Below are 71,532 nucleotides of genomic sequence, written 5' to 3' on the forward strand. Positions count from 1 at the left end.
TAGGTCTTGTCTATTACATATTTGGCTTGTGGAACGGTATCTGAGCTAATTTCAAACCCTTGTTTTATGCATCGCCCCACCTCAGCTTTCCCGTTAAGCAGCCATAGTGTGTTTTCTAAATGTGTGACTCTGTTCTGTTTTGCAATTCAATTCAGGTGTAGCGATTTTGACATTCCCTCTACAAGTGATAACTTAGGATAAGTTTCCTTTTCTGTGTGACTTACTTCACTTAGAGTCATCGTCCCTAAATCCACTCATCATGCTGCTACTAGCCTTATGACACTGATTTCATGGCTGAGTGATATTCCATTGTGCATAAGTACCACAACTTCTTTATCCATTTTTCTCTTTCCTGGGATATTTAAGGTGTACCGAAGTGGAGGTTCTTGGAAACAGAGCAGCCCTAAACTTTGGGGTGCCTGTGTCTTGTTGATTTTTAGGTTTCCCGATTTCTACGCCCATGAGTGGAAGTGCCCTATGCTCTCTAAGCTGTGTTTATTACATGTTTCAGGACGCAGCGTACACTTCTCCAGAGTGGCTGTTGGCAATTTCCACCCCGCCCATCAGCGTAGCAAGGCTCCCATGTCTCCATGGCCTGTCCTGCATTTCTGGTTTTTACACTTTTTTCAGCATGGCCCTTTTGACCTCTGGCAAGCCAGACTTCTTTGTAGCGCCGATTTGCCTTTCCGGCTTGCTTGGTTGGCCAAAAAGGGCGTAGGCGTTTTTTCCTGAATATATTCAGGAAAAAACGCCTACGCCCTTTTTGGCCAAGGGCATCATTGTCAACGCTTTGCCGCTTTTCATGTGCTTTCAAGGCGAGTTGAATCTACCTCCTGAAATCGGTTTCCTGCAATTCTGCCTTGCTTTCAAATCCTCTTCGTTGCCTTCCCTCAATATATTTGTGGACGAGAGTTATCATTTACAACTCTGCAGGTTTGTGAATTGCAGTGCCCCTGAGCTCCATTTGTCAACTCGCTTTTTTGGGAGCTGGCCGCAAAAGCGCAGGATTGCTTCAGGCCCTATTCTGGTTCCGGGGGGCAGGCTGAGCCTGTGGTTCATTCTTCTTCCTGATGGGAAAATAGAGTGACCTGTGCCTGTCCCAACACCTAGAGCTAGTCTCTAATTGGTTCCCCCTCTTCCCGTTCATCCTCGGGACAAATTGCGACCTGTACGAAACAGGAGGTCAACGGTGCTGATTCTCCACGTAGGGAGATTGTTAGTGAAGCGGCTGGAATGGCGAACCCGAGCACAAGGAGAGGAGAAATGAGGTGCGTTTTAGAAACCTTTCCCGATCACACGGTGTACCATCTTCTGGGTTTCCCAGGCATGTTTTCGATGTAGGAAGTTGCCCTTGAACCTGGAGATTTGGGACCCATGGCATGGGTACCACGCAGTATTACTTTAAAGGGTCTGCGTTTGCTCACCCAACCTCACCAATCCTCTGAGCCCCAAGAGTGTCCAGCCTTATGTCTCATCCAGCTGTGGGTCTAGATATGGTCAATCCAGGTTGCATCAGAGCCCCTGAAGGGATTTTGTAAGAATTTCTCTCTCTTTCACTGTCTTTGTTTTATGGGTTTTTTTTTTTTAAGTAGTCAATTTTTATAAGGGGGTTTAGCTTCTTTTCCTTGCTGTGTTTATGCGGCTTTACCCCCTCTTGATTCACTTCGAGAGAGATATCAATACATAGGTTTTAAGACTCTTCCTAGTCAGATATATTCTTGGGTGGTGAATAGGGGGTGTTGAGTCCAGTTCACTGAGCAGGGAGTAGGTCTTGTCTGTTACATATTTGGCTTGTGGAACGGTATCTGAGCTAATTTCAAACCCTTGTTTTATGCATCGCCCCACCTCACCTTTCCCTTTAAGCAGCCATAGTGTGTTTTCTAAATGTGTGACTCTGTTGTGTTTTGGAATTCAGTTCAGGTGTAGCGATTTTGACATTCCCTCTATAAGTCATATCTTAGGATAAGTGTCCTTTTCTGTGTGACTTACTTCACTTAGAGTCATCGTCCCTAAATCCACTCATCATGCTGCTACTAGCCTTATGACACTGATTTCATGGCTGAGTGATATTCCATTGTGCATAAGTACCACAACTTCTTTATCCATTTTTCTCTTTCCTGGGATATTTAAGGTGTACCGAAGTGGAGGTTCTTGGAAACAGAGCAGCCCTAAATTTTGGGGTGCCTGTGTCTTGTTGATTTTTAGGTTTCCCGATTTCTACGCGCGTGAGTGGAAGTGCCCTATGCTCTCTAAGCTGTGTTTATTATACGTTTCAGGACGCAGCGTACACTTCTCCAGAGTGGCTGTTGGCAATTTCCATCCCGCCCATCAGCGTAGCAAGGCTCCCATGTCTCCATGGCCTGTCCTGCATTTCTGGTTTTTACACTTTTTTCAGCATGGCCCTTTTGACCGCTGGCAAGCGAGACTCCTTTGTAGCGCCGATTTGCCTTTCCGGCTTGCTTGGTTGGCCAAAAAGGGCGTATGCGTTTTTTCCTGAATATATTCAGGAAAAAACGCATACGCCCTTTTTGGGCAAGGGCATCATTGTCAACGCTTTGCCGCTTTTCATGTGCTTTCAAGGCGAGTCGAATCTACCTCCTGAAACCGGTTTCTTGCAATTCTGCCTTGCTTTCAAATCCTCTTCGTTGCCTTCCCTCAATATATTTGTGGACAAGAGTTATCATTTACAACTCTGCAGGTTTGTGAATTGCAGTGCCCCTGAGCTCCATGTGTCAACTCGCTTTTTTGGGAGCTGGCCGCAAAAGCGCAGGATTGCTTCAGGCCCTATTCTGGTTCCGGGGGGCAGGCTGAGCCTGTGGTTCATTCTTCTTCCTGATGGGAAAATAGAGTGACCTGTGCCTGTCCCAACACCTAGAGCTAGTCTCTCATTGGTTCCCCCTCTTCCCGTTCATCCTCAGGACAAATTGCGACCTGTACGAAACAGGAGGTCAACGGTGCTGATTCTCCACGTAGGGAGATTGTTAGTGAAGCGGCTGGAATGGCGAACCCGAGCACAAGGAGAGGAGAAATGAGGTGCGTTTTAGAAACCTTTCCCGATCACACGGTGTACCATCTTCTGGGTTTCCCAGGCATGTTTTCGATGTAGGAAGATGCCCTTGAACCTGGAGATTTGGGACCCATGGCATGGGTACCACGCAGTATTACTTTAAAGGGTCTGTGTTTGCTCACCCAACCTCACCAATCCTCTCAGCCCCAAGAGTGTCCAGCCTTATGTCTCATCCAGCTGTGGGTCTAGATATGGTCAATCCAGGTTGCATCAGAGCCCCTGAAAGGATTTTGTAAGAATTTCTCTCTCTTTCACTGTCTTTGTTTTATGGGTTTTTTTTTTTTTAAGTAGCCTATTTTTATAACGGGATTTAGCTGCTTTTCCCTGCTGTGTTTATGCCGCTTTACACCCTCTTGATTCACTTCCAGAGAGATATCAATACATAGGTTTTAAGACTCTTCCTAGTCAGATATATTCTTGGGCGGTGAATAGGGGGTGTTGAGTCCAGTTCACTGAGCAGGGAGTAGGTCTTGTCTATTACATATTTGGCTTGTGGAACGGTATCTGAGCTAATTTCAAACCCTTGTTTTATGCATCGCCCCACCTCAGCTTTCCCGTTAAGCAGCCATAGTGTGTTTTCTAAATGTGTGACTCTGTTCTGTTTTGCAATTCAATTCAGGTGTAGCGATTTTGACATTCCCTCTACAAGTGATAACTTAGGATAAGTTTCCTTTTCTGTGTGACTTACTTCACTTAGAGTCATCGTCCCTAAATCCACTCATCATGCTGCTACTAGCCTTATGACACTGATTTCATGGCTGAGTGATATTCCATTGTGCATAAGTACCACAACTTCTTTATCCATTTTTCTCTTTCCTGGGATATTTAAGGTGTACCGAAGTGGAGGTTCTTGGAAACAGAGCAGCCCTAAACTTTGGGGTGCCTGTGTCTTGTTGATTTTTAGGTTTCCCGATTTCTACGCCCATGAGTGGAAGTGCCCTATGCTCTCTAAGCTGTGTTTATTACATGTTTCAGGACGCAGCGTACACTTCTCCAGAGTGGCTGTTGGCAATTTCCACCCCGCCCATCAGCGTAGCAAGGCTCCCATGTCTCCATGGCCTGTCCTGCATTTCCGGTTTTTACACTTTTTTCAGCATGGCCCTTTTGACCTCTGGCAAGCCAGACTTCTTTGTAGCGCCGATTTGCCTTTCCGGCTTGCTTGGTTGGCCAAAAAGGGCGTATGCGTTTTTTCCTGAATATATTCAGGAAAAAACGCATACGCCCTTTTTGGCCAAGGGCATCATTGTCAACGCTTTGCCGCTTTTCATGTGCTTTCAAGGCGAGTCGAATCTACCTCCTGAAATCGGTTTCCTGCAATTCTGCCTTGCTTTCAAATCCTCTTCGTTGCCTTCCCTCAATATATTTGTGGACGAGAGTTATCATTTATAACTCTGCAGGTTTGTGAATTGCAGTGCCCCTGAGCTCCATGTGTCAACTCGCTTTTTTGGGAGCTGGCCGCAAAAGCGCAGGATTGCTTCAGGCCCTATTCTGGTTCCGGGGGGCAGGCTGAGCCTGTGGTTCATTCTTCTTCCTGATGGGAAAATAGAGTGACCTGTGCCTGTCCCAACACCTAGAGCTAGTCTCTCATTGGTTCCCCCTCTTCCCGTTCATCCTCGGGACAAATTGCGACCTGTACGAAACAGGAGGTCAACGGTGCTGATTCTCCACGTAGGGAGATTGTTAGTGAAGCGGCTGGAATGGCGAACCCGAGCACAAGGAGAGGAGAAATGAGGTGTGTTTTAGAAACCTTTCCCGATCACACGGTGTACCATCTTCTGGGTTTCCCAGGCATGTTTTCGATGTAGGAAGATGCCCTTGAACCTGGAGATTTGGGACCCATGGCATGGGTACCACGCAGTATTACTTTAAAGGGTCTGCGTTTGCTCACCCAACCTCACCAATCCTCTCAGCCCCAAGAGTGTCCAGCCTTATGTCTCATCCAGCTGTGGGTCTAGATATGGTCAATCCAGGTTGCATCAGAGCCCCTGAACGGATTTTGTAAGAATTTCTCTCTCTTTCACTGTCTTTGTTTTATGGGTTTTTTTTTTTTAAGTAGTCAATTTTTATAAGGGGGTTTAGCTTCTTTTCCTTGCTGTGTTTATGCCGCTTTACGCCCTCTTGATTCACTTCCAGAGAGATATCAATACATAGGTTTTAAGACTCTTCCTAGTCAGATATATTCTTGGGTGGTGAATAGGGGGTGTTGAGTCCAGTTCACTGAGCAGGGAGTAGGTCTTGTCTGTTACATATTTGGCTTGTGGAACGGTATCTGAGGTAATTTCAAACCCTTGTTTTATGCATCGCCCCACCTCACCTTTCCCTTTAAGCAGCCATAGTGTGTTTTCTAAATGTGTGACTCTGTTCTGTTTTGGAATTCAGTTCAGGTGTAGCGATTTTGACATTCCCTCTATAAGTGATATCTTAGGATAAGTGTCCTTTTCTGTGTGACTTACTTCACTTAGAGTCATCGTCCCTAAATCCACTCATCATGCTGCTACTAGCCTTATGACACTGATTTCATGGCTGAGTGATATTCCATTGTGCATAAGTACCACAACTTCTTTATCCATTTTTCTCTTTCCTGGGATATTTAAGGTGTACCGAAGTGGAGGTTCTTGGAAACAGAGCAGCCCTAAACTTTGGGGTGCCTGTGTCTTGTTGATTTTTAGGTTTCCCGATTTCTACGCCCATGAGTGGAAGTGCCCTATGCTCTCTAAGCTGTGTTTATTCCATGTTTCAGGACGCAGCGTACACTTCTCCAGAGTGGCTGTTGGCAATTTCCATCCCGCCCATCAGCGTAGCAAGGCTCCCATGTCTCCATGGCCTGTCCTGCATTTCCGGTTTTTACACTTTTTTCAGCATGGCCCTTTTGACCTCTGGCAAGCCAGACTTCTTTGTAGCGCCGATTTGCCTTTCCGGCTTGCTTGGTTGGCCAAAAAGGGCGTATGCGTTTTTTCCTGAATATATTCAGGAAAAAACGCATACGCCCTTTTTGGCCAAGGGCATCATTGTCAACGCTTTGCCGCTTTTCATGTGCTTTCAAGGCGAGTCGAATCTACCTCCTGAAATCGGTTTCCTGCAATTCTGCCTTGCTTTCAAATCCTCTTCGTTGCCTTCCCTCAATATATTTGTGGACGAGAGTTATCATTTATAACTCTGCAGGTTTGTGAATTGCAGTGCCCCTGAGCTCCATGTGTCAACTCGCTTTTTTGGGAGCTGGCCGCAAAAGCGCAGGATTGCTTCAGGCCCTATTCTGGTTCCGGGGGGCAGGCTGAGCCTGTGGTTCATTCTTCTTCCTGATGGGAAAATAGAGTGACCTGTGCCTGTCCCAACACCTAGAGCTAGTCTCTCATTGGTTCCCCCTCTTCCCGTTCATCCTCGGGACAAATTGCGACCTGTACGAAACAGGAGGTCAACGGTGCTGATTCTCCACGTAGGGAGATTGTTAGTGAAGCGGCTGGAATGGCGAACCCGAGCACAAGGAGAGGAGAAATGAGGTGTGTTTTAGAAACCTTTCCCGATCACACGGTGTACCATCTTCTGGGTTTCCCAGGCATGTTTTCGATGTAGGAAGATGCCCTTGAACCTGGAGATTTGGGACCCATGGCATGGGTACCACGCAGTATTACTTTAAAGGGTCTGCGTTTGCTCACCCAACCTCACCAATCCTCTCAGCCCCAAGAGTGTCCAGCCTTATGTCTCATCCAGCTGTGGGTCTAGATATGGTCAATCCAGGTTGCATCAGAGCCCCTGAACGGATTTTGTAAGAATTTCTCTCTCTTTCACTGTCTTTGTTTTATGGGTTTTTTTTTTTTAAGTAGTCAATTTTTATAAGGGGGTTTAGCTTCTTTTCCTTGCTGTGTTTATGCCGCTTTACGCCCTCTTGATTCACTTCCAGAGAGATATCAATACATAGGTTTTAAGACTCTTCCTAGTCAGATATATTCTTGGGTGGTGAATAGGGGGTGTTGAGTCCAGTTCACTGAGCAGGGAGTAGGTCTTGTCTGTTACATATTTGGCTTCTGGAACGGTATCTGAGGTAATTTCAAACCCTTGTTTTATGCATCGCCCCACCTCACCTTTCCCTTTAAGCAGCCATAGTGTGTTTTCTAAATGTGTGACTCTGTTCTGTTTTGGAATTCAGTTCAGGTGTAGCGATTTTGACATTCCCTCTATAAGTGATATCTTAGGATAAGTGTCCTTTTCTGTGTGACTTACTTCACTTAGAGTCATCGTCCCTAAATCCACTCATCATGCTGCTACTAGCCTTATGACACTGATTTCATGGCTGAGTGATATTCCATTGTGCATAAGTACCACAACTTCTTTATCCATTTTTCTCTTTCCTGGGATATTTAAGGTGTACCGAAGTGGAGGTTCTTGGAAACAGAGCAGCCCTAAACTTTGGGGTGCCTGTGTCTTGTTGATTTTTAGGTTTCCCGATTTCTACGCCCATGAGTGGAAGTGCCCTATGCTCTCTAAGCTGTGTTTATTCCATGTTTCAGGACGCAGCGTACACTTCTCCAGAGTGGCTGTTGGCAATTTCCATCCCGCCCATCAGCGTAGCAAGGCTCCCATGTCTCCATGGCCTGTCCTGCATTTCCGGTTTTTACACTTTTTTCAGCATGGCCCTTTTGACCTCTGGCATGCCAGACTTCTTTGTAGCGCCGATTTGCCTTTCCGGCTTGCTTGGTTGGCCAAAAAGGGCGTATGCGTTTTTTCCTGAATATATTCAGGAAAAAACGCATACGCCCTTTTTGGCCAAGGGCATCATTGTCAACGCTTTGCCGCTTTTCATGTGCTTTCAAGGCGAGTCGAATCTACCTCCTGAAACCGGTTTCCTGCAATTCTGCCTTGCTTTCAAATCCTCTTTGTTGCCTTCCCTCAATATATTTGTGGACGAGAGTTATCATTTACAACTCTGCAGGTTTGTGAATTGCAGTGCCCCTGAGCTCCATGTGTCAACTCGCTTTTTTGGGAGCTGGCCGCAAAAGCGCAGGATTGCTTCAGGCCCTATTCTGGTTCCGGGGGGCAGGCTGAGCCTGTGGTTCATTCTTCTTCCTGATGGGAAAATAGAGTGACCTGTGCCTGTCCCAACACCTAGAGCTAGTCTCTCATTGGTTCCCCCTCTTCCCGTTCATCCTCGGGACAAATTGCGACCTGTACGAAACAGGAGGTCAACGGTGCTGATTCTCCACGTAGGGAGATTGTTAGTGAAGCGGCTGGAATGGCGAACCCGAGCACAAGGAGAGGAGAAATGAGGTGCGTTTTAGAAACCTTTCCCGATCACACGGTGTACCATCTTCTGGGTTTCCCAGGCATGTTTTCGATGTAGGAAGATGCCCTTGAACCTGGAGATTTGGGACCCATGGCATGGGTACCACGCAGTATTACTTTAAAGGGTCTGCGTTTGCTCACCCAACCTCACCAATCCTCTCAGCCCCAAGAGTGTCCAGCCTTATGTCTCATCCAGCTGTGGGTCTAGATATGGTCAATCCAGGTTGCATCAGAGCCCCTGAACGGATTTTGTAAGAATTTCTCTCTCTTTCACTGTCTTTGTTTTATGGGTTTTTTTTTTAAGTAGTCAGTTTTTATAAGGGGGTTTAGCTTCTTTTCCTTGCTGTGTTTATGCCGCTTTACACCCTCTTGATTCACTTCCAGAGAGATATCAATACATATGTTTTAAGACTCTTCCTAGTCAGATATATTCTTGGGTGGTGAATAGGGGGTGTTGAGTCCAGTTCACTGAGCAGGGAGTAGGTCTTGTCTATTACATATTTGGCTTGTGGAACGGTATCTGAGCTAATTTCAAACCCTTGTTTTATGCATCGCCCCACCTCACCTTTCCCGTTAAGCAGCCATAGTGTGTTTTCTAAATGTGTGACTCTGTTCTGTTTTGCAATTCAATTCAGGTGTAGCGATTTTGACATTCCCTCTACAAGTGATAACTTAGGATAAGTTTCCTTTTCTGTGTGACTTACTTCACTTAGAGTCATCGTCCCTAAATCCACTCATCATGCTGCTACTAGCCTTATGACACTGATTTCATGGCTGAGTGATATTCCATTGTGCATAAGTACCACAACTTCTTTATCCATTTTTCTCTTTCCTGGGATATTTAAGGTGTACCGAAGTGGAGGTTCTTGGAAACAGAGCAGCCCTAAACTTTGGGGTGCCTGTGTCTTGTTGATTTTTAGGTTTCCCGATTTCTACGCCCATGAGTGGAAGTGCCCTATGCTCTCTAAGCTGTGTTTATTACATGTTTCAGGACGCAGCGTACACTTCTCCAGAGTGGCTGTTGGCAATTTCCACCCCGCCCATCAGCGTAGCAAGGCTCCCATGTCTCCATGGCCTGTCCTGCATTTCTGGTTTTTACACATTTTTCAGCATGGCCCTTTTGACCTCTGGCAAGCCAGACTTCTTTGTAGCGCCGATTTGCCTTTCCGGCTTGCTTGGTTGGCCAAAAAGGGCGTAGGCGTTTTTTCCTGAATATATTCAGGAAAAAACGCCTACGCCCTTTTTGGCCAAGGGCATCATTGTCAACGCTTTGCCGCTTTTCATGTGCTTTCAAGGCGAGTCGAATCTACCTCCTGAAATCGGTTTCCTGCAATTCTGCCTTGCTTTCAAATCCTCTTCGTTGCCTTCCCTCAATATATTTGTGGACGAGAGTTATCATTTATAACTCTGCAGGTTTGTGAATTGCAGTGCCCCTGAGCTCCATGTGTCAACTCGCTTTTTTGGGAGCTGGCCGCAAAAGCGCAGGATTGCTTCAGGCCCTATTCTGGTTCCGGGGGGCAGGCTGAGCCTGTGGTTCATTCTTCTTCCTGATGGGAAAATAGAGTGACCTGTGCCTGTCCCAACACCTAGAGCTAGTCTCTCATTGGTTCCCCCTCTTCCCGTTCATCCTCGGGACAAATTGCGACCTGTACGAAACAGGAGGTCAACGGTGCTGATTCTCCACGTAGGGAGATTGTTAGTGAAGCGGCTGGAATGGCGAACCCGAGCACAAGGAGAGGAGAAATGAGGTGCGTTTTAGAAACCTTTCCCGATCACACGGTGTACCATCTTCTGGGTTTCCCAGGCATGTTTTCGATGTAGGAAGATGCCCTTGAACCTGGAGATTTGGGACCCATGGCATGGGTACCACGCAGTATTACTTTAAAGGGTCTGCGTTTGCTCACCCAACCTCACCAATCCTCTCAGCCCCAAGAGTGTCCAGCCTTATGTCTCATCCAGCTGTGGGTCTAGATATGGTCAATCCAGGTTGCATCAGAGCCCCTGAACGGATTTTGTAAGAATTTCTCTCTCTTTCACTGTCTTTGTTTTATGGGGTTTTTTTTTTTAAGTAGTCAATTTTTATAAGGGGGTTTAGCTTCTTTTCCTTGCTGTGTTTATGCCGCTTTACGCCCTCTTGATTCACTTCCAGAGAGATATCAATACATATGTTTTAAGACTCTTCCTAGTCAGATATATTCTTGGGTGGTGAATAGGGGGTGTTGAGTCCAGTTCACTGAGCAGGGAGTAGGTCTTGTCTATTACATATTTGGCTTGTGGAACGGTATCTGAGCTAATTTCAAACCCTTGTTTTATGCATCGCCCCACCTCAGCTTTCCCGTTAAGCAGCCATAGTGTGTTTTCTAAATGTGTGACTCTGTTGTGTTTTGGAATTCAGTTCAGGTGTAGCGATTTTGACATTCCCTCTATAAGTGATATCTTAGGATAAGTGTCCTTTTCTGTGTGACTTACTTCACTTAGAGTCATCGTCCCTAAATCCACTCATCATGCTGCTACTAACCTTATGACACTGATTTATGGCTGAGTGACATTCCATTGTGCATAAGTACCACAACTTCTTTATCAATTTTTCTCTTTCCTGGGATATTTAAGGTGTACCGAAGTGGAGGTTCTTGGAAACAGAGCAGCCCTAAACTTTGGGGTGCCTGTGTCTTGTTGATTTTTAGGTTTCCCGATTTCTACGCCCATGACTGGAAGTGCCCTATGCTCTCTAAGCTGTGTTTATTCCATGTTTCAGGACGCAGCTTACACTTCTCCAGAGTGGCTGTTGGCAATTTCCATCCCGCCCATCAGCGTAGCAAGGCTCCCATGTCTTCATGGCCTGTCCTGCATTTCCGGTTTTTACACTTTTTTCAGCATGGCCCTTTTGACCTCTGGCATGCCAGACTTCTTTGTAGCGCCGATTTGCCTTTCCCGCTTGCTTGGTTGGCCAAAAAGGGCGTATGCGTTTTTTCCTGAATATATTTAGGAAAAAACGCATACGCCCTTTTTGGCCAAGGGCATCATTGTCAACGCTTTGCCACTTTTCATGTGCTTTCAAGGCGAGTCGAATCTACCTCCTGAAACCGGTTTCCTGCAATTCTGCCTTGCTTTCAAATCCTCTTCGTTGCCTTCCCTCAATATATTTGTGGACGAGAGTTATCATTTACAACTCTGCAGGTTTGTGAATTGCAGTGCCCCTGAGCTCCATTTGTCAACTCGCTTTTTTGGGAGCTGGCCGCAAAAGCGCAGGATTGCTTCAGGCCCTATTCTGGTTCCGGGGGGCAGGCTGAGCCTGTGGTTCATTCTTCTTCCTGATGGGAAAATAGAGTGACCTGTGCCTGTCCCAACACCTAGAGCTAGTCTCTCATTGGTTCCCCCTCTTCCCGTTCATCCTCGGGACAAATTGCGACCTGTACGAAACAGGAGGTCAACGGTGCTGATTCTCCACGTAGGGAGATTGTTAGTGAAGCGGCTGGAATGGCGAACCCGAGCACAAGGAGAGGAGAAATGAGGTGCGTTTTAGAAACCTTTCCCGATCACACGGTGTACCATCTTCTGGGTTTCCCAGGCATGTTTTCGATGTAGGAAGATGCCCTTGAACCTGGAGATTTGGGACCCATGGCATGGGTACCACGCAGTATTACTTTAAAGGGTCTGCGTTTGCTCACCCAACCTCACCAATCCTCTCAGCCCCAAGAGTGTCCAGCCTTATGTCTCATCCAGCTGTGGGTCTAGATATGGTCAATCCAGGTTGCATCAGAGCCCCTGAACGGATTTTGTAAGAATTTCTCTCTCTTTCACTGTCTTTGTTTTATGGGTTTTTTTTTTAAGTAGTCAGTTTTTATAAGGGGGTTTAGCTTCTTTTCCTTGCTGTGTTTATGCCGCTTTACACCCTCTTGATTCACTTCCAGAGAGATATCAATACATATGTTTTAAGACTCTTCCTAGTCAGATATATTCTTGGGAAGTGAATAGGGGGTGTTGAGTCCAGTTCACTGAGCAGGGAGTAGGTCTTGTCTATTACATATTTGGCTTGTGGAACGGTATCTGAGCTAATTTCAAACCCTTGTTTTATGCATCGCCCCACCTCACCTTTCCCGTTAAGCAGCCATAGTGTGTTTTCTAAATGTGTGACTCTGTTGTGTTTTGGAATTCAGTTCAGGTGTAGCGATTTTGACATTCCCTCTATAAGTGATATCTTAGGACAAGTGTCCTTTTCTGTGTGACTTACTTCACTTAGAGTCATCGTCCCTAAATCCACTCATCATGCTGCTACTAGCCTTATGACACTGATTTCATGGCTGAGTGATATTCCATTGTGCATAAGTACCACAACTTCTTTATCCATTTTTCTCTTTCCTGGGATATTTAAGGTGTACCGAAGTGGAGGTTCTTGGAAACAGAGCAGCCCTAAACTTTGGGGTGCCTGTGTCTTGTTGATTTTTAGGTTTCCCGATTTCTACGCCCATGAGTGGAAGTGCCCTGTGCTCTCTAAGCTGTGTTTATTCCATGTTTCAGGACGCAGCGTACACTTCTCCAGAGTGGCTGTTGGCAATTTCCATCCCGCCCATCAGCGTAGCAAGGCTCCCATGTCTCCATGGCCTGTCCTGCATTTCCGGTTTTTACACTTTTTTCAGCATGGCCCTTTTGACCTCTGGCATGCCAGACTTCTTTGTAGCGCCGATTTGCCTTTCCGGCTTGCTTGGTTGGCCAAAAAGGGCGTATGCGTTTTTTCCTGAATATATTCAGGAAAAAACGCATACGCCCTTTTTGGCCAAGGGCATCATTGTCAACGCTTTGCCGCTTTTCATGTGCTTTCAAGGCGAGTCGAATCTACCTCCTGAAACCGGTTTCCTGCAATTCTGCCTTGCTTTCAAATCCTCTTTGTTGCCTTCCCTCAATATATTTGTGGACGAGAGTTATCATTTACAACTCTGCAGGTTTGTGAATTGCAGTGCCCCTGAGCTCCATGTGTCAACTCGCTTTTTTGGGAGCTGGCCGCAAAAGCGCAGGATTGCTTCAGGCCTTATTCTGGTTCCGGGGGGCAGGCTGAGCCTGTGGTTCATTCTTCTTCCTGATGGGAAAATAGGGTGACCTGTGCCTGTCCCAAAACCTAGAGCTAGTCTCTCATTGGTTCCCCCTCTTCCCGTTCATCCTCGGGACAAATTGCGACCTGTACGAAACAGGAGGTCAACGGTGCTGATTCTCCACGTAGGGAGATTGTTAGTGAAGCGGCTGGAATGGCGAACCCGAGCACAAGGAGAGGAGAAATGAGGTGCGTTTTAGAAACCTTTCCCGATCACACGGTGTACCATCTTCTGGGTTTCCCAGGCATGTTTTCGATGTAGGAAGATGCCCTTGAACCTGGAGATTTGGGACCCATGGCATGGGTACCACGCAGTATTACTTTAAAGGGTCTGCGTTTGCTCACCCAACCTCACCAATCCTCTCAGCCCCAAGCGTGTCCAGCCTTATGTCTCATCCAGCTGTGGGTCTAGATATGGTCAATGCAGTTTTCATCAGAGCCCCTGAAAGGATTTTGTAAGAATTTCTCTCTCTTTCACTGTCTTTGTTTTATGGGTTTTTTTTTTAAGTAGTCAATTTTTATAAGGGGGTTTAGCTTCTTTTCCTTGCTGTGTTTATGCCGCTTTACACCCTCTTGATTCACTTCCAGAGAGATATCAATACATAGGTTTTAAGACTCTTCCTAGTCAGATATATTCTTGGGCGGTGAATAGGGGGTGTTGAGTCCAGTTCACTGAGCAGGGAGTAGGTCTTGTCTATTAAATATTTGGCTTGTGGAACGGTATCTGAGCTAATTTCAAACCCTTGTTTTATGCATCGCCCCACCTCAGCTTTCCCGTTAAGCAGCCATAGTGTGTTTTCTAAATGTGTGACTCTGTTCTGTTTTGCAATTCAATTCAGGTGTAGCGATTTTGACATTCCCTCTACAAGTGATAACTTAGGATAAGTTTCCTTTTCTGTGTGACTTACTTCACTTAGAGTCATCGTCCCTAAATCCACTCATCATGCTGCTACTAGCCTTATGACACTGATTTCATGGCTGAGTGATATTCCATTGTGCATAAGTACCACAACTTCTTTATCCATTTTTCTCTTTCCTGGGATATTTAAGGTGTACCGAAGTGGAGGTTCTTGGAAACAGAGCAGCCCTAAACTTTGGGGTGCCTGTGTCTTGTTGATTTTTAGGTTTCCCGATTTCTACGCCCATGAGTGGAAGTGCCCTATGCTCTCTAAGCTGTGTTTATTACATGTTTCAGGACGCAGCGTACACTTCTCCAGAGTGGCTGTTGGCAATTTCCACCCCGCCCATCAGCGTAGCAAGGCTCCCATGTCTCCATGGCCTGTCCTGCATTTCTGGTTTTTACACATTTTTCAGCATGGCCCTTTTGACCTCTGGCAAGCCAGACTTCTTTGTAGCGCCGATTTGCCTTTCCGGCTTGCTTGGTTGGCCAAAAAGGGCGTATGCGTTTTTTCCTGAATATATTCAGGAAAAAACGCATACGCCCTTTTTAGCCAAGGGCATCATTGTCAACGCTTTGCCGCTTTTCATGTGCTTTCAAGGCGAGTCGAATCTACCTCCTGAAATCGGTTTCCTGCAATTCTGCCTTGCTTTCAAATCCTCTTCGTTGCCTTCCCTCAATATATTTGTGGACGAGAGTTATCATTTATAACTCTGCAGGTTTGTGAATTGCAGTGCCCCTGAGCTCCATGTGTCAACTCGCTTTTTTGGGAGCTGGCCGCAAAAGCGCAGGATTGCTTCAGGCCCTATTCTGGTTCCGGGGGGCAGGCTGAGCCTGTGGTTCATTCTTCTTCCTGATGGGAAAATAGAGTGACCTGTGCCTGTCCCAACACCTAGAGCTAGTCTCTCATTGGTTCCCCCTCTTCCCGTTCATCCTCGGGACAAATTGAGACCTGTACGAAACAGGAGGTCAACGGTGCTGATTCTCCACGTAGGGAGATTGTTAGTGAAGCGGCTGGAATGGCGAACCCGAGCACAAGGAGAGGAGAAATGAGGTGCGTTTTAGAAACCTTTCCCGATCACACGGTGTACCATCTTCTGGGTTTCCCAGGCATGTTTTCGATGTAGGAAGATGCCCTTGAACCTGGAGATTTGGGACCCATGGCATGGGTACCACGCAGTATTACTTTAAAGGGTCTGCGTTTGCTCACCCAACCTCACCAATCCTCTGAGCCCCAAGAGTGTCCAGCCTTATGTCTCATCCAGCTGTGGGTCTAGATATGGTCAATCCAGGTTGCATCAGAGCCCCTGAAGGGATTTTTTAAGAATTTCTCTCTCTTTCACTGTCTTTGTTTTATGGGGTTTTTTTTTTTAAGTAGTCAATTTTTATAAGGGGGTTTAGCTTCTTTTCCTTGCTGTGTTTATGCCGCTTTACGCCCTCTTGATTCACTTCCAGAGAGATATCAATACATAGGTTTTAAGACTCTTCCTAGTCAGATATATTCTTGGGTGGTGAATAGGGGGTGTTGAGTCCAGTTCACTGAGCAGGGAGTAGGTCTTGTCTGTTACATATTTGGCTTGTGGAACGGTATCTGAGGTAATTTCAAACCCTTGTTTTATGCATCGCCCCACCTCACCTTTCCCTTTAAGCAGCCATAGTGTGTTTTCTAAATGTGTGACTCTGTTCTGTTTTGGAATTCAGTTCAGGTGTAGCGATTTTGACATTCCCTCTATAAGTGATATCTTAGGATAAGTGTCCTTTTCTGTGTGACTTACTTCACTTAGAGTCATCGTCCCTAAATCCACTCATCATGCTGCTACTAGCCTTATGACACTGATTTCATGGCTGAGTGATATTCCATTGTGCATAAGTACCACAACTTCTTTATCCATTTTTCTCTTTCCTGGGATATTTAAGGTGTACCGAAGTGGAGGTTCTTGGAAACAGAGCAGCCCTAAACTTTGGGGTGCCTGTGTCTTGTTGATTTTTAGGTTTCCCGATTTCTACGCCCATGAGTGGAAGTGCCCTATGCTCTCTAAGCTGTGTTTATTCCATGTTTCAGGACGCAGCGTACACTTCTCCAGAGTGGCTGTTGGCAATTTCCATCCCGCCCATCAGCGTAGCAAGGCTCCCATGTCTCCATGGCCTGTCCTGCATTTCCGGTTTTTGCACTTTTTTCAGCATGGCCCTTTTGACCTCTGGCATGCCAGACTTCTTTGTAGCGCCGATTTGCCTTTCCGGCTTGCTTGGTTGGCCAAAAAGGGCGTATGCGTTTTTTCTGAATATATTCAGGAAAAAACGCATACGCCCTTTTTGGCCAAGGGCATCATTGTCAACGCTTTGCCGCTTTTCATGTGCTTTCAAGGCGAGTCGAATCTACCTCCTGAAACCGGTTTCCTGCAATTCTGCCTTGCTTTCAAATCCTCTTTGTTGCCTTCCCTCAATATATTTGTGGACGAGAGTTATCATTTACAACTCTGCAGGTTTGTGAATTGCAGTGCCCCTGAGCTCCATGTGTCAACTCGCTTTTTTGGGAGCTGGCCGCAAAAGCGCAGGATTGCTTCAGGCCTTATTCTGGTTCCGGGGGGCAGGCTGAGCCTGTGGTTCATTCTTCTTCCTGATGGGAAAATAGGGTGACCTGTGCCTGTCCCAACACCTAGAGCTAGTCTCTCATTGGTTCCCCCTCTTCCCGTTCATCCTCGGGACAAATTGCGACCTGTACGAAACAGGAGGTCAACGGTGCTGATTCTCCACGTAGGGAGATTGTTAGTGAAGCGGCTGGAATGGCGAACCCGAGCACAAGGAGAGGAGAAATGAGGTGCGTTTTAGAAACCTTTCCCGATCACACGGTGTACCATCTTCTGGGTTTCCCAGGCATGTTTTCGATGTAGGAAGATGCCCTTGAACCTGGAGATTTGGGACCCATGGCATGGGTACCACGCAGTATTACTTTAAAGGGTCTGCGTTTGCTCACCCAACCTCACCAATCCTCTCAGCCCCAAGCGTGTCCAGCCTTATGTCTCATCCAGCTGTGGGTCTAGATATGGTCAATGCAGTTTGCATCAGAGCCCCTGAACGGATTTTGTAAGAATTTCTCTCTCTTTCACTGTCTTTGTTTTATGGGTTTTTTTTTTAAGTAGTCAATTTTTATAAGGGGGTTTAGCTTCTTTTCCTTGCTGTGTTTATGCCGCTTTACACCCTCTTGATTCACTTCCAGAGAGATATCAATACATAGGTTTTAAGACTCTTCCTAGTCAGATATATTCTTGGGCGGTGAATAGGGGGTGTTGAGTCCAGTTCACTGAGCAGGGAGTAGGTCTTGTCTATTAAATATTTGGCTTGTGGAACGGTATCTGAGCTAATTTCAAACCCTTGTTTTATGCATTGCCCCACCTCAGCTTTCCCGTTAAGCAGCCATAGTGTGTTTTCTAAATGTGTGACTCTGTTCTGTTTTGCAATTTAATTCAGGTGTAGCGATTTTGACATTCCCTCTACAAGTGATAACTTAGGATAAGTTTCCTTTTCTGTGTGACTTACTTCACTTAGAGTCATCGTCCCTAAATCCACTCATCATGCTGCTACTAGCCTTATGACACTGATTTCATGGCTGAGTGATATTCCATTGTGCATAAGTACCACAACTTCTTTATCCATTTTTCTCTTTCCTGGGATATTTAAGGTGTACCGAAGTGGAGGTTCTTGGAAACAGAGCAGCCCTAAACTTTGGGGTGCCTGTGTCTTGTTGATTTTTAGGTTTCCCGATTTCTACGCCCATGAGTGGAAGTGCCCTATGCTCTCTAAGCTGTGTTTATTACATGTTTCAGGACGCAGCGTACACTTCTCCAGAGTGGCTGTTGGCAATTTCCACCCCACCCATCAGCGTAGCAAGGCTCCCATGTCTCCATGGCCTGTCCTGCATTTCTGGTTTTTACACATTTTTCAGCATGGCCCTTTTGACCTCTGGCAAGCCAGACTTCTTTGTAGCGCCGATTTGCCTTTCCGGCTTGCTTGGTTGGCCAAAAAGGGCGTATGCGTTTTTTCCTGAATATATTCAGGAAAAAACGCATACGCCCTTTTTGGCCAAGGGCATCATTGTCAACGCTTTGCCGCTTTTCATGTGCTTTCAAGGCGAGTCGAATCTACCTCCTGAAATCGGTTTCCTGCAATTCTGCCTTGCTTTCAAATCCTCTTCGTTGCCTTCCCTCAATATATTTGTGGACGAGAGTTATCATTTATAACTCTGCAGGTTTGTGAATTGCAGTGCCCCTGAGCTCCATGTGTCAACTCGCTTTTTTGGGAGCTGGCCGCAAAAGCGCAGGATTGCTTCAGGCCCTATTCTGGTTCCGGGGGGCAGGCTGAGCCTGTGGTTCATTCTTCTTCCTGATGGGAAAATAGAGTGACCTGTGCCTGTCCCAACACCTAGAGCTAGTCTCTCATTGGTTCCCCCTCTTCCCGTTCATCCTCGGGACAAATTGCGACCTGTACGAAACAGGAGGTCAACGGTGCTGATTCTCCACGTAGGGAGATTGTTAGTGAAGCGGCTGGAATGGCGAACCCGAGCACAAGGAGAGGAGAAATGAGGTGCGTTTTAGAAACCTTTCCCGATCACACGGTGTACCATCTTCTGGGTTTCCCAGGCATGTTTTCGATGTAGGAAGATGCCCTTGAACCTGGAGATTTGGGACCCATGGCATGGGTACCACGCAGTATTACTTTAAAGGGTCTGCGTTTGCTCACCCAACCTCACCAATCCTCTCAGCCCCAAGAGTGTCCAGCCTTATGTCTCATCCAGCTGTGGGTCTAGATATGGTCAATCCAGGTTGCATCAGAGCCCCTGAACGGATTTTGTAAGAATTTCTCTCTCTTTCACTGTCTTTGTTTTATGGGTTTTTTTTTAAGTAGTCAGTTTTTATAAGGGGGTTTAGCTTCTTTTCCTTGCTGTGTTTATGCCGCTTTACACCCTCTTGATTCACTTCCAGAGAGATATCAATACATATGTTTTAAGACTCTTCCTAGTCAGATATATTCTTGGGTGGTGAATAGGGGGTGTTGAGTCCAGTTCACTGAGCAGGGAGTAGGTCTTGTCTATTACATATTTGGCTTGTGGAACGGTATCTGAGCTAATTTCAAACCCTTGTTTTATGCATCGCCCCACCTCACCTTTCCCGTTAAGCAGCCATAGTGTGTTTTCTAAATGTGTGACTCTGTTGTGTTTTGGAATTCAGTTCAGGTGTAGCGATTTTGACATTCCCTCTATAAGTGATATCTTAGGATAAGTGTCCTTTTCTGTGTGACTTACTTCACTTAGAGTCATCGTCCCTAAATCCACTCATCATGCTGCTACTAGCCTTATGACACTGATTTCATGGCTGAGTGATATTCCATTGTGCATAAGTACCACAACTTCTTTATCCATTTTTCTCTTTCCTGGGATATTTAAGGTGTACCGAAGTGGAGGTTCTTGGAAACAGAGCAGCCCTAAACTTTGGGGTGCCTGTGTCTTGTTGATTTTTAGGTTTCCCGATTTCTACGCCCATGACTGGAAGTGCCCTATGCTCTCTAAGCTGTGTTTATTCCATGTTTCAGGACGCAGCGTACACTTCTCCAGAGTGGCTGTTGGCAATTTCCATCCCGCCCATCAGCGTAGCAAGGCTCCCATGTCTCCATGGCCTGTCCTGCATTTCCGGTTTTTTCACTTTTTTCAGCATGGCCCTTTTGACCTCTGGCATGCCAGACTTCTTTGTAGCGCCGATTTGCCTTTCCGGCTTGCTTGGTTGGCCAAAAAGGGCGTATGCGTTTTTTCCTGAATATATTCAGGAAAAAACGCATACGCCCTTTTTGGCCAAGGGCATCATTGTCAACGCTTTGCCGCTTTTCATGTGCTTTCAAGGCGAGTCGAATCTACCTCCTGAAACCGGTTTCCTGCAATTCTGCCTTGCTTTCAAATCCTCTTTGTTGCCTTCCCTCAATATATTTGTGGACGAGAGTTATCATTTACAACTCTGCAGGTTTGTGAATTGCAGTGCCCCTGAGCTCCATGTGTCAACTCGCTTTTTTGGGAGCTGGCCGCAAAAGCGCAGGATTGCTTCAGGCCTTATTCTGGTTCCGGGGGGCAGGCTGAGCCTGTGGTTCATTCTTCTTCCTGATGGGAAAATAGGGTGACCTGTGCCTGTCCCAACACCTAGAGCTAGTCTCTCATTGGTTCCCCCTCTTCCCGTTCATCCTCGGGACAAATTGCGACCTGTACGAAACAGGAGGTCAACGGTGCTGATTCTCCACGTAGGGAGATTGTTAGTGAAGCGGCTGGAATGGCGAACCCGAGCACAAGGAGAGGAGAAATGAGGTGCGTTTTAGAAACCTTTCCCGATCACACGGTGTACCATCTTCTGGGTTTCCCAGGCATGTTTTCGATGTAGGAAGATGCCCTTGAACCTGGAGATTTGGGACCCATGGCATGGGTACCACGCAGTATTACTTTAAAGGGTCTGCGTTTGCTCACCCAACCTCACCAATCCTCTCAGCCCCAAGCGTGTCCAGCCTTATGTCTCATCCAGCTGTGGGTCTAGATATGGTCAATGCAGTTTGCATCAGAGCCCCTGAAAGGATTTTGTAAGAATTTCTCTCTCTTTCACTGTCTTTGTTTTATGGGTTTTTTTTTTAAGTAGTCAATTTTTATAAGGGGGTTTAGCTTCTTTTCCTTGCTGTGTTTATGCCGCTTTACACCCTCTTGATTCACTTCCAGAGAGATATCAATACATAGGTTTTAAGACTCTTCCTAGTCAGATATATTCTTGGGCGGTGAATAGGGGGTGTTGAGTCCAGTTCACTGAGCAGGGAGTAGGTCTTGTCTATTAAATATTTGGCTTGTGGAACGGTATCTGAGCTAATTTCAAACCCTTGTTTTATGCATCGCCCCACCTCAGCTTTCCCGTTAAGCAGCCATAGTGTGTTTTCTAAATGTGTGACTCTGTTCTGTTTTGCAATTCAATTCAGGTGTAGCGATTTTGACATTCCCTCTACAAGTGATAACTTAGCATAAGTTTCCTTTTCTGTGTGACTTACTTCACTTAGAGTCATCGTCCCTAAATCCACTCATCATGCTGCTACTAGCCTTATGACACTGATTTCATGGCTGAGTGATATTCCATTGTGCATAAGTACCACAACTTCTTTATCCATTTTTCTCTTTCCTGGGATATTTAAGGTGTACCGAAGTGGAGGTTCTTGGAAACAGAGCAGCCCTAAACTTTGGGGTGCCTGTGTCTTGTTGATTTTTAGGTTTCCCGATTTCTACGCCCATGAGTGGAAGTGCCCTATGCTCTCTAAGCTGTGTTTATTACATGTTTCAGGACGCAGCGTACACTTCTCCAGAGTGGCTGTGGGCAATTTCCACCCCGCCCATCAGCGTAGCAAGGCTCCCATGTCTCCATGGCCTGTCCTGCATTTCTGGTTTTTACACATTTTTCAGCATGGCCCTTTTGACCTCTGGCAAGCCAGACTTCTTTGTAGCGCCGATTTGCCTTTCCGGCTTGCTTGGTTGGCCAAAAAGGGCGTATGCGTTTTTTCCTGAATATATTCAGGAAAAAACGCATACGCCCTTTTTAGCCAAGGGCATCATTGTCAACGCTTTGCCGCTTTTCATGTGCTTTCAAGGCGAGTCGAATCTACCTCCTGAAATCGGTTTCCTGCAATTCTGCCTTGCTTTCAAATCCTCTTCGTTGCCTTCCCTCAATATATTTGTGGACGAGAGTTATCATTTATAACTCTGCAGGTTTGTGAATTGCAGTGCCCCTGAGCTCCATGTGTCAACTCGCTTTTTTGGGAGCTGGCCGCAAAAGCGCAGGATTGCTTCAGGCCCTATTCTGGTTCCGGGGGGCAGGCTGAGCCTGTGGTTCATTCTTCTTCCTGATGGGAAAATAGAGTGACCTGTGCCTGTCCCAACACCTAGAGCTAGTCTCTCATTGGTTCCCCCTCTTCCCGTTCATCCTCGGGACAAATTGCGACCTGTACGAAACAGGAGGTCAACGGTGCTGATTCTCCACGTAGGGAGATTGTTAGTGAAGCGGCTGGAATGGCGAACCCGAGCACAAGGAGAGGAGAAATGAGGTGCGTTTTAGAAACCTTTCCCGATCACACGGTGTACCATCTTCTGGGTTTCCCAGGCATGTTTTCGATGTAGGAAGATGCCCTTGAACCTGGAGATTTGGGACCCATGGCATGGGTACCACGCAGTATTACTTTAAAGGGTCTGCGTTTGCTCACCCAACCTCACCAATCCTCTCAGCCCCAAGAGTGTCCAGCCTTATGTCTCATCCAGCTGTGGGTCTAGATATGGTCAATCCAGGTTGCATCAGAGCCCCTGAACGGATTTTGTAAGAATTTCTCTCTCTTTCACTGTCTTTGTTTTATGGGGTTTTTTTTTTTAAGTAGTCAATTTTTATAAGGGGGTTTAGCTTCTTTTCCTTGCTGTGTTTATGCCGCTTTACGCCCTCTTGATTCACTTCCAGAGAGATATCAATACATAGGTTTTAAGACTCTTCCTAGTCAGATATATTCTTGGGTGGTGAATAGGGGGTGTTGAGTCCAGTTCACTGAGCAGGGAGTAGGTCTTGTCTGTTACATATTTGGCTTGTGGAACGGTATCTGAGGTAATTTCAAACCCTTGTTTTATGCATCGCCCCACCTCACCTTTCCCTTTAAGCAGCCATAGTGTGTTTTCTAAATGTGTGACTCTGTTCTGTTTTGGAATTCAGTTCAGGTGTAGCGATTTTGACATTCCCTCTATAAGTGATATCTTAGGATAAGTGTCCTTTTCTGTGTGACTTACTTCACTTAGAGTCATCGTCCCTAAATCCACTCATCATGCTGCTACTAGCCTTATGACACTGATTTCATGGCTGAGTGATATTCCATTGTGCATAAGTACCACAACTTCTTTATCCATTTTTCTCTTTCCTGGGATATTTAAGGTGTACCGAAGTGGAGGTTCTTGGAAACAGAGCAGCCCTAAACTTTGGGGTGCCTGTGTCTTGTTGATTTTTAGGTTTCCCGATTTCTACGCCCATGAGTGGAAGTGCCCTATGCTCTCTAAGCTGTGTTTATTCCATGTTTCAGGACGCAGCGTACACTTCTCCAGAGTGGCTGTTGGCAATTTCCATCCCGCCCATCAGCGTAGCAAGGCTCCCATGTCTCCATGGCCTGTCCTGCATTTCCGGTTTTTACACTTTTTTCAGCATGGCCCTTTTGACCTCTGGCATGCCAGACTTCTTTGTAGCGCCGATTTGCCTTTCCGGCTTGCTTGGTTGGCCAAAAAGGGCGTATGCGTTTTTTCCTGAATATATTCAGGAAAAAACGCATACGCCCTTTTTGGCCAAGGGCATCATTGTCAACGCTTTGCCGCTTTTCATGTGCTTTCAAGGCGAGTCGAATCTACCTCCTGAAACCGGTTTCCTGCAATTCTGCCTTGCTTTCAAATCCTCTTTGTTGCCTTCCCTCAATATATTTGTGGACGAGAGTTATCATTTACAACTCTGCAGGTTTGTGAATTGCAGTGCCCCTGAGCTCCATGTGTCAACTCGCTTTTTTGGGAGCTGGCCGCAAAAGCGCAGGATTGCTTCAGGCCTTATTCTGGTTCCGGGGGGCAGGCTGAGCCTGTGGTTCATTCTTCTTCCTGATGGGAAAATAGGGTGACCTGTGCCTGTCCCAACACCTAGAGCTAGTCTCTCATTGGTTCCCCCTCTTCCCGTTCATCCTCGGGACAAATTGCGACCTGTACGAAACAGGAGGTCAACGGTGCTGATTCTCCACGTAGGGAGATTGTTAGTGAAGCGGCTGGAATGGCGAACCCGAGCACAAGGAGAGGAGAAATGAGGTGCGTTTTAGAAACCTTTCCCGATCACACGGTGTACCATCTTCTGGGTTTCCCAGGCATGTTTTCGATGTAGGAAGATGCCCTTGAACCTGGAGATTTGGGACCCATGGCATGGGTACCACGCAGTATTACTTTAAAGGGTCTGCGTTTGCTCACCCAACCTCACCAATCCTCTCAGCCCCAAGCGTGTCCAGCCTTATGTCTCATCCAGCTGTGGGTCTAGATATGGTCAATGCAGTTTTCATCAGAGCCCCTGAAAGGATTTTGTAAGAATTTCTCTCTCTTTCACTGTCTTTGTTTTATGGGTTTTTTTTTTAAGTAGTCAATTTTTATAAGGGGGTTTAGCTTCTTTTCCTTGCTGTGTTTATGCCGCTTTACACCCTCTTGATTCACTTCCAGAGAGATATCAATACATAGGTTTTAAGACTCTTCCTAGTCAGATATATTCTTGGGCGGTGAATAGGGGGTGTTGAGTCCAGTTCACTGAGCAGGGAGTAGGTCTTGTCTATTAAATATTTGGCTTGTGGAACGGTATCTGAGCTAATTTCAAACCCTTGTTTTATGCATCGCCCCACCTCAGCTTTCCCGTTAAGCAGCCATAGTGTGTTTTCTAAATGTGTGACTCTGTTCTGTTTTGCAATTCAATTCAGGTGTAGCGATTTTGACATTCCCTCTACAAGTGATAACTTAGCATAAGTTTCCTTTTCTGTGTGACTTACTTCACTTAGAGTCATCGTCCCTAAATCCACTCATCATGCTGCTACTAGCCTTATGACACTGATTTCATGGCTGAGTGATATTCCATTGTGCATAAGTACCACAACTTCTTTATCCATTTTTCTCTTTCCTGGGATATTTAAGGTGTACCGAAGTGGAGGTTCTTGGAAACAGAGCAGCCCTAAACTTTGGGGTGCCTGTGTCTTGTTGATTTTTAGGTTTCCCGATTTCTACGCCCATGAGTGGAAGTGCCCTATGCTCTCTAAGCTGTGTTTATTACATGTTTCAGGACGCAGCGTACACTTCTCCAGAGTGGCTGTTGGCAATTTCCACCCCGCCCATCAGCGTAGCAAGGCTCCCATGTCTCCATGGCCTGTCCTGCATTTCTGGTTTTTACACATTTTTCAGCATGGCCCTTTTGACCTCTGGCAAGCCAGACTTCTTTGTAGCGCCGATTTGCCTTTCCGGCTTGCTTGGTTGGCCAAAAAGGGCGTAGGCGTTTTTTCCTGAATATATTCAGGAAAAAACGCCTACGCCCTTTTTGGCCAAGGGCATCATTGTCAACGCTTTGCCGCTTTTCATGTGCTTATAAGGCGAGTCGAATCTACCTCCTGAAATCGGTTTCCTGCAATTCTGCCTTGCTTTCAAATCCTCTTCGTTGCCTTCCCTCAATATATTTGTGGACGAGAGTTATCATTTATAACTCTGCAGGTTTGTGAATTGCAGTGCCCCTGAGCTCCATGTGTCAACTCGCTTTTTTGGGAGCTGGCCGCAAAAGCGCAGGATTGCTTCAGGCCCTATTCTGGTTCCGGGGGGCAGGCTGAGCCTGTGGTTCATTCTTCTTCCTGATGGGAAAATAGAGTGACCTGTGCCTGTCCCAACACCTAGAGCTAGTCTCTCATTGGTTCCCCCTCTTCCCGTTCATCCTCGGGACAAATTGCGACCTGTACGAAACAGGAGGTCAACGGTGCTGATTCTCCACGTAGGGAGATTGTTAGTGAAGCGGCTGGAATGGCGAACCCGAGCACAAGGAGAGGAGAAATGAGGTGCGTTTTAGAAACCTTTCCCGATCACACGGTGTACCATCTTCTGGGTTTCCCAGGCATGTTTTCGATGTAGGAAGATGCCCTTGAACCTGGAGATTTGGGACCCATGGCATGGGTACCACGCAGTATTACTTTAAAGGGTCTGCGTTTGCTCACCCAACCTCACCAATCCTCTCAGCCCCAAGAGTGTCCAGCCTTATGTCTCATCCAGCTGTGGGTCTAGATATGGTCAATCCAGGTTGCATCAGAGCCCCTGAACGGATTTTGTAAGAATTTCTCTCTCTTTCACTGTCTTTGTTTTATGGGTTTTTTTTTTAAGTAGTCAGTTTTTATAAGGGGGTTTAGCTTCTTTTCCTTGCTGTGTTTATGCCGCTTTACACCCTCTTGATTCACTTCCAGAGAGATATCAATACATATGTTTTAAGACTCTTCCTAGTCAGATATATTCTTGGGTGGTGAATAGGGGGTGTTGAGTCCAGTTCACTGAGCAGGGAGTAGGTCTTGTCTATTACATATTTGGCTTGTGGAACGGTATCTGAGCTAATTTCAAACCCTTGTTTTATGCATCGCCCCACCTCACCTTTCCCGTTAAGCAGCCATAGTGTGTTTTCTAAATGTGTGACTCTGTTGTGTTTTGGAATTCAGTTCAGGTGTAGCGATTTTGACATTCCCTCTATAAGTGATATCTTAGGACAAGTGTCCTTTTCTGTGTGACTTACTTCACTTAGAGTCATCGTCCCTAAATCCACTCATCATGCTGCTACTAGCCTTATGACACTGATTTCATGGCTGAGTGATATTCCATTGTGCATAAGTACCACAACTTCTTTATCCATTTTTCTCTTTCCTGGGATATTTAAGGTGTACCGAAGTGGAGGTTCTTGGAAACAGAGCAGCCCTAAACTTTGGGGTGCCTGTGTCTTGTTGATTTTTAGGTTTCCCGATTTCTACGCCCATGAGTGGAAGTGCCCTATGCTCTCTAAGCTGTGTTTATTCCATGTTTCAGGACGCAGCGTACACTTCTCCAGAGTGGCTGTTGGCAATTTCCATCCCGCCCATCAGCGTAGCAAGGCTCCCATGTCTCCATGGCCTGTCCTGCATTTCCGGTTTTTACACTTTTTTCAGCATGGCCCTTTTGACCTCTGGCATGCCAGACTTCTTTGTAGCGCCGATTTGCCTTTCCGGCTTGCTTGGTTGGCCAAAAAGGGCGTATGCGTTTTTTCCTGAATATATTCAGGAAAAAACGCATACGCCCTTTTTGGCCAAGGGCATCATTGTCAACGCTTTGCCGCTTTTCATGTGCTTTCAAGGCGAGTCGAATCTACCTCCTGAAACCGGTTTCCTGCAATTCTGCCTTGCTTTCAAATCCTCTTTGTTGCCTTCCCTCAATATATTTGTGGACGATAGTTATCATTTACAACTCTGCAGGTTTGTGAATTGCAGTGCCCCTGAGCTCCATGTGTCAACTCGCTTTTTTGGGAGCTGGCCGCAAAAGCGCAGGATTGCTTCAGGCCTTATTCTGGTTCCGGGGGGCAGGCTGAGCCTGTGGTTCATTCTTCTTCCTGATGGGAAAATAGGGTGACCTGTGCCTGTCCCAACACCTAGAGCTAGTCTCTCATTGGTTCCCCCTCTTCCCGTTCATCCTCGGGACAAATTGCGACCTGTACGAAACAGGAGGTCAACGGTGCTGATTCTCCACGTAGGGAGATTGTTAGTGAAGCGGCTGGAATGGCGAACCCGAGCACAAGGAGAGGAGAAATGAGGTGCGTTTTAGAAACCTTTCCCGATCACACGGTGTACCATCTTCTGGGTTTCCCAGGCATGTTTTCGATGTAGGAAGATGCCCTTGAACCTGGAGATTTGGGACCCATGGCATGGGTACCACGCAGTATTACTTTAAAGGGTCTGCGTTTGCTCACCCAACCTCACCAATCCTCTCAGCCCCAAGCGTGTCCAGCCTTATGTCTCATCCAGCTGTGGGTCTAGATATGGTCAATGCAGTTTGCATCAGAGCCCCTGAAAGGATTTTGTAAGAATTTCTCTCTCTTTCACTGTCTTTGTTTTATGGGTTTTTTTTTTAAGTAGTCAATTTTTATAAGGGGGTTTAGCTTCTTTTCCTTGCTGTGTTTATGCCGCTTTACACCCTCTTGATTCACTTCCAGAGAGATATCAATACATAGGTTTTAAGACTGTTCCTAGTCAGATATATTCTTGGGCGGTGAATAGGGGGTGTTGAGTCCAGTTCACTGAGCAGGGAGTAGGTCTTGTCTATTAAATATTTGGCTTGTGGAACGGTATCTGAGCTAATTTCAAACCCTTGTTTTATGCATCGCCCCACCTCAGCTTTCCCGTTAAGCAGCCATAGTGTGTTTTCTAAATGTGTGACTCTGTTCTGTTTTGCAATTCAATTCAGGTGTAGCGATTTTGACATTCCCTCTACAAGTGATAACTTAGGATAAGTTTCCTTTTCTGTGTGACTTACTTCACTTAGAGTCATCGTCCCTAAATCCACTCATCATGCTGCTACTAGCCTTATGACACTGATTTCATGGCTGAGTGATATTCCATTGTGCATAAGTACCACAACTTCTTTATCCATTTTTCTCTTTCCTGGGATATTTAAGGTGTACCGAAGTGGAGGTTCTTGGAAACAGAGCAGCCCTAAACTTTGGGGTGCCTGTGTCTTGTTGATTTTTAGGTTTCCCGATTTCTACGCCCATGAGTGGAAGTGCCCTATGCTCTCTAAGCTGTGTTTATTCCATGTTTCAGGACGCAGCGTACACTTCTCCAGAGTGGCTGTTGGCAATTTCCACCCCGCCCATCAGCGTAGCAAGGCTCCCATGTCTCCATGGCCTGTCCTGCATTTCTGGTTTTTACACATTTTTCAGCATGGCCCTTTTGACCTCTGGCAAGCCAGACTTCTTTGTAGCGCCGATTTGCCTTTCCGGCTTGCTTGGTTGGCCAAAAAGGGCGTAGGCGTTTTTTCCTGAATATATTCAGGAAAAAACGCCTACGCCCTTTTTGGCCAAGGGCATCATTGTCAACGCTTTGCCGCTTTTCATGTGCTTTCAAGGCGAGTCGAATCTACCTCCTGAAATCGGTTTCCTGCAATTCTGCCTTGCTTTCAAATCCTCTTCGTTGCCTTCCCTCAATATATTTGTGGACGAGAGTTATCATTTATAACTCTGCAGGTTTGTGAATTGCAGTGCCCCTGAGCTCCATGTGTCAACTCGCTTTTTTGGGAGCTGGCCGCAAAAGCGCAGGATTGCTTCAGGCCCTATTCTGGTTCCGGGGGGCAGGCTGAGCCTGTGGTTCATTCTTCTTCCTGATGGGAAAATAGAGTGACCTGTGCCTGTCCCAACACCTAGAGCTAGTCTCTCATTGGTTCCCCCTCTTCCCGTTCATCCTCGGGACAAATTGCGACCTGTACGAAACAGGAGGTCAACGGTGCTGATTCTCCACGTAGGGAGATTGTTAGTGAAGCGGCTGGAATGGCGAACCCGAGCACAAGGAGAGGAGAAATGAGGTGCGTTTTAGAAACCTTTCCCGATCACACGGTGTACCATCTTCTGGGTTTCCCAGGCATGTTTTCGATGTAGGAAGATGCCCTTGAACCTGGAGATTTGGGACCCATGGCATGGGTACCACGCAGTATTACTTTAAAGGGTCTGCGTTTGCTCACCCAACCTCACCAATCCTCTCAGCCCCAAGAGTGTCCAGCCTTATGTCTCATCCAGCTGTGGGTCTAGATATGGTCAATCCAGGTTGCATCAGAGCCCCTGAACGGATTTTGTAAGAATTTCTCTCTCTTTCACTGTCTTTGTTTTATGGGGTTTTTTTTTTTAAGTAGTCAATTTTTATAAGGGGGTTTAGCTTCTTTTCCTTGCTGTGTTTATGCCGCTTTACGCCCTCTTGATTCACTTCCAGAGAGATATCAATACATATGTTTTAAGACTCTTCCTAGTCAGATATATTCTTGGGTGGTGAATAGGGGGTGTTGAGTCCAGTTCACTGAGCAGGGAGTAGGTCTTGTCTATTACATATTTGGCTTGTGGAACGGTATCTGAGCTAATTTCAAACCCTTGTTTTATGCATCGCCCCACCTCACCTTTCCCGTTAAGCAGCCATAGTGTGTTTTCTAAATGTGTGACTCTGTTGTGTTTTGGAATTCAGTTCAGGTGTAGCGATTTTGACATTCCCTCTATAAGTGATATCTTAGGATAAGTGTCCTTTTCTGTGTGACTTACTTCACTTAGAGTCATCGTCCCTAAATCCACTCATCATGCTGCTACTAACCTTATGACACTGATTTATGGCTGAGTGACATTCCATTGTGCATAAGTACCACAACTTCTTTATCAATTTTTCTCTTTCCTGGGATATTTAAGGTGTACCGAAGTGGAGGTTCTTGGAAACAGAGCAGCCCTAAACTTTGGGGTGCCTGTGTCTTGTTGATTTTTAGGTTTCCCGATTTCTACGCCCATGACTGGAAGTGCCCTATGCTCTCTAAGCTGTGTTTATTCCATGTTTCAGGACGCAGCTTACACTTCTCCAGAGTGGCTGTTGGCAATTTCCATCCCGCCCATCAGCGTAGCAAGGCTCCCTTGTCTTCATGGCCTGTCCTGCATTTCCGGTTTTTACACTTTTTTCAGCATGGCCCTTTTGACCTCTGGCATGCCAGACTTCTTTGTAGCGCCGATTTGCCTTTCCGGCTTGCTTGGTTGGCCAAAAAGGGCGTATGCGTTTTTTCCTGAATATATTCAGGAAAAAACGCATACGCCCTTTTTGGCCAAGGGCATCATTGTCAACGCTTTGCCGCTTTTCATGTGCTTTCAAGGCGAGTCGAATCTACCTCCTGAAACCGGTTTCCTGCAATTCTGCCTTGCTTTCAAATCCTCTTTGTTGCCTTCCCTCAATATATTTGTGGACGAGAGTTATCATTTACAACTCTGCAGGTTTGTGAATTGCAGTGCCCCTGAGCTCCATGTGTCAACTCGCTTTTTTGGGAGCTGGCCGCAAAAGCGCAGGATTGCTTCAGGCCTTATTCTGGTTCCGGGGGGCAGGCTGAGCCTGTGGTTCATTCTTCTTCCTGATGGGAAAATAGGGTGACCTGTGCCTGTCCCAACACCTAGAGCTAGTCTCTCATTGGTTCCCCCTCTTCCCGTTCATCCTCGGGACAAATTGCGACCTGTACGAAACAGGAGGTCAACGGTGCTGATTCTCCACGTAGGGAGATTGTTAGTGAAGCGGCTGGAATGGCGAACCCGAGCACAAGGAGAGGAGAAATGAGGTGCGTTTTAGAAACCTTTCCCGATCACACGGTGTACCATCTTCTGGGTTTCCCAGGCATGTTTTCGATGTAGGAAGATGCCCTTGAACCTGGAGATTTGGGACCCATGGCATGGGTACCACGCAGTATTACTTTAAAGGGTCTGCGTTTGCTCACCCAACCTCACCAATCCTCTCAGCCCCAAGCGTGTCCAGCCTTATGTCTCATCCAGCTGTGGGTCTAGATATGGTCAATGCAGTTTGCATCAGAGCCCCTGAACGGATTTTGTAAGAATTTCTCTCTCTTTCACTGTCTTTGTTTTATGGGTTTTTTTTTTAAGTAGTCAATTTTTATAAGGGGGTTTAGCTTCTTTTCCTTGCTGTGTTTATGCCGCTTTACACCCTCTTGATTCACTTCCAGAGAGATATCAATACATAGGTTTTAAGACTCTTCCTAGTCAGATATATTCTTGGGCGGTGAATAGGGGGTGTTGAGTCCAGTTCACTGAGCAGGGAGTAGGTCTTGTCTATTAAATATTTGGCTTGTGGAACGGTATCTGAGCTAATTTCAAACCCTTGTTTTATGCATTGCCCCACCTCAGCTTTCCCGTTAAGCAGCCATAGTGTGTTTTCTAAATGTGTGACTCTGTTCTGTTTTGCAATTTAATTCAGGTGTAGCGATTTTGACATTCCCTCTACAAGTGATAACTTAGGATAAGTTTCCTTTTCTGTGTGACTTACTTCACTTAGAGTCATCGTCCCTAAATCCACTCATCATGCTGCTACTAGCCTTATGACACTGATTTCATGGCTGAGTGATATTCCATTGTGCATAAGTACCACAACTTCTTTATCCATTTTTCTCTTTCCTGGGATATTTAAGGTGTACCGAAGTGGAGGTTCTTGGAAACAGAGCAGCCCTAAACTTTGGGGTGCCTGTGTCTTGTTGATTTTTAGGTTTCCCGATTTCTACGCCCATGAGTGGAAGTGCCCTATGCTCTCTAAGCTGTGTTTATTACATGTTTCAGGACGCAGCGTACACTTCTCCAGAGTGGCTGTTGGCAATTTCCACCCCACCCATCAGCGTAGCAAGGCTCCCATGTCTCCATGGCCTGTCCTGCATTTCTGGTTTTTACACATTTTTCAGCATGGCCCTTTTGACCTCTGGCAAGCCAGACTTCTTTGTAGCGCCGATTTTCCTTTCCGGCTTGCTTGGTTGGCCAAAAAGGGCGTATGCGTTTTTTCCTGAATATATTCAGGAAAAAACGCATAGGCCCTTTTTGGCCAAGGGCATCATTGTCAACGCTTTGCCGCTTTTCATGTGCTTTCAAGGCGAGTCGAATCTACCTCCTGAAATCGGTTTCCTGCAATTCTGCCTTGCTTTCAAATCCTCTTCGTTGCCTTCCCTCAATATATTTGTGGACGAGAGTTATCATTTATAACTCTGCAGGTTTGTGAATTGCAGTGCCCCTGAGCTCCATGTGTCAACTCGCTTTTTTGGGAGCTGGCCGCAAAAGCGCAGGATTGCTTCAGGCCCTATTCTGGTTCCGGGGGGCAGGCTGAGCCTGTGGTTCATTCTTCTTCCTGATGGGAAAATAGAGTGACCTGTGCCTGTCCCAACACCTAGAGCTAGTCTCTCATTGGTTCCCCCTCTTCCCGTTCATCCTCGGGACAAATTGCGACCTGTACGAAACAGGAGGTCAACGGTGCTGATTCTCCACGTAGGGAGATTGTTAGTGAAGCGGCTGGAATGGCGAACCCGAGCACAAGGAGAGGAGAAATGAGGTGCGTTTTAGAAACCTTTCCCGATCACACGGTGTACCATCTTCTGGGTTTCCCAGGCATGTTTTCGATGTAGGAAGATGCCCTTGAACCTGGAGATTTGGGACCCATGGCATGGGTACCACGCAGTATTACTTTAAAGGGTCTGCGTTTGCTCACCCAACCTCACCAATCCTCTCAGCCCCAAGAGTGTCCAGCCTTATGTCTCATCCAGCTGTGGGTCTAGATATGGTCAATCCAGGTTGCATCAGAGCCCCTGAACGGATTTTGTAAGAATTTCTCTCTCTTTCACTGTCTTTGTTTTATGGGTTTTTTTTTAAGTAGTCAGTTTTTATAAGGGGGTTTAGCTTCTTTTCCTTGCTGTGTTTATGCCGCTTTACACCCTCTTGATTCACTTCCAGAGAGATATCAATACATATGTTTTAAGACTCTTCCTAGTCAGATATATTCTTCGGTGGTGAATAGGGGGTGTTGAGTCCAGTTCACTGAGCAGGGAGTAGGTCTTGTCTATTACATATTTGGCTTGTGGAACGGTATCTGAGCTAATTTCAAACCCTTGTTTTATGCATCGCCCCACCTCACCTTTCCCGTTAAGCAGCCATAGTGTGTTTTCTAAATGTGTGACTCTGTTGTGTTTTGGAATTCAGTTCAGGTGTAGCGATTTTGACATTCCCTCTATAAGTGATATCTTAGGATAAGTGTCCTTTTCTGTGTGACTTACTTCACTTAGAGTCATCGTCCCTAAATCCACTCATCATGCTGCTACTAGCCTTATGACACTGATTTCATGGCTGAGTGATATTCCATTGTGCATAAGTACCACAACTTCTTTATCCATTTTTCTCTTTCCTGGGATATTTAAGGTGTACCGAAGTGGAGGTTCTTGGAAACAGAGCAGCCCTAAACTTTGGGGTGCCTGTGTCTTGTTGATTTTTAGGTTTCCCGATTTCTACGCCCATGACTGGAAGTGCCCTATGCTCTCTAAGCTGTGTTTATTCCATGTTTCAGGACGCAGCGTACACTTCTCCAGAGTGGCTGTTGGCAATTTCCATCCCGCCCATCAGCGTAGCAAGGCTCCCATGTCTCCATGGCCTGTCCTGCATTTCCGGTTTTTTCACTTTTTTCAGCATGGCCCTTTTGACCTCTGGCATGCCAGACTTCTTTGTAGCGCCGATTTGCCTTTCCGGCTTGCTTGGTTGGCCAAAAAGGGCGTATGCGTTTTTTCCTGAATATATTCAGGAAAAAACGCATACGCCCTTTTTGGCCAAGGGCATCATTGTCAACGCTTTGCCGCTTTTCATGTGCTTTCAAGGCGAGTCGAATCTACCTCCTGAAACCGGTTTCCTGCAATTCTGCCTTGCTTTCAAATCCTCTTTGTTGCCTTCCCTCAATATATTTGTGGACGAGAGTTATCATTTACAACTCTGCAGGTTTGTGAATTGCAGTGCCCCTGAGCTCCATGTGTCAACTCGCTTTTTTGGGAGCTGGCCGCAAAAGCGCAGGATTGCTTCAGGCCTTATTCTGGTTCCGGGGGGCAGGCTGAGCCTGTGGTTCATTCTTCTTCCTGATGGGAAAATAGGGTGACCTGTGCCTGTCCCAACACCTAGAGCTAGTCTCTCATTGGTTCCCCCTCTTCCCGTTCATCCTCGGGACAAATTGCGACCTGTACGAAACAGGAGGTCAACGGTGCTGATTCTCCACGTAGGGAGATTGTTAGTGAAGCGGCTGGAATGGCGAACCCGAGCACAAGGAGAGGAGAAATGAGGTGCGTTTTAGAAACCTTTCCCGATCACACGGTGTACCATCTTCTGGGTTTCCCAGGCATGTTTTCGATGTAGGAAGATGCCCTTGAACCTGGAGATTTGGGACCCATGGCATGGGTACCACGCAGTATTACTTTAAAGGGTCTGCGTTTGCTCACCCAACCTCACCAATCCTCTCAGCCCCAAGCGTGTCCAGCCTTATGTCTCATCCAGCTGTGGGTCTAGATATGGTCAATGCAGTTTGCATCAGAGCCCCTGAAAGGATTTTGTAAGAATTTCTCTCTCTTTCACTGTCTTTGTTTTATGGGTTTTTTTTTAAGTAGTCAATTTTTATAAGGGGGTTTAGCTTCTTTTCCTTGCTGTGTTTATGCCGCTTTACACCCTCTTGATTCACTTCCAGAGAGATATCAATACATAGGTTTTAAGACTCTTCCTAGTCAGATATATTCTTGGGCGGTGAATAGGGGGTGTTGAGTCCAGTTCACTGAGCAGGGAGTAGGTCTTGTCTATTAAATATTTGGCTTGTGGAACGGTATCTGAGCTAATTTCAAACCCTTGTTTTATGCATCGCCCCACCTCAGCTTTCCCGTTAAGCAGCCATAGTGTGTTTTCTAAATGTGTGACTCTGTTCTGTTTTGCAATTCAATTCAGGTGTAGCGATTTTGACATTCCCTCTACAAGTGATAACTTAGCATAAGTTTCCTTTTCTGTGTGACTTACTTCACTTAGAGTCATCGTCCCTAAATCCACTCATCATGCTGCTACTAGCCTTATGACACTGATTTCATGGCTGAGTGATATTCCATTGTGCATAAGTACCACAACTTCTTTATCCATTTTTCTCTTTCCTGGGATATTTAAGGTGTACCGAAGTGGAGGTTCTTGGAAACAGAGCAGCCCTAAACTTTGGGGTGCCTGTGTCTTGTTGATTTTTAGGTTTCCCGATTTCTACGCCCATGAGTGGAAGTGCCCTATGCTCTCTAAGCTGTGTTTATTACATGTTTCAGGACGCAGCGTACACTTCTCCAGAGTGGCTGTGGGCAATTTCCACCCCGCCCATCAGCGTAGCAAGGCTCCCATGTCTCCATGGCCTGTCCTGCATTTCTGGTTTTTACACATTTTTCAGCATGGCCCTTTTGACCTCTGGCAAGCCAGACTTCTTTGTAGCGCCGATTTGCCTTTCCGGCTTGCTTGGTTGGCCAAAAAGGGCGTATGCGTTTTTTCCTGAATATATTCAGGAAAAAACGCATACGCCCTTTTTAGCCAAGGGCATCATTGTCAACGCTTTGCCGCTTTTCATGTGCTTTCAAGGCGAGTCGAATCTACCTCCTGAAATCGGTTTCCTGCAATTCTGCCTTGCTTTCAAATCCTCTTCGTTGCCTTCCCTCAATATATTTGTGGACGAGAGTTATCATTTATAACTCTGCAGGTTTGTGAATTGCAGTGCCCCTGAGCTCCATGTGTCAACTCGCTTTTTTGGGAGCTGGCCGCAAAAGCGCAGGATTGCTTCAGGCCCTATTCTGGTTCCGGGGGGCAGGCTGAGCCTGTGGTTCATTCTTCTTCCTGATGGGAAAATAGAGTGACCTGTGCCTGTCCCAACACCTAGAGCTAGTCTCTCATTGGTTCCCCCTCTTCCCGTTCATCCTCGGGACAAATTGCGACCTGTACGAAACAGGAGGTCAACGGTGCTGATTCTCCACGTAGGGAGATTGTTAGTGAAGCGGCTGGAATGGCGAACCCGAGCACAAGGAGAGGAGAAATGAGGTGCGTTTTAGAAACCTTTCCCGATCACACGGTGTACCATCTTCTGGGTTTCCCAGGCATGTTTTCGATGTAGGAAGATGCCCTTGAACCTGGAGATTTGGGACCCATGGCATGGGTACCACGCAGTATTACTTTAAAGGGTCTGCGTTTGCTCACCCAACCTCACCAATCCTCTCAGCCCCAAGAGTGTCCAGCCTTATGTCTCATCCAGCTGTGGGTCTAGATATGGTCAATCCAGGTTGCATCAGAGCCCCTGAACGGATTTTGTAAGAATTTCTCTCTCTTTCACTGTCTTTGTTTTATGGGGTTTTTTTTTTTAAGTAGTCAATTTTTATAAGGGGGTTTAGCTTCTTTTCCTTGCTGTGTTTATGCCGCTTTACGCCCTCTTGATTCACTTCCAGAGAGATATCAATACATAGGTTTTAAGACTCTTCCTAGTCAGATATATTCTTGGGTGGTGAATAGGGGGTGTTGAGTCCAGTTCACTGAGCAGGGAGTAGGTCTTGTCTGTTACATATTTGGCTTGTGGAACGGTATCTGAGGTAATTTCAAACCCTTGTTTTATGCATCGCCCCACCTCACCTTTCCCTTTAAGCAGCCATAGTGTGTTTTCTAAATGTGTGACTCTGTTCTGTTTTGGAATTCAGTTCAGGTGTAGCGATTTTGACATTCCCTCTATAAGTGATATCTTAGGATAAGTGTCCTTTTCTGTGTGACTTACTTCACTTAGAGTCATCGTCCCTAAATCCACTCATCATGCTGCTACTAGCCTTATGACACTGATTTCATGGCTGAGTGATATTCCATTGTGCATAAGTACCACAACTTCTTTATCCATTTTTCTCTTTCCTGGGATATTTAAGGTGTACCGAAGTGGAGGTTCTTGGAAACAGAGCAGCCCTAAACTTTGGGGTGCCTGTGTCTTGTTGATTTTTAGGTTTCCCGATTTCTACGCCCATGAGTGGAAGTGCCCTATGCTCTCTAAGCTGTGTTTATTCCATGTTTCAGGACGCAGCGTACACTTCTCCAGAGTGGCTGTTGGCAATTTCCATCCCGCCCATCAGCGTAGCAAGGCTCCCATGTCTCCATGGCCTGTCCTGCATTTCCGGTTTTTACACTTTTTTCAGCATGGCCCTTTTGACCTCTGGCATGCCAGACTTCTTTGTAGCGCCGATTTGCCTTTCCGGCTTGCTTGGTTGGCCAAAAAGGGCGTATGCGTTTTTTCCTGAATATATTCAGGAAAAAACGCATACGCCCTTTTTGGCCAAGGGCATCATTGTCAACGCTTTGCCGCTTTTCATGTGCTTTCAAGGCGAGTCGAATCTACCTCCTGAAACCGGTTTCCTGCAATTCTGCCTTGCTTTCAAATCCTCTTTGTTGCCTTCCCTCAATATATTTGTGGACGAGAGTTATCATTTACAACTCTGCAGGTTTGTGAATTGCAGTGCCCCTGAGCTCCATGTGTCAACTCGCTTTTTTGGGAGCTGGCCGCAAAAGCGCAGGATTGCTTCAGGCCTTATTCTGGTTCCGGGGGGCAGGCTGAGCCTGTGGTTCATTCTTCTTCCTGATGGGAAAATAGGGTGACCTGTGCCTGTCCCAACACCTAGAGCTAGTCTCTCATTGGTTCCCCCTCTTCCCGTTCATCCTCGGGACAAATTGCGACCTGTACGAAACAGGAGGTCAACGGTGCTGATTCTCCACGTAGGGAGATTGTTAGTGAAGCGGCTGGAATGGCGAACCCGAGCACAAGGAGAGGAGAAATGAGGTGCGTTTTAGAAACCTTTCCCGATCACACGGTGTACCATCTTCTGGGTTTCCCAGGCATGTTTTCGATGTAGGAAGATGCCCTTGAACCTGGAGATTTGGGACCCATGGCATGGGTACCACGCAGTATTACTTTAAAGGGTCTGCGTTTGCTCACCCAACCTCACCAATCCTCTCAGCCCCAAGCGTGTCCAGCCTTATGTCTCATCCAGCTGTGGGTCTAGATATGGTCAATGCAGTTTTCATCAGAGCCCCTGAAAGGATTTTGTAAGAATTTCTCTCTCTTTCACTGTCTTTGTTTTATGGGTTTTTTTTTTAAGTAGTCAATTTTTATAAGGGGGTTTAGCTTCTTTTCCTTGCTGTGTTTATGCCGCTTTACACCCTCTTGATTCACTTCCAGAGAGATATCAATACATAGGTTTTAAGACTCTTCCTAGTCAGATATATTCTTGGGCGGTGAATAGGGGGTGTTGAGTCCAGTTCACTGAGCAGGGAGTAGGTCTTGTCTATTAAATATTTGGCTTGTGGAACGGTATCTGAGCTAATTTCAAACCCTTGTTTTATGCATCGCCCCACCTCAGCTTTCCCGTTAAGCAGCCATAGTGTGTTTTCTAAATGTGTGACTCTGTTCTGTTTTGCAATTCAATTCAGGTGTAGCGATTTTGACATTCCCTCTACAAGTGATAACTTAGCATAAGTTTCCTTTTCTGTGTGACTTACTTCACTTAGAGTCATCGTCCCTAAATCCACTCATCATGCTGCTACTAGCCTTATGACACTGATTTCATGGCTGAGTGATATTCCATTGTGCATAAGTACCACAACTTCTTTATCCATTTTTCTCTTTCCTGGGATATTTAAGGTGTACCGAAGTGGAGGTTCTTGGAAACAGAGCAGCCCTAAACTTTGGGGTGCCTGTGTCTTGTTGATTTTTAGGTTTCCCGATTTCTACGCCCATGAGTGGAAGTGCCCTATGCTCTCTAAGCTGTGTTTATTACATGTTTCAGGACGCAGCGTACACTTCTCCAGAGTGGCTGTTGGCAATTTCCACCCCGCCCATCAGCGTAGCAAGGCTCCCATGTCTCCATGGCCTGTCCTGCATTTCTGGTTTTTACACATTTTTCAGCATGGCCCTTTTGACCTCTGGCAAGCCAGACTTCTTTGTAGCGCCGATTTGCCTTTCCGGCTTGCTTGGTTGGCCAAAAAGGGCGTAGGCGTTTTTTCCTGAATATATTCAGGAAAAAACGCCTACGCCCTTTTTGGCCAAGGGCATCATTGTCAACGCTTTGCCGCTTTTCATGTGCTTTCAAGGCGAGTCGAATCTACCTCCTGAAATCGGTTTCCTGCAATTCTGCCTTGCTTTCAAATCCTCTTCGTTGCCTTCCCTCAATATATTTGTGGACGAGAGTTATCATTTATAACTCTGCAGGTTTGTGAATTGCAGTGCCCCTGAGCTCCATGTGTCAACTCGCTTTTTTGGGAGCTGGCCGCAAAAGCGCAGGATTGCTTCAGGCCCTATTCTGGTTCCGGGGGGCAGGCTGAGCCTGTGGTTCATTCTTCTTCCTGATGGGAAAATAGAGTGACCTGTGCCTGTCCCAACACCTAGAGCTAGTCTCTCATTGGTTCCCCCTCTTCCCGTTCATCCTCGGGACAAATTGCGACCTGTACGAAACAGGAGGTCAACGGTGCTGATTCTCCACGTAGGGAGATTGTTAGTGAAGCGGCTGGAATGGCGAACCCGAGCACAAGGAGAGGAGAAATGAGGTGCGTTTTAGAAACCTTTCCCGATCACACGGTGTACCATCTTCTGGGTTTCCCAGGCATGTTTTCGATGTAGGAAGATGCCCTTGAACCTGGAGATTTGGGACCCATGGCATGGGTACCACGCAGTATTACTTTAAAGGGTCTGCGTTTGCTCACCCAACCTCACCAATCCTCTCAGCCCCAAGAGTGTCCAGCCTTATGTCTCATCCAGCTGTGGGTCTAGATATGGTCAATCCAGGTTGCATCAGAGCCCCTGAACGGATTTTGTAAGAATTTCTCTCTCTTTCACTGTCTTTGTTTTATGGGTTTTTTTTTTAAGTAGTCAGTTTTTATAAGGGGGTTTAGCTTCTTTTCCTTGCTGTGTTTATGCCGCTTTACACCCTCTTGATTCACTTCCAGAGAGATATCAATACATATGTTTTAAGACTCTTCCTAGTCAGATATATTCTTGGGTGGTGAATAGGGGGTGTTGAGTCCAGTTCACTGAGCAGGGAGTAGGTCTTGTCTATTACATATTTGGCTTGTGGAACGGTATCTGAGCTAATTTCAAACCCTTGTTTTATGCATCGCCCCACCTCACCTTTCCCGTTAAGCAGCCATAGTGTGTTTTCTAAATGTGTGACTCTGTTGTGTTTTGGAATTCAGTTCAGGTGTAGCGATTTTGACATTCCCTCTATAAGTGATATCTTAGGACAAGTGTCCTTTTCTGTGTGACTTACTTCACTTAGAGTCATCGTCCCTAAATCCACTCATCATGCTGCTACTAGCCTTATGACACTGATTTCATGGCTGAGTGATATTCCATTGTGCATAAGTACCACAACTTCTTTATCCATTTTTCTCTTTCCTGGGATATTTAAGGTGTACCGAAGTGGAGGTTCTTGGAAACAGAGCAGCCCTAAACTTTGGGGTGCCTGTGTCTTGTTGATTTTTAGGTTTCCCGATTTCTACGCCCATGAGTGGAAGTGCCCTATGCTCTCTAAGCTGTGTTTATTCCATGTTTCAGGACGCAGCGTACACTTCTCCAGAGTGGCTGTTGGCAATTTCCATCCCGCCCATCAGCGTAGCAAGGCTCCCATGTCTCCATGGCCTGTCCTGCATTTCCGGTTTTTACACTTTTTTCAGCATGGCCCTTTTGACCTCTGGCATGCCAGACTTCTTTGTAGCGCCGATTTGCCTTTCCGGCTTGCTTGGTTGGCCAAAAAGGGCGTATGCGTTTTTTCCTGAATATATTCAGGAAAAAACGCATACGCCCTTTTTGGCCAAGGGCATCATTGTCAACGCTTTGCCGCTTTTCATGTGCTTTCAAGGCGAGTCGAATCTACCTCCTGAAACCGGTTTCCTGCAATTCTGCCTTGCTTTCAAATCCTCTTTGTTGCCTTCCCTCAATATATTTGTGGACGAGAGTTATCATTTACAACTCTGCAGGTTTGTGAATTGCAGTGCCCCTGAGCTCCATGTGTCAACTCGCTTTTTTGGGAGCTGGCCGCAAAAGCGCAGGATTGCTTCAGGCCTTATTCTGGTTCCGGGGGGCAGGCTGAGCCTGTGGTTCATTCTTCTTCCTGATGGGAAAATAGGGTGACCTGTGCCTGTCCCAACACCTAGAGCTAGTCTCTCATTGGTTCCCCCTCTTCCCGTTCATCCTCGGGACAAATTGCGACCTGTACGAAACAGGAGGTCAACGGTGCTGATTCTCCACGTAGGGAGATTGTTAGTGAAGCGGCTGGAATGGCGAACCCGAGCACAAGGAGAGGAGAAATGAGGTGCGTTTTAGAAACCTTTCCCGATCACACGGTGTACCATCTTCTGGGTTTCCCAGGCATGTTTTCGATGTAGGAAGATGCCCTTGAACCTGGAGATTTGGGACCCATGGCATGGGTACCACGCAGTATTACTTTAAAGGGTCTGCGTTTGCTCACCCAACCTCACCAATCCTCTCAGCCCCAAGCGTGTCCAGCCTTATGTCTCATCCAGCTGTGGGTCTAGATATGGTCAATGCAGTTTTCATCAGAGCCCCTGAAAGGATTTTGTAAGAATTTCTCTCTCTTTCACTGTCTTTGTTTTATGGGTTTTTTTTTTAAGTAGTCAATTTTTATAAGGGGGTTTAGCTTCTTTTCCTTGCTGTGTTTATGCCGCTTTACACCCTCTTGATTCACTTCCAGAGAGATATCAATACATAGGTTTTAAGACTCTTCCTAGTCAGATATATTCTTGGGCGGTGAATAGGGGGTGTTGAGTCCAGTTCACTGAGCAGGGAGTAGGTCTTGTCTATTAAATATTTGGCTTGTGGAACGGTATCTGAGCTAATTTCAAACCCTTGTTTTATGCATCGCCCCACCTCAGCTTTCCCGTTAAGCAGCCATAGTGTGTTTTCTAAATGTGTGACTCTGTTCTGTTTTGCAATTCAATTCAGGTGTAGCGATTTTGACATTCCCTCTACAAGTGATAACTTAGCATAAGTTTCCTTTTCTGTGTGACTTACTTCACTTAGAGTCATCGTCCCTAAATCCACTCATCATGCTGCTACTAGCCTTATGACACTGATTTCATGGCTGAGTGATATTCCATTGTGCATAAGTACCACAACTTCTTTATCCATTTTTCTCTTTCCTGGGATATTTAAGGTGTACCGAAGTGGAGGTTCTTGGAAACAGAGCAGCCCTAAACTTTGGGGTGCCTGTGTCTTGTTGATTTTTAGGTTTCCCGATTTCTACGCCCATGAGTGGAAGTGCCCTATGCTCTCTAAGCTGTGTTTATTACATGTTTCAGGACGCAGCGTACACTTCTCCAGAGTGGCTGTTGGCAATTTCCACCCCGCCCATCAGCGTAGCAAGGCTCCCATGTCTCCATGGCCTGTCCTGCATTTCTGGTTTTTACACATTTTTCAGCATGGCCCTTTTGACCTCTGGCAAGCCAGACTTCTTTGTAGCGCCGATTTGCCTTTCCGGCTTGCTTGGTTGGCCAAAAAGGGCGTAGGCGTTTTTTCCTGAATATATTCAGGAAAAAACGCCTACGCCCTTTTTGGCCAAGGGCATCATTGTCAACGCTTTGCCGCTTTTCATGTGCTTTCAAGGCGAGTCGAATCTACCTCCTGAAATCGGTTTCCTGCAATTCTGCCTTGCTTTCAAATCCTCTTCGTTGCCTTCCCTCAATATATTTGTGGACGAGAGTTATCATTTATAACTCTGCAGGTTTGTGAATTGCAGTGCCCCTGAGCTCCATGTGTCAACTCGCTTTTTTGGGAGCTGGCCGCAAAAGCGCAGGATTGCTTCAGGCCCTATTCTGGTTCCGGGGGGCAGGCTGAGCCTGTGGTTCATTCTTCTTCCTGATGGGAAAATAGAGTGACCTGTGCCTGTCCCAACACCTAGAGCTAGTCTCTCATTGGTTCCCCCTCTTCCCGTTCATCCTCGGGACAAATTGCGACCTGTACGAAACAGGAGGTCAACGGTGCTGATTCTCCACGTAGGGAGATTGTTAGTGAAGCGGCTGGAATGGCGAACCCGAGCACAAGGAGAGGAGAAATGAGGTGCGTTTTAGAAACCTTTCCCGATCACACGGTGTACCATCTTCTGGGTTTCCCAGGCATGTTTTCGATGTAGGAAGATGCCCTTGAACCTGGAGATTTGGGACCCATGGCATGGGTACCACGCAGTATTACTTTAAAGGGTCTGCGTTTGCTCACCCAACCTCACCAATCCTCTCAGCCCCAAGAGTGTCCAGCCTTATGTCTCATCCAGCTGTGGGTCTAGATATGGTCAATCCAGGTTGCATCAGAGCCCCTGAACGGATTTTGTAAGAATTTCTCTCTCTTTCACTGTCTTTGTTTTATGGGTTTTTTTTTTAAGTAGTCAGTTTTTATAAGGGGGTTTAGCTTCTTTTCCTTGCTGTGTTTATGCCGCTTTACACCCTCTTGATTCACTTCCAGAGAGATATCAATACATATGTTTTAAGACTCTTCCTAGTCAGATATATTCTTGGGTGGTGAATAGGGGGTGTTGAGTCCAGTTCACTGAGCAGGGAGTAGGTCTTGTCTATTACATATTTGGCTTGTGGAACGGTATCTGAGCTAATTTCAAACCCTTGTTTTATGCATCGCCCCACCTCACCTTTCCCGTTAAGCAGCCATAGTGTGTTTTCTAAATGTGTGACTCTGTTGTGTTTTGGAATTCAGTTCAGGTGTAGCGATTTTGACATTCCCTCTATAAGTGATATCTTAGGACAAGTGTCCTTTTCTGTGTGACTTACTTCACTTAGAGTCATCGTCCCTAAATCCACTCATCATGCTGCTACTAGCCTTATGACACTGATTTCATGGCTGAGTGATATTCCATTGTGCATAAGTACCACAACTTCTTTATCCATTTTTCTCTTTCCTGGGATATTTAAGGTGTACCGAAGTGGAGGTTCTTGGAAACAGAGCAGCCCTAAACTTTGGGGTGCCTGTGTCTTGTTGATTTTTAGGTTTCCCGATTTCTACGCCCATGAGTGGAAGTGCCCTATGCTCTCTAAGCTGTGTTTATTCCATGTTTCAGGACGCAGCGTACACTTCTCCAGAGTGGCTGTTGGCAATTTCCATCCCGCCCATCAGCGTAGCAAGGCTCCCATGTCTCCATGGCCTGTCCTGCATTTCCGGTTTTTACACTTTTTTCAGCATGGCCCTTTTGACCTCTGGCATGCCAGACTTCTTTGTAGCGCCGATTTGCCTTTCCGGCTTGCTTGGTTGGCCAAAAAGGGCGTATGCGTTTTTTCCTGAATATATTCAGGAAAAAACGCATACGCCCTTTTTGGCCAAGGGCATCATTGTCAACGCTTTGCCGCTTTTCATGTGCTTTCAAGGCGAGTCGAATCTACCTCCTGAAACCGGTTTCCTGCAATTCTGCCTTGCTTTCAAATCCTCTTTGTTGCCTTCCCTCAATATATTTGTGGACGATAGTTATCATTTACAACTCTGCAGGTTTGTGAATTGCAGTGCCCCTGAGCTCCATGTGTCAACTCGCTTTTTTGGGAGCTGGCCGCAAAAGCGCAGGATTGCTTCAGGCCTTATTCTGGTTCCGGGGGGCAGGCTGAGCCTGTGGTTCATTCTTCTTCCTGATGGGAAAATAGGGTGACCTGTGCCTGTCCCAACACCTAGAGCTAGTCTCTCATTGGTTCCCCCTCTTCCCGTTCATCCTCGGGACAAATTGCGACCTGTACGAAACAGGAGGTCAACGGTGCTGATTCTCCACGTAGGGAGATTGTTAGTGAAGCGGCTGGAATGGCGAACCCGAGCACAAGGAGAGGAGAAATGAGGTGCGTTTTAGAAACCTTTCCCGATCACACGGTGTACCATCTTCTGGGTTTCCCAGGCATGTTTTCGATGTAGGAAGATGCCCTTGAACCTGGAGATTTGGGACCCATGGCATGGGTACCACGCAGTATTACTTTAAAGGGTCTGCGTTTGCTCACCCAACCTCACCAATCCTCTCAGCCCCAAGCGTGTCCAGCCTTATGTCTCATCCAGCTGTGGGTCTAGATATGGTCAATGCAGTTTGCATCAGAGCCCCTGAAAGGATTTTGTAAGAATTTCTCTCTCTTTCACTGTCTTTGTTTTATGGGTTTTTTTTTTAAGTAGTCAATTTTTATAAGGGGGTTTAGCTTCTTTTCCTTGCTGTGTTTATGCCGCTTTACACCCTCTTGATTCACTTCCAGAGAGATATCAATACATAGGTTTTAAGACTGTTCCTAGTCAGATATATTCTTGGGCGGTGAATAGGGGGTGTTGAGTCCAGTTCACTGAGCAGGGAGTAGGTCTTGTCTATTAAATATTTGGCTTGTGGAACGGTATCTGAGCTAATTTCAAACCCTTGTTTTATGCATCGCCCCACCTCAGCTTTCCCGTTAAGCAGCCATAGTGTGTTTTCTAAATGTGTGACTCTGTTCTGTTTTGCAATTCAATTCAGGTGTAGCGATTTTGACATTCCCTCTACAAGTGATAACTTAGGATAAGTTTCCTTTTCTGTGTGACTTACTTCACTTAGAGTCATCGTCCCTAAATCCACTCATCATGCTGCTACTAGCCTTATGACACTGATTTCATGGCTGAGTGATATTCCATTGTGCATAAGTACCACAACTTCTTTATCCATTTTTCTCTTTCCTGGGATATTTAAGGTGTACCGAAGTGGAGGTTCTTGGAAACAGAGCAGCCCTAAACTTTGGGGTGCCTGTGTCTTGTTGATTTTTAGGTTTCCCGATTTCTACGCCCATGAGTGGAAGTGCCCTATGCTCTCTAAGCTGTGTTTATTCCATGTTTCAGGACGCAGCGTACACTTCTCCAGAGTGGCTGTTGGCAATTTCCACCCCGCCCATCAGCGTAGCAAGGCTCCCATGTCTCCATGGCCTGTCCTGCATTTCTGGTTTTTACACATTTTTCAGCATGGCCCTTTTGACCTCTGGCAAGCCAGACTTCTTTGTAGCGCCGATTTGCCTTTCCGGCTTGCTTGGTTGGCCAAAAAGGGCGTAGGCGTTTTTTCCTGAATATATTCAGGAAAAAACGCCTACGCCCTTTTTGGCCAAGGGCATCATTGTCAACGCTTTGCCGCTTTTCATGTGCTTTCAAGGCGAGTCGAATCTACCTCCTGAAATCGGTTTCCTGCAATTCTGCCTTGCTTTCAAATCCTCTTCGTTGCCTTCCCTCAATATATTTGTGGACGAGAGTTATCATTTATAACTCTGCAGGTTTGTGAATTGCAGTGCCCCTGAGCTCCATGTGTCAACTCGCTTTTTTGGGAGCTGGCCGCAAAAGCGCAGGATTGCTTCAGGCCCTATTCTGGTTCCGGGGGGCAGGCTGAGCCTGTGGTTCATTCTTCTTCCTGATGGGAAAATAGAGTGACCTGTGCCTGTCCCAACACCTAGAGCTAGTCTCTCATTGGTTCCCCCTCTTCCCGTTCATCCTCGGGACAAATTGCGACCTGTACGAAACAGGAGGTCAACGGTGCTGATTCTCCACGTAGGGAGATTGTTAGTGAAGCGGCTGGAATGGCGAACCCGAGCACAAGGAGAGGAGAAATGAGGTGCGTTTTAGAAACCTTTCCCGATCACACGGTGTACCATCTTCTGGGTTTCCCAGGCATGTTTTCGATGTAGGAAGATGCCCTTGAACCTGGAGATTTGGGACCCATGGCATGGGTACCACGCAGTATTACTTTAAAGGGTCTGCGTTTGCTCACCCAACCTCACCAATCCTCTCAGCCCCAAGAGTGTCCAGCCTTATGTCTCATCCAGCTGTGGGTCTAGATATGGTCAATCCAGGTTGCATCAGAGCCCCTGAACGGATTTTGTAAGAATTTCTCTCTCTTTCACTGTCTTTGTTTTATGGGGTTTTTTTTTTTAAGTAGTCAATTTTTATAAGGGGGTTTAGCTTCTTTTCCTTGCTGTGTTTATGCCGCTTTACGCCCTCTTGATTCACTTCCAGAGAGATATCAATACATATGTTTTAAGACTCTTCCTAGTCAGATATATTCTTGGGTGGTGAATAGGGGGTGTTGAGTCCAGTTCACTGAGCAGGGAGTAGGTCTTGTCTATTACATATTTGGCTTGTGGAACGGTATCTGAGCTAATTTCAAACCCTTGTTTTATGCATCGCCCCACCTCACCTTTCCCGTTAAGCAGCCATAGTGTGTTTTCTAAATGTGTGACTCTGTTGTGTTTTGGAATTCAGTTCAGGTGTAGCGATTTTGACATTCCCTCTATAAGTGATATCTTAGGATAAGTGTCCTTTTCTGTGTGACTTACTTCACTTAGAGTCATCGTCCCTAAATCCACTCATCATGCTGCTACTAACCTTATGACACTGATTTATGGCTGAGTGACATTCCATTGTGCATAAGTACCACAACTTCTTTATCAATTTTTCTCTTTCCTGGGATATTTAAGGTGTACCGAAGTGGAGGTTCTTGGAAACAGAGCAGCCCTAAACTTTGGGGTGCCTGTGTCTTGTTGATTTTTAGGTTTCCCGATTTCTACGCCCATGACTGGAAGTGCCCTATGCTCTCTAAGCTGTGTTTATTCCATGTTTCAGGACGCAGCTTACACTTCTCCAGAGTGGCTGTTGGCAATTTCCATCCCGCCCATCAGCGTAGCAAGGCTCCCTTGTCTTCATGGCCTGTCCTGCATTTCCGGTTTTTACACTTTTTTCAGCATGGCCCTTTTGACCTCTGGCATGCCAGACTTCTTTGTAGCGCCGATTTGCCTTTCCGGCTTGCTTGGTTGGCCAAAAAGGGCGTATGCGTTTTTTCCTGAATATATTCAGGAAAAAACGCATACGCCCTTTTTGGCCAAGGGCATCATTGTCAACGCTTTGCCACTTTTCATGTGCTTTCAAGGCGAGTCGAATCTACCTCCTGAAACCGGTTTCCTGCAATTCTGCCTTGCTTTCAAATCCTCTTCGTTGCCTTCCCTCAATATATTTGTGGACGAGAGTTATCATTTACAACTCTGCAGGTTTGTGAATTGCAGTGCCCCTGAGCTCCATTTGTCAACTCGCTTTTTTGGGAGCTGGCCGCAAAAGCGCAGGATTGCTTCAGGCCCTATTCTGGTTCCGGGGGGCAGGCTGAGCCTGTGGTTCATTCTTCTTCCTGATGGGAAAATAGAGTGACCTGTGCCTGTCCCAACACCTAGAGCTAGTCTCTCATTGGTTCCCCCTCTTCCCGTTCATCCTCGGGACAAATTGCGACCTGTACGAAACAGGAGGTCAACGGTGCTGATTCTCCACGTAGGGAGATTGTTAGTGAAGCGGCTGGAATGGCGAACCCGAGCACAAGGAGAGGAGAAATGAGGTGCGTTTTAGAAACCTTTCCCGATCACACGGTGTACCATCTTCTGGGTTTCCCAGGCATGTTTTCGATGTAGGAAGATGCCCTTGAACCTGGAGATTTGGGACCCATGGCATGGGTACCACGCAGTATTACTTTAAAGGGTCTGCGTTTGCTCACCCAACCTCACCAATCCTCTCAGCCCCAAGAGTGTCCAGCCTTATGTCTCATCCAGCTGTGGGTCTAGATATGGTCAATCCAGGTTGCATCAGAGCCCCTGAACGGATTTTGTAAGAATTTCTCTCTCTTTCACTGTCTTTGTTTTATGGGTTTTTTTTTTAAGTAGTCAGTTTTTATAAGGGGGTTTAGCTTCTTTTCCTTGCTGTGTTTATGCCGCTTTACACCCTCTTGATTCACTTCCAGAGAGATATCAATACATAGGTTTTAAGACTCTTCCTAGTCAGATATATTCTTGGGAAGTGAATAGGGGGTGTTGAGTCCAGTTCACTGAGCAGGGAGTAGGTCTTGTCTATTACATATTTGGCTTGTGGAACGGTATCTGAGCTAATTTCAAACCCTTGTTTTATGCATCGCCCCACCTCACCTTTCCCGTTAAGCAGCCATAGTGTGTTTTCTAAATGTGTGACTCTGTTGTGTTTTGGAATTCATTTCAGGTGTAGCGATTTTGACATTCCCTCTATAAGTGATATCTTAGGACAAGTGTCCTTTTCTGTGTGACTTACTTCACTTAGAGTCATCGTCCCTAAATCCACTCATCATGCTGCTACTAGCCTTATGACACTGATTTCATGGCTGAGTGATATTCCATTGTGCATAAGTACCACAACTTCTTTATCCATTTTTCTCTTTCCTGGGATATTTAAGGTGTACCGAAGTGGAGGTTCTTGGAAACAGAGCAGCCCTAAACTTTGGGGTGCCTGTGTCTTGTTGATTTTTAGGTTTCCCGATTTCTACGCCCATGAGTGGAAGTGCCCTGTGCTCTCTAAGCTGTGTTTATTCCATGTTTCAGGACGCAGCGTACACTTCTCCAGAGTGGCTGTTGGCAATTTCCATCCCGCCCATCAGCGTAGCAACGCTCCCATGTCTCCATGGCCTGTCCTGCATTTCCGGTTTTTACACTTTTTTCAGCATGGCCCTTTTGACCTCTGGCATGCCAGACTTCTTTGTAGCGCCGATTTGCCTTTCCGGCTTGCTTGGTTGGCCAAAAAGGGCGTATGCGTTTTTTCCTGAATATATTCAGGAAAAAACGCATACGCCCTTTTTGGCCAAGGGCATCATTGTCAACGCTTTGCCGCTTTTCATGTGCTTTCAAGGCGAGTCGAATCTACCTCCTGAAACCGGTTTCCTGCAATTCTGCCTTGCTTTCAAATCCTCTTTGTTGCCTTCCCTCAATATATTTGTGGACGAGAGTTATCATTTACAACTCTGCAGGTTTGTGAATTGCAGTGCCCCTGAGCTCCATGTGTCAACTCGCTTTTTTGGGAGCTGGCCGCAAAAGCGCAGGATTGCTTCAGGCCTTATTCTGGTTCCGGGGGGCAGGCTGAGCCTGTGGTTCATTCTTCTTCCTGATGGGAAAATAGGGTGACCTGTGCCTGTCCCAAAACCTAGAGCTAGTCTCTCATTGGTTCCCCCTCTTCCCGTTCATCCTCGGGACAAATTGCGACCTGTACGAAACAGGAGGTCAACGGTGCTGATTCTCCACGTAGGGAGATTGTTAGTGAAGCGGCTGGAATGGCGAACCCGAGCACAAGGAGAGGAGAAATGAGGTGCGTTTTAGAAACCTTTCCCGATCACACGGTGTACCATCTTCTGGGTTTCCCAGGCATGTTTTCGATGTAGGAAGATGCCCTTGAACCTGGAGATTTGGGACCCATGGCATGGGTACCACGCAGTATTACTTTAAAGGGTCTGCGTTTGCTCACCCAACCTCACCAATCCTCTCAGCCCCAAGCGTGTCCAGCCTTATGTCTCATCCAGCTGTGGGTCTAGATATGGTCAATGCAGTTTTCATCAGAGCCCCTGAAAGGATTTTGTAAGAATTTCTCTCTCTTTCACTGTCTTTGTTTTATGGGTTTTTTTTTTAAGTAGTCAATTTTTATAAGGGGGTTTAGCTTCTTTTCCTTGCTGTGTTTATGCCGCTTTACACCCTCTTGATTCACTTCCAGAGAGATATCAATACATAGGTTTTAAGACTCTTCCTAGTCAGATATATTCTTGGGCGGTGAATAGGGGGTGTTGAGTCCAGTTCACTGAGCAGGGAGTAGGTCTTGTCTATTAAATATTTGGCTTGTGGAACGGTATCTGAGCTAATTTCAAACCCTTGTTTTATGCATCGCCCCACCTCAGCTTTCCCGTTAAGCAGCCATAGTGTGTTTTCTAAATGTGTGACTCTGTTCTGTTTTGCAATTCAATTCAGGTGTAGCGATTTTGACATTCCCTCTACAAGTGATAACTTAGGATAAGTTTCCTTTTCTGTGTGACTTACTTCACTTAGAGTCATCGTCCCTAAATCCACTCATCATGCTGCTACTAGCCTTATGACACTGATTTCATGGCTGAGTGATATTCCATTGTGCATAAGTACCACAACTTCTTTATCCATTTTTCTCTTTCCTGGGATATTTAAGGTGTACCGAAGTGGAGGTTCTTGGAAACAGAGCAGCCCTAAACTTTGGGGTGCCTGTGTCTTGTTGATTTTTAGGTTTCCCGATTTCTACGCCCATGAGTGGAAGTGCCCTATGCTCTCTAAGCTGTGTTTATTCCATGTTTCAGGACGCAGCGTACACTTCTCCAGAGTGGCTGTTGGCAATTTCCACCCCGCCCATCAGCGTAGCAAGGCTCCCATGTCTCCATGGCCTGTCCTGCATTTCTGGTTTTTACACATTTTTCAGCATGGCCCTTTTGACCTCTGGCAAGCCAGACTTCTTTGTAGCGCCGATTTGCCTTTCCGGCTTGCTTGGTTGGCCAAAAAGGGCGTATGCGTTTTTTCCTGAATATATTCAGGAAAAAACGCATACGCCCTTTTTAGCCAAGGGCATCATTGTCAACGCTTTGCCGCTTTTCATGTGCTTTCAAGGAGAGTCGAATCTACCTCCTGAAATCGGTTTCCTGCAATTCTGCCTTGCTTTCAAATCCTCTTCGTTGCCTTCCCTCAATATATTTGTGGACGAGAGTTATCATTTATAACTCTGCAGGTTTGTGAATTGCAGTGCCCCTGAGCTCCATGTGTCAACTCGCTTTTTTGGGAGCTGGCCGCAAAAGCGCAGGATTGCTTCAGGCCCTATTCTGGTTCCGGGGGGCAGGCTGAGCCTGTGGTTCATTCTTCTTCCTGATGGGAAAATAGAGTGACCTGTGCCTGTCCCAACACCTAGAGCTAGTCTCTCATTGGTTCCCCCTCTTCCCGTTCATCCTCGGGACAAATTGAGACCTGTACGAAACAGGAGGTCAACGGTGCTGATTCTCCACGTAGGGAGATTGTTAGTGAAGCGGCTGGAATGGCGAACCCGAGCACAAGGAGAGGAGAAATGAGGTGCGTTTTAGAAACCTTTCCCGATCACACGGTGTACCATCTTCTGGGTTTCCCAGGCATGTTTTCGATGTAGGAAGATGCCCTTGAACCTGGAGATTTGGGACCCATGGCATGGGTACCACGCAGTATTACTTTAAAGGGTCTGCGTTTGCTCACCCAACCTCACCAATCCTCTGAGCCCCAAGAGTGTCCAGCCTTATGTCTCATCCAGCTGTGGGTCTAGATATGGTCAATCCAGGTTGCATCAGAGCCCCTGAAGGGATTTTTTAAGAATTTCTCTCTCTTTCACTGTCTTTGTTTTATGGGGTTTTTTTTTTTAAGTAGTCAATTTTTATAAGGGGGTTTAGCTTCTTTTCCTTGCTGTGTTTATGCCGCTTTACGCCCTCTTGATTCACTTCCAGAGAGATATCAATACATAGGTTTTAAGACTCTTCCTAGTCAGATATATTCTTGGGTGGTGAATAGGGGGTGTTGAGTCCAGTTCACTGAGCAGGGAGTAGGTCTTGTCTGTTACATATTTGGCTTGTGGAACGGTATCTGAGCTAATTTCAAACCCTTGTTTTATGCATCGCCCCACCTCACCTTTCCCTTTAAGCAGCCATAGTGTGTTTTCTAAATGTGTGACTCTGTTCTGTTTTGGAATTCAGTTCAGGTGTAGCGATTTTGACATTCCCTCTATAAGTGATATCTTAGGATAAGTGTCCTTTTCTGTGTGACTTACTTCACTTAGAGTCATCGTCCCTAAATCCACTCATCATGCTGCTACTAGCCTTATGACACTGATTTCATGGCTGAGTGATATTCCATTGTGCATAAGTACCACAACTTCTTTATCCATTTTTCTCTTTCCTGGGATATTTAAGGTGTACCGAAGTGGAGGTTCTTGGAAACAGAGCAGCCCTAAACTTTGGGGTGCCTGTGTCTTGTTGATTTTTAGGTTTCCCGATTTCTACGCCCATGAGTGGAAGTGCCCTATGCTCTCTAAGCTGTGTTTATTCCATGTTTCAGGACGCAGCGTACACTTCTCCAGAGTGGCTGTTGGCAATTTCCATCCCGCCCATCAGCGTAGCAAGGCTCCCATGTCTCCATGGCCTGTCCTGCATTTCCGGTTTTTACACTTTTTTCAGCATGGCCCTTTTGACCTCTGGCATGCCAGACTTCTTTGTAGCGCCGATTTGCCTTTCCGGCTTGCTTGGTTGGCCAAAAAGGGCGTATGCGTTTTTTCTGAATATATTCAGGAAAAAACGCATACGCCCTTTTTGGCCAAGGGCATCATTGTCAACGCTTTGCCGCTTTTCATGTGCTTTCAAGGCGAGTCGAATCTACCTCCTGAAACCGGTTTCCTGCAATTCTGCCTTGCTTTCAAATCCTCTTTGTTGCCTTCCCTCAATATATTTGTGGACGAGAGTTATCATTTACAACTCTGCAGGTTTGTGAATTGCAGTGCCCCTGAGCTCCATGTGTCAACTCGCTTTTTTGGGAGCTGGCCGCAAAAGCGCAGGATTGCTTCAGGCCTTATTCTGGTTCCGGGGGGCAGGCTGAGCCTGTGGTTCATTCTTCTTCCTGATGGGAAAATAGGGTGACCTGTGCCTGTCCCAACACCTAGAGCTAGTCTCTCATTGGTTCCCCCTCTTCCCGTTCATCCTCGGGACAAATTGCGACCTGTACGAAACAGGAGGTCAACGGTGCTGATTCTCCACGTAGGGAGATTGTTAGTGAAGCGGCTGGAATGGCGAACCCGAGCACAAGGAGAGGAGAAATGAGGTGCGTTTTAGAAACCTTTCCCGATCACACGGTGTACCATCTTCTGGGTTTCCCAGGCATGTTTTCGATGTAGGAAGATGCCCTTGAACCTGGAGATTTGGGACCCATGGCATGGGTACCACGCAGTATTACTTTAAAGGGTCTGCGTTTGCTCACCCAACCTCACCAATCCTCTCAGCCCCAAGCGTGTCCAGCCTTATGTCTCATCCAGCTGTGGGTCTAGATATGGTCAATGCAGTTTGCATCAGAGCCCCTGAAAGGATTTTGTAAGAATTTCTCTCTCTTTCACTGTCTTTGTTTTATGGGTTTTTTTTTTAAGTAGTCAATTTTTATAAGGGGGTTTAGCTTCTTTTCCTTGCTGTGTTTATGCCGCTTTACACCCTCTTGATTCACTTCCAGAGAGATATCAATACATAGGTTTTAAGACTCTTCCTAGTCAGATATATTCTTGGGCGGTGAATAGGGGGTGTTGAGTCCAGTTCACTGAGCAGGGAGTAGGTCTTGTCTATTAAATATTTGGCTTGTGGAACGGTATCTGAGCTAATTTCAAACCCTTGTTTTATGCATTGCCCCACCTCAGCTTTCCTGTTAAGCAGCCATAGTGTGTTTTCTAAATGTGTGACTCTGTTCTGTTTTGCAATTTAATTCAGGTGTAGCGATTTTGACATTCCCTCTACAAGTGATAACTTAGGATAAGTTTCCATTTCTGTGTGACTTACTTCACTTAGAGTCATCGTCCCTAAATCCACTCATCATGCTGCTACTAGCCTTATGACACTGATTTCATGGCTGAGTGATATTCCATTGTGCATAAGTACCACAACTTCTTTATCCATTTTTCTCTTTCCTGGGATATTTAAGGTGTACCGAAGTGGAGGTTCTTGGAAACAGAGCAGCCCTAAACTTTGGGGTGCCTGTGTCTTGTTGATTTTTAGGTTTCCCGATTTCTACGCCCATGAGTGGAAGTGCCCTATGCTCTCTAAGCTGTGTTTATTACATGTTTCAGGACGCAGCGTACACTTCTCCAGAGTGGCTGTTGGCAATTTCCACCCCGCCCATCAGCGTAGCAAGGCTCCCATGTCTCCATGGCCTGTCCTGCATTTCTGGTTTTTACACATTTTTCAGCATGGCCCTTTTGACCTCTGGCAAGCCAGACTTCTTTGTAGCGCCGATTTGCCTTTCCGGCTTGCTTGGTTGGCCAAAAAGGGCGTATGCGTTTTTTCCTGAATATATTCAGGAAAAAACGCATACGCCCTTTTTGGCCAAGGGCATCATTGTCAACGCTTTGCCGCTTTTCATGTGCTTTCAAGGCGAGTCGAATCTACCTCCTGAAATCGGTTTCCTGCAATTCTGCCTTGCTTTCAAATCCTCTTCGTTGCCTTCCCTCAATATATTTGTGGACGAGAGTTATCATTTATAACTCTGCAGGTTTGTGAATTGCAGTGCCCCTGAGCTCCATGTGTCAACTCGCTTTTTTGGGAGCTGGCCGCAAAAGCGCAGGATTGCTTCAGGCCCTATTCTGGTTCCGGGGGGCAGGCTGAGCCTGTGGTTCATTCTTCTTCCTGATGGGAAAATAGAGTGACCTGTGCCTGTCCCAACACCTAGAGCTAGTCTCTCATTGGTTCCCCCTCTTCCCGTTCATCCTCGGGACAAATTGCGACCTGTACGAAACAGGAGGTCAACGGTGCTGATTCTCCACGTAGGGAGATTCTTAGTGAAGCGGCTGGAATGGCGAACCCGAGCACAAGGAGAGGAGAAATGAGGTGCGTTTTAGAAACCTTTCCCGATCACACGGTGTACCATCTTCTGGGTTTCCCAGGCATGTTTTCGATGTAGGAAGATGCCCTTGAACCTGGAGATTTGGGACCCATGGCATGGGTACCACGCAGTATTACTTTAAAGGGTCTGCGTTTGCTCACCCAACCTCACCAATCCTCTCAGCCCCAAGAGTGTCCAGCCTTATGTCTCATCCAGCTGTGGGTCTAGATATGGTCAATCCAGGTTGCATCAGAGCCCCTGAACGGATTTTGTAAGAATTTCTCTCTCTTTCACTGTCTTTGTTTTATGGGTTTTTTTTTAAGTAGTCAGTTTTTATAAGGGGGTTTAGCTTCTTTTCCTTGCTGTGTTTATGCCGCTTTACACCCTCTTGATTCACTTCCAGAGAGATATCAATACATATGTTTTAAGACTCTTCCTAGTCAGATATATTCTTGGGTGGTGAATAGGGGGTGTTGAGTCCAGTTCACTGAGCAGGGAGTAGGTCTTGTCTATTACATATTTGGCTTGTGGAACGGTATCTGAGCTAATTTCAAACCCTTGTTTTATGCATCGCCCCACCTCACCTTTCCCGTTAAGCAGCCATAGTGTGTTTTCTAAATGTGTGACTCTGTTGTGTTTTGGAATTCAGTTCAGGTGTAGCGATTTTGACATTCCCTCTATAAGTGATATCTTAGGATAAGTGTCCTTTTCTGTGTGACTTACTTCACTTAGAGTCATCGTCCCTAAATCCACTCATCATGCTGCTACTAGCCTTATGACACTGATTTCATGGCTGAGTGATATTCCATTGTGCATAAGTACCACAACTTCTTTATCCATTTTTCTCTTTCCTGGGATATTTAAGGTGTACCGAAGTGGAGGTTCTTGGAAACAGAGCAGCCCTAAACTTTGGGGTGCCTGTGTCTTGTTGATTTTTAGGTTTCCCGATTTCTACGCCCATGACTGGAAGTGCCCTATGCTCTCTAAGCTGTGTTTATTCCATGTTTCAGGACGCAGCGTACACTTCTCCAGAGTGGCTGTTGGCAATTTCCATCCCGCCCATCAGCGTAGCAAGGCTCCCATGTCTCCATGGCCTGTCCTGCATTTCCGGTTTTTACACTTTTTTCAGCATGGCCCTTTTGACCTCTGGCATGCCAGACTTCTTTGTAGCGCCGATTTGCCTTTCCGGCTTGCTTGGTTGGCCAAAAAGGGCGTATGCGTTTTTTCCTGAATATATTCAGGAAAAAACGCATACGCCCTTTTTGGCCAAGGGCATCATTGTCAACGCTTTGCCGCTTTTCATGTGCTTTCAAGGCGAGTCGAATCTACCTCCTGAAACCGGTTTCCTGCAATTCTGCCTTGCTTTCAAATCCTCTTTGTTGCCTTCCCTCAATATATTTGTGGACGAGAGTTATCATTTACAACTCTGCAGGTTTGTGAATTGCAGTGCCCCTGAGCTCCATGTGTCAACTCGCTTTTTTGGGAGCTGGCCGCAAAAGCGCAGGATTGCTTCAGGCCTTATTCTGGTTCCGGGGGGCAGGCTGAGCCTGTGGTTCATTCTTCTTCCTGATGGGAAAATAGGGTGACCTGTGCCTGTCCCAACACCTAGAGCTAGTCTCTCATTGGTTCCCCCTCTTCCCGTTCATCCTCGGGACAAATTGCGACCTGTACGAAACAGGAGGTCAACGGTGCTGATTCTCCACGTAGGGAGATTGTTAGTGAAGCGGCTGGAATGGCGAACCCGAGCACAAGGAGAGGAGAAATGAGGTGCGTTTTAGAAACCTTTCCCGATCACACGGTGTACCATCTTCTGGGTTTCCCAGGCATGTTTTCGATGTAGGAAGATGCCCTTGAACCTGGAGATTTGGGACCCATGGCATGGGTACCACGCAGTATTACTTTAAAGGGTCTGCGTTTGCTCACCCAACCTCACCAATCCTCTCAGCCCCAAGCGTGTCCAGCCTTATGTCTCATCCAGCTGTGGGTCTAGATATGGTCAATGCAGTTTGCATCAGAGCCCCTGAAAGGATTTTGTAAGAATTTCTCTCTCTTTCACTGTCTTTGTTTTATGGGTTTTTTTTTTAAGTAGTCAATTTTTATAAGGGGGTTTAGCTTCTTTTCCTTGCTGTGTTTATGCCGCTTTACACCCTCTTGATTCACTTCCAGAGAGATATCAATACATAGGTTTTAAGACTCTTCCTAGTCAGATATATTCTTGGGCGGTGAATAGGGGGTGTTGAGTCCAGTTCACTGAGCAGGGAGTAGGTCTTGTCTATTAAATATTTGGCTTGTGGAACGGTATCTGAGCTAATTTCAAACCCTTGTTTTATGCATCGCCCCACCTCAGCTTTCCCGTTAAGCAGCCATAGTGTGTTTTCTAAATGTGTGACTCTGTTCTGTTTTGCAATTCAATTCAGGTGTAGCGATTTTGACATTCCCTCTACAAGTGATAACTTAGCATAAGTTTCCTTTTCTGTGTGACTTACTTCACTTAGAGTCATCGTCCCTAAATCCACTCATCATGCTGCTACTAGCCTTATGACACTGATTTCATGGCTGAGTGATATTCCATTGTGCATAAGTACCACAACTTCTTTATCCATTTTTCTCTTTCCTGGGATATTTAAGGTGTACCGAAGTGGAGGTTCTTGGAAACAGAGCAGCCCTAAACTTTGGGGTGCCTGTGTCTTGTTGATTTTTAGGTTTCCCGATTTCTACGCCCATGAGTGGAAGTGCCCTATGCTCTCTAAGCTGTGTTTATTACATGTTTCAGGACGCAGCGTACACTTCTCCAGAGTGGCTGTGGGCAATTTCCACCCCGCCCATCAGCGTAGCAAGGCTCCCATGTCTCCATGGCCTGTCCTGCATTTCTGGTTTTTACACATTTTTCAGCATGGCCCTTTTGACCTCTGGCAAGCCAGACTTCTTTGTAGCGCCGATTTGCCTTTCCGGCTTGCTTGGTTGGCCAAAAAGGGCGTATGCGTTTTTTCCTGAATATATTCAGGAAAAAACGCATACGCCCTTTTTAGCCAAGGGCATCATTGTCAACGCTTTGCCGCTTTTCATGTGCTTTCAAGGCGAGTCGAATCTACCTCCTGAAATCGGTTTCCTGCAATTCTGCCTTGCTTTCAAATCCTCTTCGTTGCCTTCCCTCAATATATTTGTGGACGAGAGTTATCATTTATAACTCTGCAGGTTTGTGAATTGCAGTGCCCCTGAGCTCCATGTGTCAACTCGCTTTTTTGGGAGCTGGCCGCAAAAGCGCAGGATTGCTTCAGGCCCTATTCTGGTTCCGGGGGGCAGGCTGAGCCTGTGGTTCATTCTTCTTCCTGATGGGAAAATAGAGTGACCTGTGCCTGTCCCAACACCTAGAGCTAGTCTCTCATTGGTTCCCCCTCTTCCCGTTCATCCTCGGGACAAATTGCGACCTGTACGAAACAGGAGGTCAACGGTGCTGATTCTCCACGTAGGGAGATTGTTAGTGAAGCGGCTGGAATGGCGAACCCGAGCACAAGGAGAGGAGAAATGAGGTGCGTTTTAGAAACCTTTCCCGATCACACGGTGTACCATCTTCTGGGTTTCCCAGGCATGTTTTCGATGTAGGAAGATGCCCTTGAACCTGGAGATTTGGGACCCATGGCATGGGTACCACGCAGTATTACTTTAAAGGGTCTGCGTTTGCTCACCCAACCTCACCAATCCTCTCAGCCCCAAGAGTGTCCAGCCTTATGTCTCATCCAGCTGTGGGTCTAGATATGGTCAATCCAGGTTGCATCAGAGCCCCTGAACGGATTTTGTAAGAATTTCTCTCTCTTTCACTGTCTTTGTTTTATGGGGTTTTTTTTTTTAAGTAGTCAATTTTTATAAGGGGGTTTAGCTTCTTTTCCTTGCTGTGTTTATGCCGCTTTACGCCCTCTTGATTCACTTCCAGAGAGATATCAATACATAGGTTTTAAGACTCTTCCTAGTCAGATATATTCTTGGGTGGTGAATAGGGGGTGTTGAGTCCAGTTCACTGAGCAGGGAGTAGGTCTTGTCTGTTACATATTTGGCTTGTGGAACGGTATCTGAGGTAATTTCAAACCCTTGTTTTATGCATCGCCCCACCTCACCTTTCCCTTTAAGCAGCCATAGTGTGTTTTCTAAATGTGTGACTCTGTTCTGTTTTGGAATTCAGTTCAGGTGTAGCGATTTTGACATTCCCTCTATAAGTGATATCTTAGGATAAGTGTCCTTTTCTGTGTGACTTACTTCACTTAGAGTCATCGTCCCTAAATCCACTCATCATGCTGCTACTAGCCTTATGACACTGATTTCATGGCTGAGTGATATTCCATTGTGCATAAGTACCACAACTTCTTTATCCATTTTTCTCTTTCCTGGGATATTTAAGGTGTACCGAAGTGGAGGTTCTTGGAAACAGAGCAGCCCTAAACTTTGGGGTGCCTGTGTCTTGTTGATTTTTAGGTTTCCCGATTTCTACGCCCATGAGTGGAAGTGCCCTATGCTCTCTAAGCTGTGTTTATTCCATGTTTCAGGACGCAGCGTACACTTCTCCAGAGTGGCTGTTGGCAATTTCCATCCCGCCCATCAGCGTAGCAAGGCTCCCATGTCTCCATGGCCTGTCCTGCATTTCCGGTTTTTACACTTTTTTCAGCATGGCCCTTTTGACCTCTGGCATGCCAGACTTCTTTGTAGCGCCGATTTGCCTTTCCGGCTTGCTTGGTTGGCCAAAAAGGGCGTATGCGTTTTTTCCTGAATATATTCAGGAAAAAACGCATACGCCCTTTTTGGCCAAGGGCATCATTGTCAACGCTTTGCCGCTTTTCATGTGCTTTCAAGGCGAGTCGAATCTACCTCCTGAAACCGGTTTCCTGCAATTCTGCCTTGCTTTCAAATCCTCTTTGTTGCCTTCCCTCAATATATTTGTGGACGAGAGTTATCATTTACAACTCTGCAGGTTTGTGAATTGCAGTGCCCCTGAGCTCCATGTGTCAACTCGCTTTTTTGGGAGCTGGCCGCAAAAGCGCAGGATTGCTTCAGGCCTTATTCTGGTTCCGGGGGGCAGGCTGAGCCTGTGGTTCATTCTTCTTCCTGATGGGAAAATAGGGTGACCTGTGCCTGTCCCAACACCTAGAGCTAGTCTCTCATTGGTTCCCCCTCTTCCCGTTCATCCTCGGGACAAATTGCGACCTGTACGAAACAGGAGGTCAACGGTGCTGATTCTCCACGTAGGGAGATTGTTAGTGAAGCGGCTGGAATGGCGAACCCGAGAACAAGGAGAGGAGAAATGAGGTGCGTTTTAGAAACCTTTCCCGATCACACGGTGTACCATCTTCTGGGTTTCCCAGGCATGTTTTCGATGTAGGAAGATGCCCTTGAACCTGGAGATTTGGGACCCATGGCATGGGTACCACGCAGTATTACTTTAAAGGGTCTGCGTTTGCTCACCCAACCTCACCAATCCTCTCAGCCCCAAGCGTGTCCAGCCTTATGTCTCATCCAGCTGTGGGTCTAGATATGGTCAATGCAGTTTTCATCAGAGCCCCTGAAAGGATTTTGTAAGAATTTCTCTCTCTTTCACTGTCTTTGTTTTATGGGTTTTTTTTTTAAGTAGTCAATTTTTATAAGGGGGTTTAGCTTCTTTTCCTTGCTGTGTTTATGCCGCTTTACACCCTCTTGATTCACTTCCAGAGAGATATCAATACATAGGTTTTAAGACTCTTCCTAGTCAGATATATTCTTGGGCGGTGAATAGGGGGTGTTGAGTCCAGTTCACTGAGCAGGGAGTAGGTCTTGTCTATTAAATATTTGGCTTGTGGAACGGTATCTGAGCTAATTTCAAACCCTTGTTTTATGCATCGCCCCACCTCAGCTTTCCCGTTAAGCAGCCATAGTGTGTTTTCTAAATGTGTGACTCTGTTCTGTTTTGCAATTCAATTCAGGTGTAGCGATTTTGACATTCCCTCTACAAGTGATAACTTAGGATAAGTTTCCTTTTCTGTGTGACTTACTTCACTTAGAGTCATCGTCCCTAAATCCACTCATCATGCTGCTACTAGCCTTATGACACTGATTTCATGGCTGAGTGATATTCCATTGTGCATAAGTACCACAACTTCTTTATCCATTTTTCTCTTTCCTGGGATATTTAAGGTGTACCGAAGTGGAGGTTCTTGGAAACAGAGCAGCCCTAAACTTTGGGGTGCCTGTGTCTTGTTGATTTTTAGGTTTCCCGATTTCTACGCCCATGAGTGGAAGTGCCCTATGCTCTCTAAGCTGTGTTTATTACATGTTTCAGGACGCAGCGTACACTTCTCCAGAGTGGCTGTTGGCAATTTCCACCCCGCCCATCAGCGTAGCAAGGCTCCCATGTCTCCATGGCCTGTCCTGCATTTCTGGTTTTTACACATTTTTCAGCATGGCCCTTTTGACCTCTGGCAAGCCAGACTTCTTTGTAGCGCCGATTTGCCTTTCCGGCTTGCTTGGTTGGCCAAAAAGGGCGTATGCGTTTTTTCCTGAATATATTCAGGAAAAAACGCATACGCCCTTTTTAGCCAAGGGCATCATTGTCAACGCTTTGCCGCTTTTCATGTGCTTTCAAGGCGAGTCGAATCTACCTCCTGAAATCGGTTTCCTGCAATTCTGCCTTGCTTTCAAATCCTCTTCGTTGCCTTCCCTCAATATATTTGTGGACGAGAGTTATCATTTATAACTCTGCAGGTTTGTGAATTGCAGTGCCCCTGAGCTCCATGTGTCAACTCGCTTTTTTGGGAGCTGGCCGCAAAAGCGCAGGATTGCTTCAGGCCCTATTCTGGTTCCGGGGGGCAGGCTGAGCCTGTGGTTCATTCTTCTTCCTGATGGGAAAATAGAGTGACCTGTGCCTGTCCCAACACCTAGAGCTAGTCTCTCATTGGTTCCCCCTCTTCCCGTTCATCCTCGGGACAAATTGCGACCTGTACGAAACAGGAGGTCAACGGTGCTGATTCTCCACGTAGGGAGATTGTTAGTGAAGCGGCTGGAATGGCGAACCCGAGCACAAGGAGAGGAGAAATGAGGTGCGTTTTAGAAACCTTTCCCGATCACACGGTGTACCATCTTCTGGGTTTCCCAGGCATGTTTTCGATGTAGGAAGATGCCCTTGAACCTGGAGATTTGGGACCCATGGCATGGGTACCACGCAGTATTACTTTAAAGGGTCTGCGTTTGCTCACCCAACCTCACCAATCCTCTCAGCCCCAAGAGTGTCCAGCCTTATGTCTCATCCAGCTGTGGGTCTAGATATGGTCAATCCAGGTTGCATCAGAGCCCCTGAACGGATTTTGTAAGAATTTCTCTCTCTTTCACTGTCTTTGTTTTATGGGTTTTTTTTTTAAGTAGTCAGTTTTTATAAGGGGGTTTAGCTTCTTTTCCTTGCTGTGTTTATGCCGCTTTACACCCTCTTGATTCACTTCCAGAGAGATATCAATACATATGTTTTAAGACTCTTCCTAGTCAGATATATTCTTGGGTGGTGAATAGGGGGTGTTGAGTCCAGTTCACTGAGCAGGGAGTAGGTCTTGTCTATTACATATTTGGCTTGTGGAACGGTATCTGAGCTAATTTCAAACCCTTGTTTTATGCATCGCCCCACCTCACCTTTCCCGTTAAGCAGCCATAGTGTGTTTTCTAAATGTGTGACTCTGTTGTGTTTTGGAATTCAGTTCAGGTGTAGCGATTTTGACATTCCCTCTATAAGTGATATCTTAGGACAAGTGTCCTTTTCTGTGTGACTTACTTCACTTAGAGTCATCGTCCCTAAATCCACTCATCATGCTGCTACTAGCCTTATGACACTGATTTCATGGCTGAGTGATATTCCATTGTGCATAAGTACCACAACTTCTTTATCCATTTTTCTCTTTCCTGGGATATTTAAGGTGTACCGAAGTGGAGGTTCTTGGAAACAGAGCAGCCCTAAACTTTGGGGTGCCTGTGTCTTGTTGATTTTTAGGTTTCCCGATTTCTACGCCCATGAGTGGAAGTGCCCTATGCTCTCTAAGCTGTGTTTATTCCATGTTTCAGGACGCAGCGTACACTTCTCCAGAGTGGCTGTTGGCAATTTCCATCCCGCCCATCAGCGTAGCAAGGCTCCCATGTCTCCATGGCCTGTCCTGCATTTCCGGTTTTTACACTTTTTTCAGCATGGCCCTTTTGACCTCTGGCATGCCAGACTTCTTTGTAGCGCCGATTTGCCTTTCCGGCTTGCTTGGTTGGCCAAAAAGGGCGTATGCGTTTTTTCCTGAATATATTCAGGAAAAAACGCATACGCCCTTTTTGGCCAAGGGCATCATTGTCAACGCTTTGCCGCTTTTCATGTGCTTTCAAGGCGAGTCGAATCTACCTCCTGAAACCGGTTTCCTGCAATTCTGCCTTGCTTTCAAATCCTCTTTGTTGCCTTCCCTCAATATATTTGTGGACGAGAGTTATCATTTACAACTCTGCAGGTTTGTGAATTGCAGTGCCCCTGAGCTCCATGTGTCAACTCGCTTTTTTGGGAGCTGGCCGCAAAAGCGCAGGATTGCTTCAGGCCTTATTCTGGTTCCGGGGGGCAGGCTGAGCCTGTGGTTCATTCTTCTTCCTGATGGGAAAATAGGGTGACCTGTGCCTGTCCCAACACCTAGAGCTAGTCTCTCATTGGTTCCCCCTCTTCCCGTTCATCCTCGGGACAAATTGCGACCTGTACGAAACAGGAGGTCAACGGTGCTGATTCTCCACGTAGGGAGATTGTTAGTGAAGCGGCTGGAATGGCGAACCCGAGCACAAGGAGAGGAGAAATGAGGTGCGTTTTAGAAACCTTTCCCGATCACACGGTGTACCATCTTCTGGGTTTCCCAGGCATGTTTTCGATGTAGGAAGATGCCCTTGAACCTGGAGATTTGGGACCCATGGCATGGGTACCACGCAGTATTACTTTAAAGGGTCTGCGTTTGCTCACCCAACCTCACCAATCCTCTCAGCCCCAAGCGTGTCCAGCCTTATGTCTCATCCAGCTGTGGGTCTAGATATGGTCAATGCAGTTTGCATCAGAGCCCCTGAAAGGATTTTGTAAGAATTTCTCTCTCTTTCACTGTCTTTGTTTTATGGGTTTTTTTTTTAAGTAGTCAATTTTTATAAGGGGGTTTAGCTTCTTTTCCTTGCTGTGTTTATGCCGCTTTACACCCTCTTGATTCACTTCCAGAGAGATATCAATACATAGGTTTTAAGACTCTTCCTAGTCAGATATATTCTTGGGCGGTGAATAGGGGGTGTTGAGTCCAGTTCACTGAGCAGGGAGTAGGTCTTGTCTATTAAATATTTGGCTTGTGGAACGGTATCTGAGCTAATTTCAAACCCTTGTTTTATGCATCGCCCCACCTCAGCTTTCCCGTTAAGCAGCCATAGTGTGTTTTCTAAATGTGTGACTCTGTTCTGTTTTGCAATTCAATTCAGGTGTAGCGATTTTGACATTCCCTCTACAAGTGATAACTTAGCATAAGTTTCCTTTTCTGTGTGACTTCCTTCACTTAGAGTCATCGTCCCTAAATCCACTCATCATGCTGCTACTAGCCTTATGACACTGATTTCATGGCTGAGTGATATTCCATTGTGCATAAGTACCACAACTTCTTTATCCATTTTTCTCTTTCCTGGGATATTTAAGGTGTACCGAAGTGGAGGTTCTTGGAAACAGAGCAGCCCTAAACTTTGGGGTGCCTGTGTCTTGTTGATTTTTAGGTTTCCCGATTTCTACGCCCATGAGTGGAAGTGCCCTATGCTCTCTAAGCTGTGTTTATTACATGTTTCAGGACGCAGCGTACACTTCTCCAGAGTGGCTGTTGGCAATTTCCACCCCGCCCATCAGCGTAGCAAGGCTCCCATGTCTCCATGGCCTGTCCTGCATTTCTGGTTTTTACACATTTTTCAGCATGGCCCTTTTGACCTCTGGCAAGCCAGACTTCTTTGTAGCGCCGATTTGCCTTTCCGGCTTGCTTGGTTGGCCAAAAAGGGCGTAGGCGTTTTTTCCTGAATATATTCAGGAAAAAACGCCTACGCCCTTTTTGGCCAAGGGCATCATTGTCAACGCTTTGCCGCTTTTCATGTGCTTTCAAGGCGAGTCGAATCTATCTCCTGAAATCGGTTTCCTGCAATTCTGCCTTGCTTTCAAATCCTCTTCGTTGCCTTCCCTCAATATATTTGTGGACGAGAGTTATCATTTATAACTCTGCAGGTTTGTGAATTGCAGTGCCCCTGAGCTCCATGTGTCAACTCGCTTTTTTGGGAGCTGGCCGCAAAAGCGCAGGATTGCTTCAGGCCCTATTCTGGTTCCGGGGGGCAGGCTGAGCCTGTGGTTCATTCTTCTTCCTGATGGGAAAATAGAGTGACCTGTGCCTGTCCCAACACCTAGAGCTAGTCTCTCATTGGTTCCCCCTCTTCCCGTTCATCCTCGGGACAAATTGCGACCTGTACGAAACAGGAGGTCAACGGTGCTGATTCTCCACGTAGGGAGATTGTTAGTGAAGCGGCTGGAATGGCGAACCCGAGCACAAGGAGAGGAGAAATGAGGTGCGTTTTAGAAACCTTTCCCGATCACACGGTGTACCATCTTCTGGGTTTCCCAGGCATGTTTTCGATGTAGGAAGATGCCCTTGAACCTGGAGATTTGGGACCCATGGCATGGGTACCACGCAGTATTACTTTAAAGGGTCTGCGTTTGCTCACCCAACCTCACCAATCCTCTCAGCCCCAAGAGTGTCCAGCCTTATGTCTCATCCAGCTGTGGGTCTAGATATGGTCAATCCAGGTTGCATCAGAGCCCCTGAACGGATTTTGTAAGAATTTCTCTCTCTTTCACTGTCTTTGTTTTATGGGGTTTTTTTTTTTAAGTAGTCAATTTTTATAAGGGAGTTTAGCTTCTTTTCCTTGCTGTGTTTATGCCGCTTTACGCCCTCTTGATTCACTTCCAGAGAGATATCAATACATATGTTTTAAGACTCTTCCTAGTCAGATATATTCTTGGGTGGTGAATAGGGGGTGTTGAGTCCAGTTCACTGAGCAGGGAGTAGGTCTTGTCTATTACATATTTGGCTTGTGGAACGGTATCTGAGCTAATTTCAAACCCTTGTTTTATGCATCGCCCCACCTCACCTTTCCCGTTAAGCAGCCATAGTGTGTTTTCTAAATGTGTGACTCTGTTGTGTTTTGGAATTCAGTTCAGGTGTAGCGATTTTGACATTCCCTCTATAAGTGATATCTTAGGACAAGTGTCCTTTTCTGTGTGACTTACTTCACTTAGAGTCATCGTCCCTAAATCCACTCATCATGCTGCTACTAGCCTTATGACACTGATTTCATGGCTGAGTGATATTCCATTGTGCATAAGTACCACAACTTCTTTATCCATTTTTCTCTTTCCTGGGATATTTAAGGTGTACCGAAGTGGAGGTTCTTGGAAACAGAGCAGCCCTAAACTTTGGGGTGCCTGTGTCTTGTTGATTTTTAGGTTTCCCGATTTCTACGCCCATGAGTGGAAGTGCCCTGTGCTCTCTAAGCTGTGTTTATTCCATGTTTCTGGACGCAGCGTACACTTCTCCAGAGTGGCTGTTGGCAATTTCCATCCCGCCCATCAGCGTAGCAAGGCTCCCATGTCTCCATGGCCTGTCCTGCATTTCCGGTTTTTACACTTTTTTCAGCATGGCCCTTTTGACCTCTGGCATGCCAGACTTCTTTGTAGCGCCGATTTGCCTTTCCGGCTTGCTTGGTTGGCCAAAAAGGGCGTATGCGTTTTTTCCTGAATATATTCAGGAAAAAACGCATACGCCCTTTTTGGCCAAGGGCATCATTGTCAACGCTTTGCCGCTTTTCATGTGCTTTCAAGGCGAGTCGAATCTACCTCCTGAAACCGGTTTCCTGCAATTCTGCCTTGCTTTCAAATCCTCTTTGTTGCCTTCCCTCAATATATTTGTGGACGAGAGTTATCATTTACAACTCTGCAGGTTTGTGAATTGCAGTGCCCCTGAGCTCCATGTGTCAACTCGCTTTTTTGGGAGCTGGCCGCAAAAGCGCAGGATTGCTTCAGGCCTTATTCTGGTTCCGGGGGGCAGGCTGAGCCTGTGGTTCATTCTTCTTCCTGATGGGAAAATAGGGTGACCTGTGCCTGTCCCAACACCTAGAGCTAGTCTCTCATTGGTTCCCCCTCTTCCCGTTCATCCTCGGGACAAATTGCGACCTGTACGAAACAGGAGGTCAACGGTGCTGATTCTCCACGTAGGGAGATTGTTAGTGAAGCGGCTGGAATGGCGAACCCGAGCACAAGGAGAGGAGAAATGAGGTGCGTTTTAGAAACCTTTCCCGATCACACGGTGTACCATCTTCTGGGTTTCCCAGGCATGTTTTCGATGTAGGAAGATGCCCTTGAACCTGGAGATTTGGGACCCATGGCATGGGTACCACGCAGTATTACTTTAAAGGGTCTGCGTTTGCTCACCCAACCTCACCAATCCTCTCAGCCCCAAGAGTGTCCAGCCTTATGTCTCATCCAGCTGTGGGTCTAGATATGGTCAATGCAGTTTGCATCAGAGCCCCTGAAAGGATTTTGTAAGAATTTCTCTCTCTTTCACTGTCTTTGTTTTATGGGTTTTTTTTTTAAGTAGTCAATTTTTATAAGGGGGTTTAGCTTCTTTTCCTTGCTGTGTTTATGCCGCTTTACACCCTCTTGATTCACTTCCAGAGAGATATCAATACATAGGTTTTAAGACTCTTCCTAGTCAGATATATTCTTGGGCGGTGAATAGGGGGTGTTGAGTCCAGTTCACTGAGCAGGGAGTAGGTCTTGTCTATTAAATATTTGGCTTGTGGAACGGTATCTGAGCTAATTTCAAACCCTTGTTTTATGCATCGCCCCACCTCAGCTTTCCCGTTAAGCAGCCATAGTGTGTTTTCTAAATGTGTGACTCTGTTCTGTTTTGCAATTCAATTCAGGTGTAGCGATTTTGACATTCCCTCTACAAGTGATAACTTAGGATAAGTTTCCGTTTCTGTGTGACTTACTTCACTTAGAGTCATCGTCCCTAAATCCACTCATCATGCTGCTACTAGCCTTATGACACTGATTTCATGGCTGAGTGATATTCCATTGTGCATAAGTACCACAACTTCTTTATCCATTTTTCTCTTTCCTGGGATATTTAAGGTGTACCGAAGTGGAGGTTCTTGGAAACAGAGCAGCCCTAAACTTTGGGGTGCCTGTGTCTTGTTGATTTTTAGGTTTCCCGATTTCTACGCCCATGAGTGGAAGTGCCCTATGCTCTCTAAGCTGTGTTTATTCCATGTTTCAGGACGCAGCGTACACTTCTCCAGAGTGGCTGTTGGCAATTTCCACCCCGCCCATCAGCGTAGCAAGGCTCCCATGTCTCCATGGCCTGTCCTGCATTTCTGGTTTTTACACATTTTTCAGCATGGCCCTTTTGACCTCTGGCAAGCCAGACTTCTTTGTAGCGCCGATTTGCCTTTCCGGCTTGCTTGGTTGGCCAAAAAGGGCGTATGCGTTTTTTCCTGAATATATTCAGGAAAAAACGCATACGCCCTTTTTAGCCAAGGGCATCATTGTCAACGCTTTGCCGCTTTTCATGTGCTTTCAAGGCGAGTCGAATCTACCTCCTGAAATCGGTTTCCTGCAATTCTGCCTTGCTTTCAAATCCTCTTCGTTGCCTTCCCTCAATATATTTGTGGACGAGAGTTATCATTTATAACTCTGCAGGTTTGTGAATTGCAGTGCCCCTGAGCTCCATGTGTCAACTCGCTTTTTTGGGAGCTGGCCGCAAAAGCGCAGGATTGCTTCAGGCCCTATTCTGGTTCCGGGGGGCAGGCTGAGCCTGTGGTTCATTCTTCTTCCTGATGGGAAAATAGAGTGACCTGTGCCTGTCCCAACACCTAGAGCTAGTCTCTCATTGGTTCCCCCTCTTCCCGTTCATCCTCGGGACAAATTGCGACCTGTACGAAACAGGAGGTCAACGGTGCTGATTCTCCACGTAGGGAGATTGTTAGTGAAGCGGCTGGAATGGCGAACCCGAGCACAAGGAGAGGAGAAATGAGGTGCGTTTTAGAAACCTTTCCCGATCACACGGTGTACCATCTTCTGGGTTTCCCAGGCATGTTTTCGATGTAGGAAGATGCCCTTGAACCTGGAGATTTGGGACCCATGGCATGGGTACCACGCAGTATTACTTTAAAGGGTCTGCGTTTGCTCACCCAACCTCACCAATCCTCTCAGCCCCAAGAGTGTCCAGCCTTATGTCTCATCCAGCTGTGGGTCTAGATATGGTCAATCCAGGTTGCATCAGAGCCCCTGAACGGATTTTGTAAGAATTTCTCTCTCTTTCACTGTCTTTGTTTTATGGGTTTTTTTTTAAGTAGTCAATTTTTATAAGGGGGTTTAGCTTCTTTTCCTTGCTGTGTTTATGCCGCTTTACACCCTCTTGATTCACTTCCAGAGAGATATCAATACATAGGTTTTAAGACTCTTCCTAGTCAGATATATTCTTGGGCGGTGAATAGGGGGTGTTGAGTCCAGTTCACTGAGCAGGGAGTAGGTCTTGTCTATTAAATATTTGGCTTGTGGAACGGTATCTGAGCTAATTTCAAACCCTTGTTTTATGCATCGCCCCACCTCAGCTTTCCCGTTAAGCAGCCATAGTGTGTTTTCTAAATGTGTGACTCTGTTCTGTTTTGCAATTCAATTCAGGTGTAGCGATTTTGACATTCCCTCTACAAGTGATAACTTAGGATAAGTTTCCTTTTCTGTGTGACTTACTTCACTTAGAGTCATCGTCCCTAAATCCACTCATCATGCTGCTACTAGCCTTATGACACTGATTACATGGCTGAGTGATATTCCATTGTGCATAAGTACCACAACTTCTTTATCCATTTTTCTATTTCCTGGGATATTTAAGGTGTACCGAAGTGGAGGTTCTTGGAAACAGAGCAGCCCTAAACTTTGGGGTGCCTGTGTCTTGTTGATTTTTAGGTTTCCCGATTTCTACGCCCATGAGTGGAAGTGCCCTATGCTCTCTAAGTTGTGTTTATTATATATTTCAGGACGCAGCGTACACTTCTCCAGAGTGCTGTTGGCAATTTCCACCCCGCCCATCAGCGTAGCAAGGCTCCCATGTCTCCATGGCCTCTCCTGCATTTCCGGTTTTTACACTTTTTTCAGCATGGCCCTTTTGACCGCTGGCAAGCCAGACTTCTTTGTAGCGCCGATTTGCATTTCCGGCTTGCTTGGTTGGCCAAAAAGGGCGTATGCGTTTTTTCCTGAATATATTCAGGAAAAAACGCATACGCCCTTTTTGGCCAAGGGCATCATTGTCAACGCTTTGCTGCTTTTCATGTGCTTTCAAGGCGAGTCGAATCTACCTCCTGAAACCGGTTTCCTGCAATTCTGCCTTGCTTTCAAATCCTCTTCCTTGCCTTCCCTCAATATATTTGTGGACGAGAGTTATCATTTACAACTCTGCAGGTTTGTGAATTGCAGTGCCCCTGAGCTCCATTTGTCAACTCGCTTTTTTGGGAGCTGGCCGCA

Source organism: Eubalaena glacialis, chromosome 12, assembly GCF_028564815.1.
Source record: "Eubalaena glacialis isolate mEubGla1 chromosome 12, mEubGla1.1.hap2.+ XY, whole genome shotgun sequence".
NCBI lineage: Eukaryota > Metazoa > Chordata > Mammalia > Artiodactyla > Balaenidae > Eubalaena > Eubalaena glacialis.